Source organism: Phyllobates terribilis, unplaced genomic scaffold (assembly GCF_046119375.1).
Source record: "Phyllobates terribilis strain yellow unplaced genomic scaffold, ASM4611937v1 Scaffold_1__5_contigs__length_1240528914, whole genome shotgun sequence".
Lineage (NCBI taxonomy): Eukaryota > Metazoa > Chordata > Amphibia > Anura > Dendrobatidae > Phyllobates > Phyllobates terribilis.
Window position 1 is genome coordinate 710,919,031 of NW_027362761.1, and position 72,089 is coordinate 710,991,119.

At 44.9% G+C, this 72,089-nt stretch overlaps 1 protein-coding gene across 1 annotated transcript; it reads right to left on the reverse strand.

Annotated features, from left to right (window-relative positions):
• Nucleotides 1–10,447: 10,447 nt before the first annotated feature.
• MYDGF (myeloid derived growth factor) lies at nucleotides 10,448–40,121 on the reverse strand. Its single transcript, XM_073686265.1, has 6 exons — nucleotides 39,875–40,121; nucleotides 33,736–33,786; nucleotides 22,120–22,181; nucleotides 21,934–22,015; nucleotides 12,536–12,590; nucleotides 10,448–10,671 (listed from the first exon to the last, which is right to left on the reverse strand). Exons 1-6 carry the CDS (start codon nucleotides 40,004–40,006, stop codon nucleotides 10,592–10,594), a joined length of 462 nt encoding a protein of 153 aa, XP_073542366.1. The 5' UTR covers nucleotides 40,007–40,121; the 3' UTR covers nucleotides 10,448–10,591.
• Nucleotides 40,122–72,089: the final 31,968 nt, after the last annotated feature.

Sequence of the window (72,089 nt, forward strand, 5' to 3'; positions counted from 1 at the left end):
GGTGGTACCATTACCCCTCTTATACCCTGCTACCTCAGAAACCTGTTGGAGATGCGAGTGTGAAAGAGGCTCTTTGATCCATATTTGGTGGGAATGTTCCAAGATTAAACCATTCTGGGAAAAAGTGTTTGATAACTATCAATGGATTACAGGAAATGGAGTAGAGAGATTACCTCAAATAGCCCTTCTATCAATATTACCGTCTTCAATAGGAACGAAAAAAAAAGATAGTCTTAGGTTCTGCCAAACGGCTGCAAGGATGGTGATTCTGTGCTTTGGAAGTTAACTGATCCCCCTAATATAATTGTCTGGCATGGAGAAATGGTCAAAATATGTAAAACGGAGGAACTATCAGCAGACCATAATGACACAAACGACAAGTTTAGTAGAATATGGAGCGGATGGATTTTATTTCAAGACACATCTGACTTCCAAAGTTTCTGTTGACCTATATAGGGACATAGGACAATGTGTAACGGTGTACTCAAGGTTCTAGGGACCCTCTTCCCCATAACCCCTCCCTACTACCCCTCTTCTCTTTACCTTCTTTCTCTTATTTTGGTCTTTCGCTCATAGGCTAAGTGCCCACGTTGCGGAACTGAAGCATATTTTTTACGCTTCTCCCTGGCGGGAAAATCGCATGCGGATTTTACATGCGGTTTTCCCGCCAGGTAGAAGCGTTTGTGAGGCGTCTTTGCATGCATTTCCGCATGCGGGTTATCAAGCACTTCTCCAAGTGATTTAAGCATCACTTGGAAAAGTGCTTGACAACTTGTTCACACTATGTAAATCCATGCAACCAGCATGGATTTATATAGAGTGACCAAGTAATAGTTAAAAAAAAAAGAATCAGAATGGTAAAAAATAAAAAAAAAAAGTTTATACTCACCTTCCGATGCATTCTCTGCCCCGTCCGGAGTCTTGAGCGGCTCACGCTGTTGTGTGTAGGACCTGCGGTGACGTCATTGAGTCATGTGATGGGTCACATGACTCAATGACGTGGCAGGTCCTTCACACAACAGCGCGATGGCGGGAAAACACCGGGAAGACATCAGAAGATAAGTATAAACTTTATTTTTTCTTTTTTTTACAGGTTCTTTGGTACCCAGGTCTGGATGAGTGTCTCCTCTCATCCAGACTTGGGTACCATCCGCACATTGATTCCGCTGCGCTTCCGCAAAATTAATGAACATGCTGCAGATTTTTGACCGCAGCATATATGCTGCGGAAAAATCCGCAGCATGGACATTGACATTGCGGAATGCCATTGGGGACCATGGGGTGCGGATATACATGCGTTTTACAAGCGTTTACGCTGCGGAAATTCCGCAGCATATACGCCTGTAATACGCAACGTGGGCAAGCAGCCTTACCCTTTTTCTTCTCTTTTTCTTCCTCTTAAATTTGGAAAACGACGTTGAAAGCCCTTGCTTCTTAAAGTGCATTATATATTTTTTTTTTATTGAAGTTGTTCGCTAAAATCATATTAGTATCAAATGTCAAAACAAGATGTGATGTTAATTGTTCATAAGATGTTCTAATAAAATCAGATTTTTCATAAAACAACAGTATCACTGTGCTTGATTGGCTAGCAAACACACCTGACCTTAACCCCATAGAGAATCTATGGGATATTGTCAAGAGGAAGATGACAGACACCAGATCCAACAATGCAGACGAGCTGAAGGCTGCTATCAAAACAACCTGGACTTCCATAACACCTCAGCAGTGCCATAGGCTGATGCCTCCATGCCACGCCGCATTGATGCAGTAATTGATGCAAAAGGAGCCCCGACCAAGCATTGAGTGTATTTACTGAACATACATCTCAGTAGGCCAACATTTCGGATTTTAAAATAATTTTTAAAGCTGTTGCTATAAAGTATTCTAATTTACTGAGATAATGACTTTTGTGTTTTCATTGGCTGTAAGCCATAATCATCAACATTAACAGAAATAAACACTTGAAATAGATCACTCTGTTTGTAATGACTATATATATGAGTTTCACTTTTTGTATTGAAGAACTGAAATAAATTTACTTTTTGATAATATTCTAATTTAGTGAGATGCACCTGTAAGTGCTCAGCGTAAAGTGCAGGATAAATGTTATGTAAAATGTTCCCAATAAAAGCTTCAACTTAATCCACAAAAAAGGAAGTCCGCACTCAGGTCCGTCATCTGTCAATGGAAATATAGGGGGCTTCCACATTACTGGTAGCACAAAGACTCTGGAAAACCGCTATGGCTCCTCGCCCCCCAAAAGAAAACCAGTGAATTCTGAGCTCCCAAATCCAAATGCCCCACCTCCCTTCTGAGCCCCACAGTGTGCCTAACCCACATTTAGAGTGCACGTTTGGAATTTCTGTAGCAATGAGCGCCAGCGTAATTTAGGGGTGCATGTCTCCAGAAGCACGAGCTGAGCACAACATACTGGTCACTACAATGGCAGATTTGCAGTTTTCATTCCGTAACATTCACTACTGCTTTTTCCTGGAAAATACCCATGGAGTCAAAATAGTCACTACGGCTCTGTATATGGAGTCTGCAAACTATTAAATAGTCAAATAGTGCCCTGTCCCACCCGAGTCTCGCCGTGTGGCTAAGCAGTAACCCCATGGGGTATTTCCACGTTCAGCAGAAATTGTGTGGCAAATTTTGGTGACATTTTTCCCCATGAGAAAATGTAAAATCTGGCGCTAAAACAATTTTTTTTTATACTGCCCGATGGTATAAAATTTTGTGACACAGCCGTTGTGTCAATATGATCACTATACTCCTATATGAATTCATTAAGAGGTATAGTTTATAAAATGGAGTCACTTATTAGGGCGGTGGGTTCTGCCATTCTAGCACCTCAGGGGGCTCTCCCAGTGGTCACGGCACCCACAAACCATTACAGTAAAATCTGCACTAAAATATGGCGCTCGTTCTCTTTTGAGTTTTGCACTGTGCCTGAAAAGTAGTTCCTGATTACATGTAGGGTATTGGCGAACTCATGAGAAATTGCACAGCAAACTGTGAGCCCATTTTTTCCTATTAGACCTTATAAAAAATTAAAAACTTGGGTTAAAACAACATTTTATTGGTAAAAATGTAATTATTCTTTCTTCACTGCCCAATGGTAGAAAATTCTGTGACACACCCATGGTGTCAATATGGTCACTGCAACCCTAGATGAATTCATTGGGGGGGGGGTGTAGTTTGTAAAATGAGGTCATTTATGGGGGTTTCAGCTTTTCTGGCACCTCAGGGGCTCTGCCAATGTGACATGGTACCCTCAAACCATTCCAGCAAAATTTGCACTCCAATATGGCACTTCTTTCCTTCTGAGCTTTGCACTGTGACCCAAAAGTAGTTTTTCACCACATATGGGGTATTGTTGTACTCAGGATAAATTGTGTAAGAAATTGTACTGTTCATTTTCTCCTACTATCCCTTTTAAAAATTAAAAACTTAGCAGTAAGGCAACATTTTAGTAGAAACATTAGTAATTTTCCATGTACTCAGCCCAATGTTATACAATTCTATGAAGCGCCTGAGGGTTAAAAATACTCACTACACCCCTAGATGAATTCCACAAGAGGTGTAATTTCCAAAATGGGTTCACTTGTGGGGTGTTTCTGCTGCTTTAGCATGCTCTTCAAATGTGACATGGTTTCCGCGATCTATTCCAGCTAAAATTGTGCTCCAATATTCAACTGGGGCTCCTTCCTTTCTGAGCCCTACCGTGCACTCAAACAGTTTTCTACCACATATCTGTGTACTCAGGAGAAATTTGTTTTTTTAATTTTCAAGGTGCTCACTACACCTCTAGATAAGTTCCTTGTCAGGTCTAGTTTCCAAAAAGGGGTCACTTGTGGGGCGTTTCCACTGTTTAGGCTCATCAGGGGCTCTCCAAACGCGACATGGCATCCGCTCTCTATTCCAGCCAATTTTGCACTCCAAAAGTCAAATGGTGCGCCTTCCCTTCTGAGCCCTGCCATGCGCCCAAACAGTAGTTTTCCACCACATGAGATACTCAGGAGAAACTGCACAGCAATTTGTGTGGTCTATTTTCTCCTGTTACTCTTGTGAAAATTAAAAAAAATTTGGGGCCAAAGCAACATTTTAGTGGGAAAAAAATATGTAGTTACTTACAGATATTTCTCAGAGCCCATGACGGCACCACGGAGAGAGGGGGATCCGCCCTTCAAGGACAGGAAACCTACAGATAAAAAGGGCGGTACCTCTCTCCTGCATCAGTTGTTTACAGAGCAGGAGAGGACCCCCAGGTTAAGAACACAATATACCATATTATTATGATACTTATCAGGAACACCATGTGACTATATATAAACTACAAAAGTAAGTGTGCACACCAATGCGTGAATGGAGGGAATGTACGGGTGCTGTCATGGCCTCTGAGAAATCCCGTTACCGGTAAGTAACTAAGTCTTTCTCCTTCCCCCATGACGGCACCACGGAGAGAATTACAGAGAAGTGTAAAATTAGGGAGGCACCACTGCTTCCAGAACCCTTCTACCAAAAGTAAGATCTGAAGAAGAGGCTAAGTCCAGCCGATAATGATTAAAGAATGTAGAGGGAGATGACCATGTAGCAGCTCTACATATCTGTTCTATTGAAGCCCCAGCTCTTTCCACCCAGGAGGCTGCTACTGCTCTTGTCGAGTGAGCCTTCAGATTCTCCGGGGTGGCTTCCCCATGTGAGGAGTATGACAGGGTGATGGAGTCTCTAATCCATCGCACCAACGTGCCTTTAGAAGCTTTCCGCCCCTTTTGAGGTCTCTGAAAGCACACAAAAAGAGCCCTGTCCTTCCTACACTGCTGTGTGGCCGCTAGGTACTCCATCAGGCACCTTCTGATGTCTATTGTGTGTTAACCCCTTTCTCCTTTGTTTCTGGTGTTGGGGCAGAAAGAAGGGAGGGACATCTCCTGAAACCTATGAAAAAGTGATGCCACTTTTGGTAGGTATGCTGGGTCTGTTTTAAGGACAACTCTATCCAAGATTTGTGTGAATGGAGGGCCTGCAGATAAAGCCTAGATATCACTGACCCTGCGTGCTGACGTGAGGGCTACTAGTAGTGATGTTTTAAGGGACAGGGTTCTTAAAGATGTGTCTGTCAAGGGCTCGAAGAAAGGCTGGGTTAGAGATGTGAGAACTAAGTTTAGATCCCAAGGAGGCGTGATCTGAGAGGGGATAGGTCTAGATCTAGCCGATGCCCCGATGAACCTAGTTATCCATCTATTCCTAGCCAGGTCGCAGTTATATAGAGCCCCCAATGCTGCAATCTGAACTTTCAGGGTACTCGTGGCTAGGCCCCTTTCCAACCCCTTTTGCAGAAATTCTAAGATAGCAGACAATGGACCCCCTCCTTCCAACCCGGGACCTGACGATGAAAGGAACTTCCTCCAGGTTTTCCCATAAAGTTGCATGGTTATTGGCTTACTACTTTGTAGTAGTGTGGAGATTAAATTTGGGGAAAAACCTTTATTCCTCAGGATAGCCCTTTCAAATTGCAGGCCGTCATATGAAAGTTTTTTTTACCTGAGGATGACAGACTGGCCCCTGAGAAAGAAGGTCCGGAAGTTCCGGGAGAACCCAGGGGTCGGAGATGGACATCATCCTCAACCAAGAGATCCATGTCCTCTTCGGCCAAAAGGGGGCTATGAAGATCACCTTTGCTCCGTCCGTCCTGATCTTTTTTTTAGAACTGCCGGAATCAGAGCAATCGGAGGAAAGACGTAGCCAAGAGGGAAATTCCATGGAATCGTGAAGGCGGCCAAAGCTACAGGATTCCCTCTGGGGTCTATTGAACATAACACCTCCACTTTCCTGTTCTGACTGTTGGCGAATAGGTCTATAGCAGGACGACCCCACAACTTTACGATCTGACTGAACACTGATTCCTTCAATTACCATTCGCCCTGTCTCAGCTGGGTTCTGCTCAGGTAGTCTGCCCGGCAATTTTCCACCTCCCTTGTGTGTGTCGGGCAGACAGGGAATTCCTCCTGGTGGTTCCAGTATGCCACTACAACCCGGTTGTCCGAGAACACTCTTACGTGGTGACCTCGCAGAGAGTCCAGGAATACCAAAAGAGCAAATTCCACGGCTAGCAATTCCTTCCTGTTTGAGGATGCCGAACTCAGATCCTTTGTCCAAAACCCCTGCACTACCTGATCGTTCCAGTGAGCACCCCAGCCCCTGGGGCTTGCATCTGTGGTCAGGATCTGATGGTCTGAAATCACCCACGGAATACCCCGGGTTAAATAGTCAGTCCTCATCCACCATCCCAGAGAAGACGTAGTTTTTTCTGACAAGATTAGCTGACTTTCTAAATGCCCTTTTAGAGAGCTTTCGGCTCCTAGAATCTCCCCCTGCAACTGTCTCGTAGGTATCTGAGCCCATTGAACAGCCGAAAAACAGGCGGTCAAGGAACCCAGGAGGGACATAGGTTTTCGTAAAGACATCGACGGGTGATCCTTTACCCGAGAAGCCTGGGCTATGATCTTTTGAATATTTCCAGTCAGGAGACTACATTCTTGATTTTTCGAATCTAGTATGATGCCTAGATATTCCTGTACTTGGTTCGGCTCGGTTCAGGATTTTTCTAGGTTTAAAAGCCAACCTAAGCTGATCAAGGAATTCATGATCCTCGATAGTTGGTCCCTGCAATGCTGGAAAGAACTGCCTGTTATCAGAAAATCGTCCAGGTATGGGACAATCAGTACATCTTGTTCGCTCCGGTGTGCAGTTACCTCTGAAATTATTTTGGTAAATACCCTTGGAGCTATGGCTAGGCTTAATGGGAGAGCCATATACTGGTAGTGCTTGACTATCCCACTCATGGATATTGCTACCCTGAGAAACTTCTGATAATCCTTGTGGATCAGGACATGGTAGTAAGTGTCCTTCAGGTCCAGAACAATCATAAAACAGTATTTTTACTGACGTCTTTATTGACTCAATTTTGAAGGTTTGAACCTTCAACAGTCTGTTCAATTTCTTGAGGTTTACAATCGTCCTGTAAGTCCCATCTGGTTTTCTCCTCAAGAACAGAGGGGAGTATAATCCTTCGCCTCTTTCCTGGGCTGGGACTTCTTGAAGGACTGATTTCTCTATCAAACCTATAACCTACTGCTCTAAGGCTAGCTGCTCTATGTTTGAGGATCTTTAGGGAGTCACTATAAAGTTTGGACGTGGGTTTGAGCTGAATTGGAATTTCAGCCCTGATTTTATTATGTTTAGGATCCAGGGGCTGTTGGATATGCCTTCCCAGGTCAGGAGAAACAAGGATAGCCTTCCCCCCCCCACCCGGGAAATACCTTCATTGGGCAGGCTTCCTATTATCATCAGGAGGTCTGCTGAACAGGAACCCCTTGGTCTTCTTCCTTTTATCCTCCCACTTATCCTGGTCCCTAGGGGTTTTTCTACGGATATATCTCTTACTCCGAAAAGATTTCCTATAAGAATGGTTGGACAAAATAGGGAAGCGTTTTTTTTTTTTTTTTTTTTTTATTATCCCTGGCTTGGTCTACGATATCGTCCAGAGTAGGACCAAACAAAAATTCACCCTCACAGGGAATGGTGCATAACCTCAACTTTGTTTGGAGATCTCCTGGCCAACACTTAAGCCAGATGGTCCGCTGGGCTGCGTTAGAAAAACTTGCTGCCCTGGCTGCTAACCTGACCGAGTCAGAGGAAGCATCAGCTAAAAAAGCAGCGGCTTCTTTCATTAAAGGGATGGAGTCTAAAATAGTATCTCTAGATGTTTTCTCCCTTAGTTGTGTCTCTAGCTGATCCAACCAGACCATCAGGGACCTAGCTGTACAAGTGGCTGCCACCGTGGGACTCAATTTCCCCCTGGCGGCTTCCCATGAACCTTTCAGGAAGGTGTCTGCTTTTTTGTCCATAGGATCTTTCAATACACCCATATCTTCAAAGGGGAGTGAACCTTTGTTGGAGGCCTTAGCTATAGCCACATCCAATTTTGGCCTCTTTTTCCCAAAAGGAACATACCGGGTCATCAAATGGGTATTTTCTCTTCGGGAATAAAAGGCCTTTCCTTTCTGGTCTTTTCTACTCCTTTTTAATTAAAGAGTGGACTTTATCATTAAGGGGAAAAGATCTCCTTTTCTTGTTCCAGGCCCCCAAACATAATATCCTGGACAGATCTTTTGGGACGAAATTTTGGGGTTTCTTCATATATGGTTCGCTCTATACAAGAGCTACAGAGTCTTTTTTCCCACATAGTGGGTAACTCTTCTGTGCAAAGTGTTTAGTCTTGGTTGCACTTTTTCTTTCCCAATGAGAGAAGAGAAAAAGGGCCCCAATTATAAGGTGAACTTTCACGCAGATCACTCACCATCCAGACGGAAGAAGAGGTACCGGGTTAGGAGGAGGAACCGCTTTGGTGGATGGGTTCTCTCTCGGGTTTGATGCCACGCCGATGTCCTTGCTGTGCTGGGACGATCTGCCGGAACGCCCGCTCCCACTGTTACCATGCTCGTGATAATGGGAAGGGTCCTCCTGACGTCCCATTTCTTTATCCCACTTTCTCCTCTGCTGCTGCAACTGTAGCTGTGGTGGTGAAGATTGGGGATGCAAAATCTGTACCTCCTGGTCGCTCATGGCCGATAGGGAGACTGTCCGAGCGCTGTCAGAAGCACGCTGTTCCTGCTCACTATCAAATATTTATACTTGGTGCCCCCACAATTCACAGCACTTCCGCTGTGCACATACTATTTTTATTTTTTTTTTTTTAAACACACAGGCCCGGATCCCAGTCAGGCGGCGCGCCGCGTCATGGGAAATCATTTCGTAAGGCAACGCCCCGCCCGCGCACTGGATCCCGGAAGTTCCTGTGCACTGCTTACCAGCGCTGGCAGTGAAAAACCCGGTGGGGAAGCAGCATCTCAAGTCCTCCGCTGCCTACTCCTCGCACACCCTAGAGGCCCACTGACCCCATTTCTTCTTGAAAAGGTACACTGACTGTAGGTTCCCTGTCAAGGACAGGAAACCAACTGATGCGGGAGAGAGGTACCACCCTTTTTATCTGTAGGTTTCCTGTCCTTGAAGGGCGGATCCCCTCTCTCCGTGGTGCCGTCATGGGGGAAGGAGAAATTAAAATGGTCATTTTTTCCTTCCACATTGCTTTACTTCCAGTGAAGCACCTGAGGAGTTAATAAACTTCTTAAGGTGGTTTTGAGCAGTTTGAGGTGTGCAGTTTTTAAAATTCTGTCACTTTCTGGTATTTTCTGTCAAATAGGCCCCTCAAAGTCACTTCAAATGTGATATGTCCCTAAAAAAAATGGTTTTGTAAAATGAAAAATTGCTGGTCAACTTTTAATCCTTTTAACTTTCTAACAAAAAAAAAAAAAGTCACACAGAGTGACTGCAGACTTTTGTGCCAAACCCTTTAATGCTGTAATCATTTGAACAGTAGTATATGATTTGTATGATCAGCTAGTTAATGCAACTCAAATAGTAAGTAAGTGTTACCATATCAGGAACTGAAGATTCCGTGTACATTTTTTAGGAAACCCAAATGATCAATTCATAAAGCATGGTGTAATGGAAGATGTAGGAAATACAGATACAAAAACTATACAAAAGTTTATTTCAAGTTTTTCCAATAATCACAGTCATCTTGAATTCTCATTTTTCATTCTAGGTTAATTTTAAACCAGTAGAACTTTACTATACCAGTTGTTGTGGTAATCGGTTGTCAACCATCAGTAAATTCATATACGGTTCATAAAAATACAAGACTTTATTTCAAGGTCCATGTTGAAAAAAAATCAATCTGTGATTATTTTGAAGCTGAAGGAGCAGATTGTGAATGTAGTTATTTTATAGTAAACAGAAATTGCTGTTAATATTTTCATATTTGTATCCTGAGCTGTAGACATCATCACTTAAAGGAGTTATCCAGTCTAAGAAGAAAAGTCTGCAGGAGAAGCTTTGTAATTTATTTCTTTATCCATCCATGAAAAACACAGATGACACACGGATGGTGAAACCCGGACACACTGATGGTGAAACCCGGACACACTGATGGTGAAACCCGGACACACTGATGGTGAAACCCGGACACACTGATGGTGAAACCCGGACACACTGATGGTGAAACCCGGACACACTGATGGTGAAACCCGGACACACTGATGGTGAAACCCGGACACACTGATGGTGAAACCCGGACACACTGATGGTGAAACCCGGACACACTGATGGTGAAACACAGATGACACCGGTACTATTTTTTGACGTACGTGTTTAAACACCAATGTGTGAATGAGACCTAAATTATGACAGTGTACTCAGTGCGCACGGTCAGAGTGCAGACTTTTCTTCTAAGACTGGAAAACCCCTTTAATGCTACAGTAGCTTATACAGCAACAAAAGTGAGGTTAGTAGCAAGAAAAATGCACAATGAAAATTCATGTAAAATTTCATTAAACTTTAATAAAAATTATATTACAAAAAAACAAAAACCAGTTGTGTTCTTCTATTTACATGATTCAAAAGGCATGGTAATCTCATCTTTTACAAACGTGGGGAAAAAGTGTTTACGATTTTTCTAATTGCATCACAATTCTGCATGAGGTGACCTAGCCATGATGGTTAGCTTAGAAAGAGATGAAGAGAAGGAACCAGGAACATCTGAAACTGAAAAGAAACCACAATGAGCTACAAGTTATTTTATAACTATGCATTATGGGAGGTGTATGTTAGCTTGGATTTTAGGGTAGGTACAGATATAGTGGATAAACACTAGCAAACAAACAATGATTTGTAGAAAAATGGTATAGCTACCTAGTGTTTCTTAAAGGGGTTGTCCGGTCCAAATCGATAAGTCTGCAGTCACTCTGTGTGACTGCAGACTTATGAATCCCCCCAGCACAGGCACTGTGAGGATTCACCGGTTTCTGAGTCGGGACAGGAGGATATGTACGAGTTATACATACTGCCAGCCAGAGCCCATCTAATGGGCGAGGCCGTGCCCACTAGATGGGCTCTGGCCGAGAGCATGTATAACTCGTACATATCCTCCTGTCCCGACTCAGAAACCGGTGAATCCTCACAGTGCCTGCGCTGGGGGGATTCATAAGTCTGCAGTCACACAGAGTGACTGCAGACTTATCGATTTGGACTGGACAACCCCGGGAACCTGCCTGATATCTGTTTTTCTCTGAAGCGCCGCATTATTTCAAAATTAAACATGTATGGCTGAAATCCTACAACCGGCGTCTGATAAATGTATCAGCTGTCAGGTTCCCTTTAAAGAAATGACACCAACCTCATCAAGTCTAAGATATATTTCTTAATATATGTAGCAGGGATATGGAGTGGGAATAGTGGAGTCGAAGCCCATTTTGGTGGAGTCGGTATAAAATGTACCGACTCCGACTCCTAAAATATATAATAAATTGGGTACAGTAATTCAATGCAGTTTGTGGGGAATATTTTTCCATAAGAATTTGGGAAAGTTATGAAATGTCCTATAAATGTCTGTCCTATTCCTGATCTAAGGGTCTAGACTTTTAGCTGAGATGAATCTGTGATACAGTAAATTTCTCACTTAAACATGGGCCATGGATGAGGGAGTCTGAGTCGTGGAAATTGAGGAGTTGGACTCGGAGGTTTGACTTACAAGGACTAGGACAAGGACTAAGTGGAGGTTCCAGCCGACAGTCTATCCATAAATAAATGTTATCTGAAAATTCTCCTAATACGAATGTACCTGAATACACTTATGCAAAAAGGGTATAACGGAACTCAATAGACCGCTCCAAAAGTGCCTAACTGGGGGATGTGCCACTTGTCTGAGCGGTGGATACTACAGACACCTTTTCAGGGCTGCCTGCTGCAGTGTAATCAACTCCCAAACGACTGATGAAAGTCTTACTGACCGAAACGTCTTTATTAAATCTGGAATTTCTATGAATAAAATAATTCGGTCTGTTTGAAGAAGCGAGTGCAAGTCTTTCGTACACTGTTTAAAGGATCGGGGTCCTACTTGTGCACCAAAGTATACCAGGAAGTGCAGTGTTTGTTGTCATAACTGGGGGATGAAACGTGGTGTCCAGTGATATTTCATGATCCTTCTCAGGAACATTGTGCCATACACCCCACAAATTCTCACAACCCGTTTTCAGAGCAGACAAAGGCTTTCCTTCACCCAAGACAAAATGTACACTGTACTGCCCTCACTTTGTACCTACATACATGGGGTCAGGCAAAGTGACTTCTCAATCACCTAACATCCTGCCTATGGGGGTAAAAACCCCAATAAAAGGGAAAGAAGCTTTGGAAGTACTGTCATGTGGACAGCTTTCATTCTGCCTAGCCAAGAAGTGGTAAGTGAGGACCAACTAGACATACATCCATGTATTTTATCTTGCTTCTTTTAGTACAGCTTACCACTGATCAGTACTGTTTTATATAATGTTTTATACACCTCTTTGCTTGCCACTATGTAAAAACAGAAAGGATCGAATAAAATGTTATGTAACAATCATCTCCGACTTACCAGTTGTGTCCTTTATTACATATTCGGACTTTTTCAGCGGTTTGTCTGCCTGGGACTGAGAAATAAGATATAGGAAAGTTAAAGGCATGAAAGCTAGGATGTACACCTGAAACATTGAAAGGGGACATTACGTGGACTAGCACCTGAAGAAGCTTCCAACTATCATACACTTTTCTGAAGGGTTCACATTGTACAGGAGGGAGTCATTGAAATGAATGTCTGCCAATTACTGGCATAAATGAGACATCAGTAATTAGCTCACCAACATTTCGTGCTCCCTTAGGTAAACATTTTGACCGAGTGGGATGGGATCAACAATGTTAGTCTCAGAATAATAGGGATGTCATCACCAAAATTCTGATTAAAAGTGGTTGACTATCCCAAACTAAGTGAATGTCCCATAAATGTTCATGGGAACATACCAAATACTTTAGTAGGAGTTTAAATAAGAGCTAGAGCTTAGACACTACTATCTTATTAATCCCCAGAATCTTACCATACAAAACCAATAGCTGTAAGATTTAGGATGAAACATTCATTGAAAGCCTAGAAAAACTTAAAAGGGAACCGGTCACGCCATTTACTGGAAGATATAAGGTTAATAGCATTAGGAAGGTGCCTGGCCGCCGTGCTGAAACTATGGCTCCCGAGATAAAAAAAATAACTTAATTGCTCCCGATAGCCGACAGCTTTAAGTCATACAGGGGTGCCCAGAGCGGCTACAGTCACTGCACGGAGCATTGTGAGCGGCGGCAGTAAGATTAACAACCAGCCCTGCTGTACCTCAGTGATGCACTTTCAGGATGGCGGTCAGACACCTTTCTAATGCTATTAAGGTGCAAATTAACTCTATATATCCCAGTTAATGGCGATATACAAGGAAATAGGTTCCCTTTAACCTTTCCATCTTGCTCACGAAGGCCCTCATACACATTAGATATAAGTCAACACAATCCATCATTTTCAGAGATTGACCGAGCATCTAATGTGTATGAGGACCTCTCGACTCTCCTAGGAGAGATGTCACTGCCAAATGATTCTGGGAGGGACTCTCTCCAAGTTGGAAGAAACAGCTGTCGGCCAAATGATCATTTGGTCATCGGCAATCAAATGTGTATGGGGGGCCTGAGGTCTCTGCAAGTAAAGGGTGGAGGGTCAAATGACATCAGTAAGATCAAACACTACTGGTTACTTTTACTTCTTCCCCTGTACAGCCTCCAGTGAGAACAAAATAGAGGGGAAGAAATAACTTTTATTGAAGTTACCACCACCACCCTTACCAATCAGGTAGTATATGTGCTTCCTGATTTTCACATACAAGAGGAAAAGGTTTTGTTTCTTTTCCCTCTTTCTTTTACTAAAGGAGAAACAGGAGAGGCAATTGCACACATGAATGCCTCCAGCACCATTTGTTGACTAGGAGTCAATGTTTACTGGCATGTAGAACATTGAGATTTAGTTCTGGTGTACATGTGATGACATGTACATGTAGACATAGGTTTATATAAGTGAAACTTATCAACTTTGCACTTCATCTTTTATGTTCGGGAGGTCATCTGCACTACAGGTTCTGCTTCAGTCAAGCTATTAGCTACAAACATGAACTTAAAAAAACAGACGCTTAGATTTCTTGAAGGAATTCATGAGTTTAAAGTGAACCTGTCACCAGAAATAACGCTGTTAACCTGCAGATATGGGGTTAATCTGCAGGTTAATAGGGTTATTATGCCGCCCGGCGCCTGCACGCAGCCAAATGCAGCGGGGAGAAAACGAACTTCATTCTCCCAACCAGCATTCGGTATTCAGTCATGGGGGCTTGCCGGTTCAGTCACTGCTCTGAGTATACAGAGCGACGGCTGTAACAGCGCTCCCGGCACTGAATGACACACCCTCTGCATTGCAGCCAGCTGTTAGTCAGACGTGCTTCCAATACTTATTGAAAAAATTACCAGGTATGGGATAGACAATGCTACGGTTAGGTGGATTCATAACTGACTCAGTGATCGTACTCAAAGAGTGGTAAGAAATGGTTGCACATACAGTTGGAAGAGTGTTTCAAGTGCGGTACCACAAGCATCTGCTCTGGTCCAAGTGTTGTTCAAAATTTTTATAACTGATCTAGACAAGGGAACTGAAGGTAAACTAATCAAATTTGCAGACAATCCAAAGCTAGGAGGGATGGCTAAAGGCCTCGTCACACATAATGAGATCGCTAGCGAGATCGTTGATACGTCACGGTTTTTGCGATCTCGTTATGTCTGACAGGTAGCAACGATCAGGCCCCTGCTGTGAGATCGCTGATCGTTACAAAGCTTCCTGGACCATTCCTGGGTCGTTGCGCTCCCGCTGGGCAGTGTGCATCGCTGTATTTGACACCTTATCAACGACCTCGTTAGAGATTCAGAACTGAGACACATAGGCGTGCATAAATTGGACTTTTCCGCGCCCCTCGTCCCCGATTGGTGGTCGCTACAGCGTTCTCATTTTCCGCCGTGCATAAAGAAGGCAACAGAATAGCGATTCCATCCTTTGTTTCTGACCTCGTGCTGGATTGCAGATCCTAGCAGAATTCTCCGGGCTGTTGATATCCGTTCATTCGACTGAGTCCTGATTTTGCGGATCGTTGTAGCGACCAAGGCCGCCCAATCAGAACGCAGCAGAGTCCACCAATCGGAGATGAGGGGGTGCAGAAAAGTAATTTTATGCACGCCTTTGTGACACAGTACAGTCCCTATCAAGGTGTGGATCGTTGAAATAGCTGCTGTGTGAAAGCGTCCCAAAGACCGCCAAGATCGTTAGTTAGATCGCTGGGGCGGCCAAAATCGTTGGGAAGTTCTGCATGTTTGACAGCTCCTCAGCGATCACGAAACGCCTCTCCAGCGATCCCAAAACCGTGACGTAATAACGATCTCGCTAGCGATCTCGTTATGTGTGACGTGGCCTTAACACTAGAGAAGACAGAAAGAATTCAGAAGGATCTAGATATGCGTGAACAATGGCCAGTGACCAATAGAAAGGCATTTGAAAGGGAGAAATACAAGACTCTACATCTGGGCAAGAAAAACGAAATTGACATCTATAGAATGGATGAAATAGAACCAAGCAACAGCACGTGTGAATAAGACTTAGGCATACTAAGATGACAGACTGAACATGAGTCAACAGTGTGATGCAGCAGCAAAAAAGGCAAACACAATTCTGGAATGTATTAAGAGAAGCATACAGTCTAGATCACGTGAAGTAATTATCTCCCTCTACTCCTCCTTCGTCAGACCTCATCTGGAATACTGTGTATAGTTCTCGGCACCATATGTAAAACAAAAAACTAGAGCAAGTTCAGAAAAAAGCTACCCAGATGGTGAGTGGACTGGAAAGTACATCCTACAAGGAACAGTTAAAGGAGCTGGGAATGTTTAGCTTGCAAAAAAGAAGGCCAAGAGGAGACTTAATAGCGGTCTACAAATATCTGAAGGGATGTCACAGTATAGAGGGATCATTCTTATTCTCATTTGCACATGGAAACACGAGAAGCAATGGAATGAAACTGAAAGGGAGAAGATACAGATTAGATAAAAACTTTTTGACTGTGAAGGTGATCAATGAGTGGAACAGGCTGCCACGAGAGGTGGTGAGTTCTCCTTCAATGGAAGTCTTCAAACATAGGCCGGACAGACATATGTCTGAGATGGTTCAGTGAATCCTGCATTAACCGCTTCCCGACCGCCCACTGTAGATAAACGTCCGCGCTGCCTGGGCTCTGTGCAGCGCGGACGTTTAAAAACGGTGGGTGGTCTCGCAGTGCTCAGGACCCCCTGGGTCCTGCAAGCGCTGTGAGAGCGGTGCAGAGCGTTAGCTCTGACAGGGAACATCATCGGGACCTGATTAGATCAGGTCCCAGTGATGTTAACCCTTTGCTGTCTTCTATATGCTGTGATCTATAGTGATCGCGGCATATAGGAGACAGCAGGAGGAGAGGGGGTCGTCCACTTACCTCTCTGACGACCCCTTGATTGCTTTCAGGACCTGGCGCTGCTATGGCAGCTGGAGGTCACATGACCGCCTCCAGCTCTGCCATATATGGTGTCCTTCCTGTCTGACTTCAGCCTGTATGTAGCTGATGCCAGACAGGAAACTGACTGAAAGAGTCAGTGAAGATCTCATGTAATGTAATATATGTCTATTACATTACATGAGATCAGGGATCAGAAAAATAAAAATTAATGTCCCATACAGGGACTAAGTAAAAATGTAAAAAAAGTATAAAAAAATGTTTTGAAACTGTTAAAAAAAAAATACAAAATAAATAAAAATAAATAAATAAAATATTAAACCGATAAATCCATACAGTTATGCAAAAATAAAAAAAGTACACATATTTGGTATTGCCGCGTTCGAAACAACCCGAGCTATAAAACTGTCACACTAATTAACTCCTTATGTGTACACCGTAATAAAAATAAATAAAAAACGGAGCAAAAAACTATGCTTTTTCCTCATATCGCCAAACAAAAAGTGGAAAAGAATGCGATCAAAAAGCAAAATGGAAATAGAAATGGTACCGCTGAAAACGTCATCTTGTTCTGCAAAAATCAAGCCACTATACAGCTCCATCAGCCAAAAAATAAAAAAGTTATACCTCTCAGAATAAAGCAATGCAAAAAAAATATTTTTTCTTTAAAATTGTTTTATTGTGTAAAAGCGCCAAAACATAAAAAAATATACAGTAAGTGTAGTATCGCTGTAAATGTACTGACCCGAAGAATAACGCTGCCTGATCACTTTTACCACACGCAGAACGGCATAAAAAAAAACCTCAAAAAACAATTCCTGAATTGTTGGTTTTTGTTAATTTTACCTCCCAAAAAAACGGAATAGAAAGCGATCAAAAAATGTCACGTACCCACAAATGGTACCAATAAAAATGTCAACTCGTCCCGCAAAAAACAAGCCATCACATGACTCTGTCGGCCGAAATATGGAAAAATTATAGCTCTCAAAATATGGCGATGCAAAAACTAGATTTTGCAAAAAAAAAGCGTCTCTTAGTGTGTGACAGCTGTCAGTCATAAAAACCCGATATAAATCTGGTATCTCTGTAATCGCACCGACCCGAAGAATAAAGTAATCTAATCAGTTATATCACACTAGGAACGGCGTAAAAAAATAAATAAAACCAATTCTTCACCTGCTACTGATTTGTTTATTATGTCTCCCAAAGATCGCAGTATGGCTCGGCACACATTTATCCTGCGCTCTGCGCTGAGCACTTACGCCAGAGTTTCCATGTAAATCTCTGAAATATGTGATTCAGCCGGAACCCATGACGGAAGATTCCCTGTAATGAGGCAGATATAGGCCACTGTGGATGCCGTCTGGCCTGTGATCCCACGGTGTCATTTGTTTTAGGCGTGCATAAAAGTGCGGTTGGCCACAGTTTTGTGCACTTCTGAAAAAAAGGACACCGCTAAACAGAGGCCAGACGGAGTCCAGAGTAACTCTGCTGCCTCATTACAGTGAATGGATCCCGCAGGGGTTTCATCTGAATTACATCACTTGGAAATTTAGATGGAAACCCCGATGTAAGTGCTCAGCCTAGAGCGCCGGATAAATGTTACGTAAAATGTTCCCAATAAAGGCTTCAACTCAGTCCTCAAAAAAAGCTAGTCCCCACTCAGGTCCGTCATCTGTTAAAAATATAAGGGACTTCCAAGTTACTGGTAGCAGAAAGGCTCTGGAAAAGCGAAATGGCCCTTGCCCCCCAAAAGAAATTCAAAAAATTTTGTGCTCCCAAATCCAAATGCCTATTCTACAATAATTTGTTCTCCAATTGTCAAATAGCACTCCGTCCCCCCCAGATCTCGCCGTATGGCTAAGTGGTACGATACAGCCACATATGGGGTATTGGCACTTTTAGAAGAAATTGTGTGACACATTTCGGCACCATTTTTACCCATTGCCCTGTGTGAAAATGTAAAATCTGAGGGTAAAACATTTTTTTGTGGTAAAAATATAATTATGCTTTTTTCACTGCCCAATGGTATAAATTTAAAAATTAAAAAATACTCACTACTTCCCTAGATGAATTCCTTGAGAGGTGTAGTTTACAAAATGGGGTCACTTGTGGGGGTTTCTGCTGTTTCTGCATGTCAGCGACTCTTCAAATGTGACATGGTGTCTGCTGCCTATCCCAGCCAACATAGCGCTCCTTTCTCTTCCGAACCCTGCCGTACACCAAAGCAGTGGTTTTCCCCCACATATGGGGTATCGGCGTGTTCAGGAGAAATTGCACAACAAATTTCATGGTGCAATTTATCCTATTACCCTTAAGATAATGCAAAATTAAGGGATGAAAAACGTTTTTGCGGGAAAAATGTGAAAATTTTATTTTTACAGCTGATTATTATAAACTTCTGTGAAGCACCTTGGGGTTCAAGGTGCTCACCACACATCTAGATAAGTTCCCTAAGGGGTCTAGTTTCCAAAATGGTGTCACTTGTGGGGGGTTTCCACTGTTTAGGAACATCAGGGGCTCTCCAAACGCAACATGGCGTCTGCTAATTATTCAGACAAATTTTACATTCAGAAAGTCAAATGGCGCTCCTTCCCTTCCAAACCCTGCCGTGCGCCCAAACAGTGGTTTTCCCCCACATATGGGGTATCGGCGTGTTCAGGAGAAATTGCACAACAAAATTAATGGTGCAATTTATCCTATTACCATTATGATAATGGAAATTAAGGGATGAAAAACGTTTTTGTGGGAAAAATGTGAAAATTTTATTTTTACAGCTCAATATTATAAACTTCTGTGAAGCACCTTGGGGTTCAAGGTGCTCACCACACATCTAGATATGTTCCCTAAGGGGTCTAGTTTCCAAAATGGTGTCACTTGTGGGGGGTTTCCACTGTTTAGTCACATCAGGAGCTCTCCAAACGCAACATGGTGTCTGCTAATTATTCAGACAAATTTTACATTCAAAAAGTCTAATGGTGCTCCTTCCTTTCCGAGCCCTGCCGTGCGCCCAAACAGTGGTTTTCCCTCACATATGGGGTATCAGCACGCTCAAGAGAAATTGCACAAAAAATTTTGGGGTCCATTTTTTCCTGTTACCCCTGTGAAAATAAAAAAAATTGGGTCTAAAGTAACATTTTTGTGAAAAAAGTTAAATGTTAATTTTTTTCTTCCACATTCCAAAAATTTCTGTGAAGCACCTGAAGGGTTAATAAAGTTCTTGAATGTGGTTTTGAGCACCTTGAGGGGTGCAGTTTTTAGAATGGTATCACTTTTGGGTATTTTCTGTCATAAAGACCCCTCAAAGTGACTTCAAATATGATGTGGTCCCTAAAAAAATGTTTTTGTAAATTTTGTTGGAAAAATGAGAAATCGCTGGTCAACTTTTAACCCTTATAGCTCCCTAACAAAAAAAAATTTTGGTTCCAAAATTGTGCTGATGTAAAGTAGACATGTGGGAAATGTTATTTATTAAGTATTTTGTGTGACATATTTCTCTGATTTAAGGGCTTAAAAATTCAAAGTTTGAAAATTGCAAAATTTTCAAAATTTTCGCCAAATTTCTGATTTTTTCACAAATAAACGCATGTGATATCAAAGAAATTTTACCACTATCATGAAGTACAATATGTCACGAAAAAACAATCTCAGAATCAGGGGGATCCGTTGAAGCGTTCCAGAGTAATTGCCTCATAAAGTGACAGTGGTCAGAATTGAAAAAATTGGCCCGGTCACGAAGGCAAAAACAGGCTCTGGTGCGAAGTGGTTAAGCAGGGGGTTGGAAACGATGACCCTGGAAGTCCCTTCCAACTCTAACATTCTATGAAATAGCCATCAATTTTTCTTTCATTTGATTAGGGTCTGTTTTTTGCTTACTGAATCAGTTTCAAATGGAACAAAATGGATGGCTATTTAACGGATTGTGTTCCATAGACTTCAATGTTAAAAAAAAAGGATCCACTTGAAATCAATTTTTTTTTTTTGCAGGACAAAAGTTTTTTTTTTTTTTTTAAAGGCTTGCTGCTAGATGTATTCTAACTGATGATTACTGGACATGTTAACATACCCTGATGCCAACGATGTATCACATTAGGCTGTCTCTTCCTACATTATGCTGCTCTCCGGTGAGGTAGCAAAAACCTGCTGACAGATTCCCTTTAGAGCAGTATTCTCATCTCAGACACTTTTGGTATATGCATGGCTGTGACAGAAATGTCTGATAGATGTAGGTCCCCTGCTGCAGGCAGATGACAAATGGAAAGATCGCTGAACATGTATGCGACTATTTTAATTTACTTCTTGGTTCACATGAGCTTATTTTACAGTTTGCATACGGACCACAATACCTGGACTGACCATGGGTCTCTGGATCCAACCTCACAGGCTCGTATGCATCTATGAGGTTGTAAGTTCGGGTTGGGAGACCCAGTCAATCCAGGCATTGCAGTCTGTATACGGACCGTGAAATATGCTTGTGTGAACCTGGCCTTAAGGATATAGGCAAGCACATTCATGGCCACTTCGCTTCTCGTACAAGGACCTTGACCTATATTGCTCGAGGGTTCACCCCGTCAGGATGCAGCTTTGAAGAGATAGTGTTCCAAGAGCAAATGTGGTTCAAATGTATTTTTCAGTCAACGTGGCCATTATAGGACTTTTTTCAGTTGAAGTGTGTTCAGAAAAAAGTTTTAAACAATAGCAATTTTGTATTTTCATAAATATGCTGGTTTCTTTGCGGCGAATAAGGCACAAGTAACATTTTATTCTACAAGTCAGTACAATTAAAGGAGATACCAAATACACACAGATTTTCCTTTACCTTTGCATAATAATACTTAAAAATCTCTATCTCTTTTTGTTTCGCTGTTAACAGTGCTGTGTGAGGTTTTGACTGCTTGGGTACAGAGGTATTACCAGTGGAACAGCATGACATATATATCCACTATGGAGCACTTATTAACAAACGTTCATGGCGAACATATACGCCATTGTAGTGTGAAGGCGTACTGTCATCTAGGGCATCATGACATACAGACAAAAGCACACATCACCAGGAGGGTTGGGGTGTCCAAAGCAGGGTATGCTGGTTTATGCTGAGGTTTAGTGATCTGCAACATTCCCTTTAAAACAAAGTCGTTTGTCATGTGACATATGTATTACTCTATATTCCCACTGCAAGCATATATTCAGCATGTACATTGCAAACATGATATATATCCTAACAGATGCCAAGAGTGTCGTTTTGGTGTTCCTGGGCTGGCATAAGAAAGTATACCTTTTTAGTTACTGGATAGGAAAAAACATGAGGTCCATGTTGGAACGATTTCCTACCGTGTCATCAAGGAGGCTTGAGACAATTAATATTTTCAATTTATAATGTTACACTTACATAAGCTTCAAAGAATTCTATACTCCCTCCAGACACTTCAACTTTGAATGTTGTGAAAAACAAATAGGATGTTCCCAGCGGCCTATCAAGATAAAACAGAAAAAAATCATCATTAATATAAAAAAATTAAAAAAACAAAAACACAGTCGAGGGCTGGAATAAATGGTTGAGGCTATGATACTTTACCGCCATATTGAGCAAGAGAAATATCTGCTTTCCTCATCTACTCCAACACTCATATGCCATTTCTGTAACAAAGCAAAGCAGGACAATGAATATTAGGGTACAGATGGCATTGGAAAAGTTCTTTATTTAAAACATCAATTTTTAAGGAATAAAACATACATAATGATACAAAAACTTATATGCTTCTCATTCCATCCATGGATAACACTGATAGCAATTATTAGATCATCTTTTCTGATTTTTTACAACGCCTGGCCTTAAGATCATGGGCAGATTTAGAGTACGGTGCCCAGTCTGCTACGCTCGTAATGTGCCTCTGATTTTATAAAGAAGCACAAACAGGTTTCTAACTCATTCAGTAAGGATTGGAAAAAAAAACATAATTAAAACCACACATGTAGTAAAGAGTCTCTCCAAGAAGCAAGAAAAAAGGGTGCCTCCTGGAGTGTTCACAGGTTTGTTATGCAGAGTGTGTATACCATCATAGGGACTGCATTTTTGGTTAAAAGGGAATGTCTTCAGGTTTTTGCCACCTAATGTAAGAACAGCATAATGTGGAGACAGAGACCCTGATTCCAGAGATGTATCCCTTCTGGGCTACTTGCTGCAGATTTGATAAAAAAAATAAAATAAATAATATCAGTATTTTAATCAACAGGAGATTATCACTAGAGGACTAGTAAACCAGCTGCCAGGAAGTCCTTCACATTCATCAGCTTTGTATAATCCCCACACCCACTACTGATTCTGCCTATGCACAGTGTACACAGAAAGCTGGTTTGGGTGGAATTATGCAGAGCTCAGCATTCAGATAACTGGTAGATCTGAAGCAGATAAAACAGTTTTTAATCAAAACTGCAGCACTGGAAGCAGGGTCTTTCCCCCTACATCATGCTCCTCTGGGGTAGCAAATACCTGGTGACTGGTTTCCTTTAAAGAGCGTCTATGCAGGTTGCACTATCTAAAAAAAAAACCCTTCCGGCCTTCAATTTTGTCTAAAGAACAGTAAAAAAAAAAAAAAAAAAAGTGCAGGGGAAAGAAACTATTGTCATGGGTAGAATAGAAGAATTGTTGGGTATTTGGCCTGGTTATTACGGTTAAAGAAAAAGATCTTAATTATGTAGGTTCTTGTATAATTTTGTCACTCCCTGATAAAAGATAACAGCCAGTACTGAATATTGTAAAGATCACATTTATTATGTCTCCTTCCTGCCCATGCATGTACGTCGCAGGAGTACTGGTACGTGCATGGAGCACTGATCCCCTTGGCTTTAACCATAGTCAATAGCTTCAGTAGTCATGCCACTGAATGTAGACACTGGTGGGAGAAAGATTTTTGTGAGATAAGGACCCTCAGGGGTAGGCGTCACAAGGCCTTTGCTGCTATCACACTTAGGGCAATTCCAGAGTTACCAGTTAATAGAAGCGATTCTACTTTGGCCAGTTTGAGAATCCTGTGTAAGAGAGGAAGGTGCAAGAAGACATACAGCAGCCTAAAGGGATGCTAAGCGATTACCAGAGCTTCTACAGCCGGGACATGATGGAAGGAGTCCTGCATATTAACCTGGTTGTCATCAGGTCTAGTCTGGAAAGTACAACCTGGAGTGGAGAAGGTGTCTGGATGGTGAGAGTACTGGATCATAATGACCTAGCTGTTGAAGTCCGTGATGTGAACTACAGTGCTCTGTGGGCACTACCTCCATGCTGGCTGCACTGCGGGTGCCACTATGATGGTTGAGGTAAGCCGCATTCATGGTGTTCAAGGATATGTGCTGCTGGGGTACAGTAGTACGCTGTCCGTCAGATGAAAGAAATCATTAACAGCGTGTGGACATAATTCCTTTCCTTTATTAGATTCTTCAAACACACACTGGTTTTTGGGTCCGGGCCGAAGCCTTCGTCAGGTGGGTATATAAAACAGCAGTATTGGGTGGGTTCATCAGTATTTGTATTAAAAAAACAAGTAGTGTCTCCAAAATACAGAACAGGTGTCAATGTTTCAATTATAGTTTCTCTGTTTGTTCCAATCCTGGTTTTGGCATACAAACCCTGATGTAAAATACTGATTTGTGAATGAGGCCTAAAAACCATACTAGCAAAACAACAACAAAAAAACAACATACATACATTATGCAACCAGGTAGTTATAAATGCACGATGTCTATGCTGCAACATCATCCCGAATAACATGGACACCTTCATCTCTCTACACACACAAAAAAAAACAACATTTATCATGAAACTATGCGATATCTATACTATAAATCGGCCAAGCGTCCCTCTGTCTGAAGCCTGTATAGACTGCACATCCGCGATGCGCAGTCTGGCTCCAGATAGAAGAACGCTTGGTAAGAGGAGTGTATGGCGCCAGGGATCGCGGTATGCGTAGACACTGAATGCATATTGCGATCTCCGGCGCCATACTTACATACTTACCTGACCGGGAGGAGCTTTGCCGCAGCACCTCTCTTCGCCGGAGACCGGGGCAGGAGTGAAGGCGTCGGATCGGCGCATGCGCACAGCGCTATCCGGCGCCATTTTACTGAAGACACACTTGCAGTGTGTCTTCAGCAAAATGGCGCCGGACAGTGGGGTGCTCCGGCGCCATACTCCTCCCCCGGCCTCCAGCAGAAGAGGACACAGCAGCACTGGAGCACAGGGAAGAAAGGCGAGTATAACTGTTTATTTTTTTTGTATGTGTGCAGAGGATACCATGCATGCCAGCATTGGTGGGGTGAGGGCTACCATGCATGCCAGCATTGGTGGGGTGAGGGCTACCATGCATGCCAGCATTGGTGGGGTGAGGGCTACCATGCATGCCAGCATTGGTGGGGTGAGGGCTACCATGCATGCCAGCATTGGTGGGGTGAGGGCTACCATGCATGCCAGCATTGGTGGGGTGAGGGCTACCATGCATGCCAGCATTGGTGGGGTGAGGGCTACCATGCATGCCAGCATTGGTGGGGTGAGGGCTACCATGCATGCCAGCATTGGTGGGGTGAGGGCTACCATGCATGCCAGCATTGGTGGGGTGAGGGCTACCATGCATGCCAGCATTGGTGGGGTGAGGGCTACCATGCATGCCAGCATTGGTGGGTGAGGGCTACCATGCATATCAGGATTGGTGGGTGAGGGCTACCATGCATATCAGGATTGGTGGGTGAGGGGTACCATCCATACCAGGATAGGGATGAGGGGTACCATCCATACCAGGATGAGGGAGCGATGCATACCAGGATGAGGGAGCGATGCATGCCAGGATGAGGGAGCGCCATGCATGCCAGGATGAGGGAGCGCCATGCATGCCAGGATGAGGGAGCGCCATGCATGCCAGGATGAGGGAGCGCCATGCATGCCAGGATTTGGGATGAGGGGCGCCATGCATGCCAGGATTGGGGGTGAGGGGTGCCATGCATGCCAGGATTGGTGGGTGAGTGGTACCATGCATACCAGGACTGGTGGGTGAGTGGTACCATGCATATCAGGATAGGGATGAGGGGTACCATCCATACCAGGATGAGGGAGCGATGCATACCAGGATGAGGGAGCGCCATGCATGCCAGGATGAGGGAGCACCATGCATGCCAGGATGAGGGAGCGCCATGCATGCCAGGATTTGGGATGAGGGGCGCCATGCATGCCAGGATTGGGGGTGAGGGGTGCCATGCATGCCAGGATTGGTGGGTGAGGGGTACCATGCATGCCAGGATTGGTGGGTGAGGGGTACCATGCATGCCAGGATTGGTGGGTGAGGGGTACCATGCATGCCAGGATTGGTGGGTGAGGGGTACCATGCATACCAAGATTGGTGGGTGAGGGGTACCATGCATACCAAGATTGGTGGGTGAGGGGTACCATGCATACCAAGATTGGTGGGTGAGGGGTACCATGCATACCAAGATTGGTGGGTGAGGGGTACCATGCATACCAGGATTGGTGGGTGAGGGGTACCATGCATACCAGGATTGGTGGGTGAGGGGTACCATGCATACCAGGATTGGTGGGTGAGGGGTACCATGCATACCAGGATTGGTGGGTGAGGGGTACCATGTATACCAGGATGAGGGAGCCATGCATACCAGGTTGAGGGGCACCATGCATGCCAGGATGAGGGCTACCATGCATGCCAGCATTGGGGATGAGGGCTACCATGCATGCCAGCATTGGTGGGGTGAGGGCTACCATGCATGCCAGCATTGGTGGGGTGAGGGCTACCATGCATGCCAGCATTGGTGGGGTGAGGGCTACCATGCATGCCAGCATTGGTGGGGTGAGGGCTACCATGCATGCCAGCATTGGTGGGGTGAGGGCTACCATGCATGCCAGCATTGGTGGGGTGAGGGCTACCATGCATGCCAGCATTGGTGGGGTGAGGGCTACCATGCATGCCAGCATTGGTGGGGTGAGGGCTACCATGCATGCCAGCATTGGTGGGGTGAGGGCTACCATGCATGCCAGCATTGGTGGGGTGAGGGCTACCATGCATGCCAGCATTGGTGGGGTGAGGGCTACCATGCATGCCAGCATTGGTGGGGTGAGGGCTACCATGCATGCCAGCATTGGTGGGGTGAGGGCTACCATGCATATCAGGATTGGTGGGTGAGGGCTACCATGCATATCAGGATAGGGATGAGGGGTACCATCCATACCAGGATGAGGGAGCGATGCATACCAGGATGAGGGAGCGATGCATACCAGGATGAGGGAGCGCCATGCATGCCAGGATGAGGGAGCGCCATGCATGCCAGGATGAGGGAGCGCCATGCATGCCAGGATGAGGGAGCGCCATGCATGCCAGGATTTGGGATGAGGGGCGCCATGCATGCCAGGATTGGGGGTGAGGGGTGCCATGCATGCCAGGATTGGTGGGTGAGGGGTACCATGCATGCCAGGATTGGTGGGTGAGGGGTACCATGCATGCCAGGATTGGTGGGTGAGGGGTACCATGCATACCAAGATTGGTGGGTGAGGGGTACCATGCATACCAAGATTGGTGGGTGAGGGGTACCATGCATACCAAGATTGGTGGGTGAGGGGTACCATGCATACCAAGATTGGTGGGTGAGGGGTACCATGCATACCAGGATTGGTGGGTGAGGGGTAACATGTATACCAGGATGAGGGAGCCATGCATACCAGGTTGAGGGGCACCATGCATGCCAGGATGAGGGGCGCCATGCATGCCAGGATTGGGGATGAGGGGTGCCATGCATGCCAGGATGAGGGGCACCATGCATGCCAGGATTGGGGATGAGGGGTGCCATGCATGCCAGGATAGGGATGAGGGCAGCACATAACAGGATGGGGGGAACAGGATTGGGGAGCACAAATACCAGGATGGGGCAGCACAAATACCAGGATGGGAGACCATATACCGATAAAAATGCTCGCCACCCGGGCGTACAACGGGCTCAATAGCTAGTATGTAATAACATGCTGCATCATACAATACACAGGAAGGACCACACAACAGATTAAACAAACATAGATCCAACATTGAAAACTAATTTATGAAACACGGGGTATCCAGACACTGCACATTTTTTCACACAAAACATCCCAACCCAGTTTCCATAATGCCAAGTGACCAAATAGCCAACCACAAATTAAACAGATTTCGAACTGCTAAAAAGACGAGACATTTTGTGGCTGTACAAACTGAAAACCATCTGCCCCTATGGTTTAATGAAGTGAAAGAAGCAATTCTCTGCTGAAAGGGGAAGTGACACCTAATGGACAAAAGATGAATTACAATGAACTTGACACTTGCATGATACGTTTTGTTACAATTTTTTATCAGAACTCTTTCTGGAGGAAAGAAACAACTAAACACAAGGACTTTTGATATAGGACATTACTGGATGACTTTTTTTTTATTTTATTGTAATTTATATGTTATATTACAACTTATTTAAATTTTTCCTTATTTTTCACTATTTTAACAACATTTTGTACTGGTAAATAAACCAAGCATAAAATTACCATATGTGTGTAATTGTCACAAACTATATAATTTTACAGCAAAAAAATAAAAAAAATAAAAATAAATAAAAAAAAAATCAAAAAACGCTATTTAACCCACCCTTTACTGCTGTATTGTATTCACACCTGAAGGCTCTGGAGCCAAAATCCAGTTCATGGGCAGCACGGTGGCTCAGTGGTTAGCAGCGCTGGGGTCCTGGGTTCAAATCCCACCAAGGACAACATCTGCAAGAAGTTTGTATGTTCTCCCCGTGTTTGTGTGGGTTTCCTCCCACACTCCAGACATACTGATAGGGAATGTAGATTGAGAGCCTCAATGGGGACAGCGATGGTAATGTCTGTAAAGCGCTGTGGAATTAATGATGCTATATAAGTGAGTAAAATAAATAAATAAATGTTTGAAGAATCTAATAAAGGAATTAGCTCCACACACTGGTAGGAGACTTCTTCCACCCATGGGACACCGCACCACATCAGCACAAATCCTTCATTTCCCAAACCTGCTTGGAGAACAGAACGGGAAGTGTTCAGTGCCGCAGTCCTGCACGGATGTGAGTGTACAACACACACCAGGCTCTTCATTGATAACCAAGGGCCACCATAGCCCTATATTGCATATCAATGGGGTTGTCTGTCTGGACATGGCCGTCAGTCAGAGCTATCCCATGGTGCAAATGCACAAAAGAAATCAAATTGTAGACCATGAGATTCTGGAAGGATCCCACCAATCCTAGAGCATCTGTGAGGAGAAGAAGCCCTTGAAGAGGCAGCAATGAGCAAGTGCAGAAAATGGTTCAGCAGGCACCATTATAGGAAGTGGCAAACCTCTTAGGGAACAAGGATCTGCTGACTGAACAAATCCGAGGAACGATCCAACAAGGGAACTGCTGCTAAGAAAAGAGGTAAATGGGCATACAAGACTGCCTCAACTGAAACATCATGGTGCCCAAAGCGAGCAGAAATTCAACAACTCTTCTTAACAATTTTGATGCCCTGTTTTAGTGAAGACAGTTTTTCACTTCCTGAAACACTGTTGAAAGACATGTCCAGCAAACTTTTTATTTTATTTTTTAGAAAGTAGGATTTGGAAAGATTAAAGCATCAAGCATGCTTTGGTTGGATCCAAGATTGGAAAAAACATGGCTGCTTTCAGTCAGATACAGTGCCACTATGACCATGCGTTGTGTCTAGTATTACAACCTTCATTCATTTTAATGGAGAATGAGTTGCAATGAAACACAAATCCATGTTTAGGGGTGGCACTGTTCCTGAAAATAAAAAGCCATCTTTTCCTAAATCTGGACAACCCCTATATTCATTGAAAAAAGAGAAACTATCCTTGCGCCATTGCGGAAGATCAGATGCATCAACAGGTTTCTCTTTCATGGTGTTCACAGTGCAGTAAAAATGGCAGGTTAACTTTATTCTTCAAAAAACATATTTTTAAACTTTAGTGTTAGGCTTTTAAAAATAAAAATTTGGTTTGTGTCACTATGTTCTGAGACCCATAACTTTACTTTCCCATTGATAATTCTTAAGCACAACAGGAACACAGTAATTCTGGTCATTTTATTGGTTGCAATGACTTCTACGTACAGTCATGGCCAAAAGTTTTGAGAATGACTCCAAAATTATATTTTCTCATGATCTGCTGGCCTCTGGTTTTTATTAGTGTTTGTCTGATGTTTATATCACATACAGAAATATAATTGCAATCATATTATGAGTACCAATAGGTTATATTGACAGTTAGAATGAGTTAATGCAGCAAGTCAATATTTGCAGTGTTGCCCCTTCTTCTTCAAGACCTCTGTAATTCTCCCTGGCATGCTCTCAATCAACTTTTGGACCAAATCCTGACTGATAGCAGTCCATTCTTGCATAAACAATGCTTGCATTTTGCCAGAATTTGTTGGTTTTTGTTTGTCCATCCGTCTCTTGATGATTGACCACAAGTTCTCAATGGGATTAAGATCTGGGGAGTTTCCAGGCCATGGACCCAAAATCTCTATGTTTTGTTCCATGAGCCATTTAGTTATCACCTTTGCTTTATGGCAAGGTGCTCCATCATGCTGGAAAAGGCATTGTTGAGCGCCAAACTGCTCTTGGACGGTTGGGAGAAGTTGCTCTTGGAGGACATTCTGGTACCATTCTTTATTCATGGCTGTGTTTTTAGGCAAGACTGTGAGTGAGCCGATTCCCTTGGCTGAGAAGCAACCCCACACATGAATGGTTTCAGGATGCTTTACAGTTGTCATGAGACAAGACTGGTGGTAGCGCTCACCTCTTCTTCTCCGAATAAGCTGTTTTCCAGATGTCCCAAACAATCGAAAAGGGGATTCATCAGAGAAAATGACTTTGCCCCAGTCCTCAGCAGTCCACTCCCTGTACCTTTTGCAGAATATCAGTCGGTCCCTGATGTTTTTTCTGGAGAGAAGTGGCTTCTTTGCTGCCCTCCTTGAAACCAGCCCTTGCTCAAAGAGTCTCCGCCTCACAGTGCGTGCAGAAGCACTCACACCAGCCTGCTGTCATTCCTGAGCAAGCTCGGCACTGCTGGTAGTCCGATCCCGCAGCTGAAACAGTTTTAAGATACGGTCCTGGCGCTTGCTGGTCTTTCTTGGGCGCCCTGGAGCCTTTTTGACAACAATGGAAGCTCTCTCCTTGAAGTTCTTGATGATGCGATAGATTGTTGACTGAGGTGCAATCTTTGTAGCTGCGATACTCTTCCCTGTTAGGCCATTTTTGTGCAGTGCAATGATGGCTGCACGTGTTTCTTTAGAGATAATCATGGTTAACTGAAGAGAAACAATGATACCAAGAACCAGCCTCCTTTTAAAGTGTCCAGTGATGTCATTCTTACTTAATCATGACTGATTGATCGCCAGCCCTGTCCTCATCAACACCCACACCTGTGTTAATGGATCAATCACTAAAACAATGTTAGCTGCTCCTTTTAAGGCAGGACTGCAATGATGTTGAAATGTGTTTTGGGGGTTAAAGTTCATTTTCTGGGCAAATATTGACTTTGCAAGTACAGTAATTGCTGTTAAGCTGATCACTCTGACATTCAGGAGTATATGCAAATTGCCATTACAAAAAATGAAGCAGTAAACTTTGGAAAAATTACTATTTGTCTCATTCTCAATACTTTTGGCCATGACTGTACATGGCAGTACAAAATTATATATATATATATATATATATATATATATATATATATATATATATATATATATATATTTTTTTTTTTTTTAAAGAATAGGAAAAGGAGAGTGATATTTCTAAATGTTTTCTTTTTTAAACTTAAAGGGGTTTTCCCACGAACAAAAGTTCATTTTACTCAATAGATCTTGGAATAATAATAAGTTCCACAATTGGATGTGTTTAAATAAAATGTTCCTGTGCTGAGATAATCTTATAAATGTGCCCCTGCTGTGTACTGTGTAATGGCTGTGTCTGACCGTACAGGAACATGGTCTGATCATACCACAGCTCCTGGGCAGGGGGGGGGGGGGGAGATTCTTTAAAAACAGTCAGGGAAAATTTTTATCTTAGAAAAAGAACCAGCTGCAATCCTGTGCTGTAATGTCCGTATATTCTCTCCCCACCCCCCCTTGCCCAGGAGATGTGGTATGATCAGACCATGTTCCTGCATGGTCAGACACAGTACATAGCTGGGGCACATTTATAAGATTATCTCAGCACTGGGACATTTTATTTAAACACATCCAATTGGGGAACTTATTATTATTACAAGATCTATAGATTAAAATGAACTTTTGTTTGTGGGAAAACCTCTTTAAACAATATTTTACTCTTCAATTTGATTCATGGAGGTAAATGATGATGCTGCCTCACATAGTAACAGCCCTAAACAAGGTGTTCCAGTCATAGGATATGTGCACAACGCCTGAGAAAAAAAAACAAACACCAAAAAGAATGCACATATGCATCGCAATGTAATATGACTTGCTGTGTATACGGTCAGTCTTTAACTTCTTTCAGGCTTAGACAGCCGCAAGGTGGGTAAAACAAGCGACTGTTCCTTTCTTCTGGCGGATTCTGCTTAATGGCATTCACTATTAATACCGTACATACAATTTTAAAAAAGAAATAACGCCGACAGCAGTCGAGACAAAAGAACTCTGAAGACCTTTCAGGAAAACCACCGACTGTATTTTACGGAAACATCTGAAAAACTCAATGAACATGTCGGCAATTAAAAGACATTGTGTGCACATACCCTCAAAAGGCTACATTCACACAACCATATATTCAGTCCAAGTGCTGGCCGAAAAAAATCTGATCTCAGACGGAAAGCAGTCGGACCAATGTTATTTAACGGACCTGTTCATATGACCATTTTTTTTCTACACGCCCCGAATGTGGGTGCATACGTATCAACTGTATAACATGCATTGCCATTATTAAAGGGGTTGTCCGTTCCCAAACTGCAAGTCTACAACCACTCTATATCCAGACTACTGCAGACTTGTGAATCCTTACATCGCGCACACTGAACACTGTGAGGATTCTTGGTGTCAACAACGGGAATGTGGGTCACGTGACCACAACTATGAGACATGCATACTTGTCGCACACTTGTGGTCACATGACCACCGCTCCCAGCGTGCAGTGTGTGCAATGTGAGGATTCACTAATCTGCAGTCATTTAAAGAGTGACTGCAGACTTGCAGTTTAAGACCGGACAACCTCTGTATCAGAGGAAACTCAATTTGGTGTGGTACATTTTATTCACTGCTGATGTATAAAGACAAATGCCTTACCCATGTAAAGAACAGACTTATGGATTGCATACAGATGCCATACGGGTGACAGGCCGTTTTTTCTGGATGAAAATGTGATGACTTTATACGCTATACGCTTGTGTAAACTTATCCTAGTAATATGCCATCACTTTATAAATCATGGGTATCCCACCAATCATGAGAATGAAGGGTCTCAAAGTAATGGTTTAGCATTGCACCCTCTTCTATGTTTTACCTACTCAGTAGAGCCCCAGCTAAAAAGTTGTGCAGGCAATAATAGTGGGGGATGAGGATAAGGGGGGAGGGGAGAGGGTGTGCAGCAATACTGAGCTCTAAGCTCCTTCATTCTCAGGATTGGTGTGGATTGCAAATGTCAAATCCCCACTACCCATAAATGAGAAAATCTATTGAAGGATTCTCATTTTCTTTTCTTCAGGAGCGCACTGGTCCTGGCAAGTGGTGGTACGCTCCTGAGGATTCCAAAATAGGAGCATGGTCGTGCCACTGACCCCTCTCTAAGGCTGGAAATAGAGGTAGCTTTGCCTCTGCAGCATGGTAGAATAATCAGGAACGTGATGGCTGATCAGATTCAGCGAGCTTCAGAGTAGGCTGGAAAGCATGGAGCCTGAAAGCGGTGTACTCTTTACATAAGTGACCGGACACAGACTGTAGGGGGTCGGTAATTTAGGTAACTATAAAATTAAAAATCCCCCATTCTTGAGAACGGAGGGGATATTTAATAAGAGGTAAATTGCAAAGTTGATTACTTTTACAAGCACTTCGGAATTTTACCCTTTAAAGAACTTGAGACAATCGCTTTAAGGATTTTAAAAATCAATACAGTCCCATTTCTGTATTCGCTTACCTCATTTGTACCTCCCTGGGCTGCGTAATGAAAACAGCAGGAGAAGTCACCCTATGGAGGAAAAAACAAAAATGAAATATTTAGTGATTCAAGGAACTGTAAAAAATCTGGTTCTTCAGGACAAACCTTTAGTGAAAACAACACGTCTATAGTACGGATCGGCTACATCTAAAGACCCAAACTAATGGCCGTAATATAGACGGGTAAAATACAACCAGTTTGGTTGTGTGAACTTTTACTAAGGGCAGGAACAATCAGACAAAAGGTATAATAGAAACAAGTCACCAATTCAGCATTTATCACCCACTCCTGAGAAAAAATACTGACCGAATACTGATAGTGGGGCTGTGGCCTTAGATAGGAACTGCTGTGCATACTCACCCTAGAGAGTCTAGACTAGAGCCTCAGTGCACTGCGGAGAGTTATAGCTCCAGCCTGTCTCCCCTGCCTTGACATTAGGATACATTAGGAATTATTGGTATATGCCATAAGTGTCTGACAGAAGTAGGATCTCTCCGTACAGCACTAGGATGTATGAATACAGCCTTAAACGAAGAATTTGGCATTCAGACTAGAAAAGGTTGTGCACGCCTGCCCTGGAGGGAAGTGCTCAGTAGTGAGCACAGAGCCCTACTGTAAATGGGACCCAGAGGCAGCCTCACAGTATACAGCTAATCATTACGCCAAGTCCTCACCATGAAAAGTTTGGGGAGTTTTTGACGATGAGTATTTCATTGTTCAAAAAGTGCCACAATTTTCAGTTTCAGCAAAGTGGATGGGATTTTGGCTATGTGCCCACGTTGCATTTATGAAGCAGAAAATTTCTGCTTCATTTCTGCAAGTCCTCTCCCGGAAAAACGCATGCGGAATTCCGCACGCGTTTATCGCGCATTTTTCGCGCGTTTATCACGCGTTTTCCACATGCGGAATTGCCTTGCGTTTTTAATGCATTGGACAAAGGCAATTCTGCTTGCGGAAACGCAAAATTAAATGACATGCTGCGGATTTTTGAACGCGGCATAAACGCTGCGGAAAAATCCGCAGCATGTGCATAGAACTTGCGGAATCCCATTGGGGACCATGGGGTGCGGGTTACCAAGCGTTTTACAAGCGTTTCCGCTGCGGAAATTCCGCATCAAAAACGCTTGAAAAACGCTACGTGGGCACACAGCCTTTCTGCGAGTAAAATATGCGCAGAAAATAACCTGACCATATGCACAGAACTTGCAGAATGTCATAGGAAGTCATGGGATAAGGTATGAAATGTGTTTCTGGAGCGTTTCCGCGCTGCAAATCCGCACCAAAAAATGCAACAAAAATGCATCGTGGGCACACAGCCTTATAGAAATCTCATGCCCGCTGTGCTTTTTTTTTTCTTTTTTAATGCAGGGTAAACTGACCTACTGTGCGTGTCAAAATCTGCAACATGTCAATTTCTGTTGCGGGTATGCTGAGTTTTATGTGCAGATTTTCCAATAGAATTATATTAGATGTGAAAAATCTGCAGGTAAAAGATGTACATGCACTATAGAAGCGCACTAAAAAAAGTGCGTAATTTGCACATGACTGTATCAATAAAGTTTAGTCGAAGCCAAATATCAAAGAAGGATTAAAATCAAAGCAGCTTTATTTACAGCATGACACCAACAAGCAGCAACAAAAACGCATGTAAAACCCCCCCACAAAAAAAAAGCAATGAAAGAAAAATGCAAGAAACTTAATGTAGCTAATAGGTGCATAAAAGTTGCAAAAACACTAGTGCACACCCTCATCATCTCCCGCCTTGACTACTGCAACCTCCTGCTCTGTGGCCTCCCTTCTACCACTCTTGCACCCCTCCAATCTATCCTAAACTCTGCTGCCCGACTAATCCACCTGTTCCCCCGCTATTCCCCGGTCTCTACTCTCTGTCAATCCCTTCACTAGCTCCCCATTACCCAGAGACTCCAATTCAAGACCCTAACCATGGCATACAAAGCCATCCACAACCTGTCTCCTCCATACATCTATTACCTAGTCTCCCGGTACTTACCTGCATGCAACCTCCGATCTTCACAAGATCTCCTTCTTTACTCCCCTCTTATCACAATCGCATACAATATTTGTCCTATGCATCCCACCTACTCTGGAACTCTCTACCCCAACACATCAGACTGCCGCCTACCGTGGAAACCTTCAAAAGGAACCTGAAGACCTACCTCTTCTGACAAGTGTACAGCCTGCAGTAACCACCGCTCCACCATACCACTGCATGACCAGCTCTACCCTCACCCTTCCCTTGTAGACTGTGAGCCCTCGCGGGCAGGGTCCTCTCCTCTCCTGTACCAGTCGCCGACTCGTTTTTGTTCAAGATTATAGTACTTGTTGTTTGCTGTGTATACCCCTTTTCACATGTAAAGTGCCATGGAATAAATGGTGCTATAACAGTAAATAATAATAACATCAAAAACTCTCCAAATACTCATTGTGGGAATAAAACCTTAAAGAGGACCCATCACCAAAAATCTAGTTTCATTAAAAAATATAATTATATGATTACTTATTTTAGAGAGATACTGACTGCTTTGAAATTCAGTATCTACCTAAAAACCTTTGTTTTTTGTACCCATTTTTCAATGGAAGTGTGCTGCCCTCTTCTGGATGGCACGGTTTCTCACTGATCCTTCTACAACATGTATGTCTGTAATGCGCCTGTGCAGAGAGACTGGAAACACGCTGCTCCCCAAGACATATCACTACTTTATCTGAAAACTTTTCCCTGCCTGTCTGCAGCTTCACTACCTATCAATGTCATACTGGTCTGTGTTCTATCGGAGCATAAACACGCTGATCAGAGCAAAGACCAGTCTGATAGTGATAGACAGAAGCTGCTGACCGGCAGGGACAACTGTACTATACTGAAGGCTGCAGGAGCGGCTGTGATCAGTCTTCTCAGAAAGTGCAGGGTGTCCACTGGTCTTTGCTCTGATCAGCGTGTTTTCGCTCCGATAGGACACAGACCAGTGATGAAGTGATAGATAGTGAAGCTGAAGAGAGGCAGGAAAAGGTCTTCGAATAAAGACGCAGCATGTCCCCGGGAGAAGGGCTCACTCCACAACACTGAAGATGCCATCTGCTCTGAACAGTGAGGCCGTGCTGCACAGGACAGATACGTCACTGACGAGAAATGGCGGCACTTATTAAATACCCCTTCCCTACTATTTATATCTGACTAATATTGTGCACTATATGAATTTTTCTCAATAAAGTATATATTTTTATGATTAATAATCCCCTCTGTGCTATTTTGGAGATTACTTATAGGTATACTGAGGTATTTACTCTTACTTAGAGGTTTCTTCTCCTCCACGTATAAACCTCCCTCTCCAATATGTCCTTCTTGTTGGTTATGCTATTGTTATAGGGATTACGGACCTTATACCGTATGGTCGGATGATTTTCAAACTTATTAAAAATAGTTGATTTGGCAGGGAGTTTGCATATTTATTCCACATTAATAATAGCCCTTTCCTCATTGATTTTATTAATGACTTATGTTTAGAATTTAGCTTAGTTTTTCTACTAGTAATAAAGAGGTGATAGCCCTCTTTAAGTGCCCCATTTATTATTGCTTTTGTTCCTTCTTTGTTTTTCTGGTGTTTTTGATTTGTATCAAATTCTTCTTTTAATTTGAGCCTTTTTGTAAGTTTCAAATATATATATATATTTTTATAATGAAAAAAACAAAACATTCTTTGAAAGAGAAATTGCTTCTGTAACAATTTTCCGATACCAATAAAGTTCTCATTTTTTGATCTTTGTACCTGTGTTAGGGCTTTTTTGGGTAGCGAGCTGACATTTGTATTGATACTATTTTGATTGCTTCTTATTGCGCTTTTTTGTGGAGTTGCAGCGAATGAATAAATGCAATTCTGGTGTTTTTATCGTTTTTCTCCTTACAGTGTTAACTGATCAAGTTAATGAATTTCATATTTTAATATTTATTTTGATTACAGACTCTATTTTTTTTAGTTATTCTGAAGAAAAGGAGGGTGGATTCAAATGTTTATATATTATCTTCAATTCTATATTTTTAAAAACATGATTATTTTTACAATTTCTACTTCTTTTTTTTGAGTCCCCTTATGGAACATGAAGCTGCAATTGCCCAATTACTTGTACCATATACTGAAAAAGCAGTATATAATAAAATGTATGGTCTTTTCTGAACGTCAGCTACAGGATTGTCTTAGTAGGAGTACTGTCATGGCATACACAGGTGCCAGTCAGTCTTTCAAGGTAACCTATTGGGGCCGATAAGTGCGTGGAAAAGCGCCTGCCCAGTTTGTGGTCTTTAAAGGCCACTCTAACATATTAAAGGGGCTAAAAGCAAAGGGAGGGACTGAGCTAGAGGCAGATGATGTCTGTGTAACACAGTCATCATCAGACAGCAAAGAAGCCAGAACAATTCATGAAGATGCAAAGGCATGGACCCGAGAATTTGAATACTATTAAATCATGTCAGAAAGGGGTTAACTCAGAATTTCGATCCACCAATCACAATAGTTGATATCAGAGCAGACGCTGCTCCTATTCCCATAGATGTTGGTTTTTGTATGTTTATGATTATGGTTAATGTACATGTAAAAAGAATAACAAAAAGAAAAGGTCCCAGTGCCCAGGATAAAAAAAATGCAAGATTTGTTATTGTGCATATATATTTTGATTGTGATATGGGAAATTAAAATATTACAAAAAAACTACATGTAACAAAACCCTGATTTAAGTAGGATCTCAAGACATTTTTAAAGAAATTGGAGAAATAAGTGAGAGCGTGTCCGATACGGCCGTCTAATGAGGTGCAGATATAAGACACTGATCCCAGATTTAGGACACGTTTCAACAAATAAAAGGTTATTTATTGTATAACGAAGTTTAACATTTTTCATTTCTTCAGATCAGCTCTTAAAAACCGTAACTAGTGACTACCAGTAGATCTTAATCTGTCCTGATCATGTGACGGACATACGGGTGCAGGACAGACTAAACTCCCTGGGAAATCATCACATAACCCAGGAAAGATCTTAACCACTGGGTAAATAATGAAGGTTTCAATAGGATACCTGCAAGCACAGAACTTAAAAAAACATTGTTACACTAAGGCTGTGTGCCCACGTAGCATTTTTCAAGCGTTTTTGATGCGGAATTTCCGCAGCGGAAACGCTTGTAAAACGCTTGGTAACACGCACCCCATGGTCCCCAATGGGATTCCGCAAGTTCTATGCACATGCTGTGGATTTTTCCGCAGCGTTTATGCTGCTCTCAAAAATCCGCAGCATGTCATTTAATTTTGCGTTTCCGCAAGCAGAATTGCCTTTGTTCAATGCATAAAAAACGCAAGGCAATTCCGCATGTGGAAAACGCGTGATAAACGCGCGAAAAAAGCGCGATAAACGCGTGCGGAATTCCGCATGCGTTTTTCCGGGAGAGGACTTGCATTTATGCAGCAGAAATTTTCTGCTTCATAAATGCAACGTGGGCACATAGCCTTAGTATAAGGCCAGTATTTGACCTCAGTATGTGTAAGCCAAAACCAGGAGTGGAACAATCAGAGGAAAAGTATAATAGAAACACGTCACCACTTCTGGATTTATCACCCACTCCTGGTTTTATCTTACACATACTAATGGAAAATACTGACCAAATACTGAACGTGTGAACGTGGCCTAAAAGGTGCAATCTTACAAGGGGTTGTTCACTTTCAGGACATTGGGCCCCAAACTGTGCAAAATACTTAAGTTAACAGCCTCACCAGGTTCTCGCCCTTTCTGCACTCTTCACTGCCGCTCCGGACCGGGGTTACGACCACGGCGGTGACATCGTGTGTCGTCAACCTTGGCGCACAAGCTCAGTGATCGGCTGCAGAGGTGACAACGCACTGTTGACATGAAGTCACCGCTGCAGCCAAACCAAAGCATGGAGCCAGCGCTGGACCTGGGGAGGGTGATGACCTGCTGAGCTTTAATGTTAAGCATTGTACACAGTTGGGGGCTCACTTTCCTGAAACCTTCCATCACAGTTATCCCTGCAAGGAATTGTATGGGAAGCCATGACACAACAGCAGAAGAGGCTGCTCTGGCTGAAGCTAAACATGTCTGACCAGCTTCTTTGTATACGAGTGGTCCAGGCCTCCCGGCTTCACATCGAACTCCTCCGTGTTCCCGGCGGCTTCAGCCCGAATGTGATTACTAAGGCACAGCAGGAGCACCGCACTCAGCAACGCCGCCGCCATGGTCCGCCCGCCCGGCTACTGCTCTGCTAGTGCAGGCGACGTGGGGACAAACCAGAGCGCAACGTCAGCGGGGGCGGGGCATGCCAGTCACCTGACCGAAACGCGGCAGCTGCGAACAGGTCCCCAGCACAACACAGGGTCTGATGACTCTGGCTAGGGGGCGTGGTCTAATGACAGGAACCAGCCGGGCGAATGGGCTGCAGACCGAACCAGATCACGTGAGGGAGATGAACAAGCTGAATGAGGAGACTGGGTGCAAACAAGGAGGTGTAGTGTGAGGAGCCAGACACTAGAGGGAGATGTGGAATGAAGAGACTAACCGCAGATAGGCAGGTGTAGTGTGAGCAGCCAGACGCTAGAGGGAGATGTGTGGTATGAAGAGACTGACCGCAGATAGGGAGGTGTAATGTGAGGAGCCAGACACTAGAGGGAGATGTGTGGTATGAAGAGACTGACCGCAGATAGGGAGGTATAATGTGAGGAGCCAGACACTAGAGGGAGATGTGTGGTATGAAGAGACTGACCGCAGATAGGCAGGTGTAATGTGAGGAGCCAAACACTAGAGGGAGATGTGTGACATAAAAAGACTGACCGCAAATAGGCAGGTGTAGTGTGAGGAGCCAGACACTAGAGGGAGATGTGTGGCATAAAGAGACTGACAGCAGATAGGCAGCTGTAATGTGAGGAGCCAAACACTAGAGGGAGATATGTGACATAAAAAGACTGACCGCAAATAGGCAGGTGTAGTGTGAGGAGCCAGACACTAGAGGGAGATGTGTGACATAAAGAGACTGACAGCAGATAGGGAGGTGTAATGTGAGGAGCCAGACACTAGAGGGAGATGTGTGGCATAAAGAGACTGACCGCAGGTAGGCAGGTGTAATGTGAGGAGCCAAACACTAGAGGGAGATATGTGGAATGAAGAGACTGACCACAGATAGGGAGGTGTAGTGTGAGGAGCCAGACACTAGAGGGAGATGTGTGGAATGAAGAGACTGACTGCAGATAGGCAGGCGTAGTGTGAGGAGCCAGACACTAGAGGGAGATATGTGGTATGAAGAGACTGACAGCAGATAGGGAGGTGTAGTGTGAGGAGCCAGACACTAGAGGGAGATGTGTGACATAAAGAGACTGACCGCAGATAGGCAGGTGTAGTGTGAGGAGCCAGACACTAGAGGGAGATGTGTGATATAAAGAGACTGACAGCAGATAGGGAGGTATATTGTGAGGAGCCAGACACTAGAAGGAGATGTGTGACATAAAGAGACTAACAGCAGATAAGAGAGATGTAGTGTGAGGAGCCAGACACTAGAGGGAGATGTATGACATAAAGAGACTGACTGCAGATAGGGAGGTGTAGTGTGAGGAGCCAGACAATAGAGGGAGATGTGTGACATAAAGAGACTGACCGCAGATAGGGAGGTGTAGTGTGAGGAGGTGTAGTGTGAGGAGCCAGACACTAGAGGGAGATGTGTGACATAAAGAGACTGACAGCAGATAGGGAGGTGTAGTATGAGGAGCCAGACACTAGAGGGAGATGTGTGACATAAAGAGACTGACAGCAGATAGGGAGGTGTAGTGTGAGGAGTCAGACACTATAGGCAGATGTGAAATGAAGAGACTGACCGCAGATAGACAGGTGTGGTGTGAGGAGCCAGACACTAGAAGGAGATGTGTGACATAAAGAGACTGACAGCAGATAGGGAGGTGTAATGTGAGGAGCCAGACACTAGAAGGAGATGTGTGGCATGAAGAGACTGACAGCAGATAGGGAGGTGTAGTGTGAGTAGCCAGACACTAGAGGGAGATGTGTGGCATGAAGAGACTGACAGCAGATAGGGAGGAGTAGTGTAAGGAGCCAGACACTAGAGGGAGATGTGTGACATAAAGAGACTAACAGCAAATAAGAGAGATGTAGTGTGAGGAGCCAGACACTAGAGGGAGATGTGTGACATAAAGAGACTGACCGCAGTAGGGAGTTGTAGTGTGAAGAGCCAGACACTAGAGGGAGATGTGTGGCATAAAGAGACTGACCGCAGATAGGGAGGTGTAGTGTGAGGAGGTGTAGTGTGAGGAGGCAGACACTAGAAGGAGATGTGTGACATAAAGAGACTGACAGCAGATAGGAAGGTGTAGTGTGAGGAGCCAGACACTAGAGGGAGATGTGTGACATAAAGAGACTGACCGCAGATAGGGAGGTGTAGCGTGTGGAGCCAGACACTAGAGGGAGATGTGTGGCATAAAGAGACTGACCGCAGATAGGGAGGTGTAGTGTGAGGAGCCAGACACTAGAGGGAGATGTGTGACATAAAGAGACTGACCACAGATAGGAAGGTGTAGTGTGAGGAGCCATACACTAGAGGGAGATGTGTGGTATGAAGGGACTGACTACAGATAGGGAGGTGTAATGTGAGGAGCCAGACACTAGAGGGAGATGTGTGGTATGAAGAGACTGACAGCAGATAGGGAGGTGTGAAGAGATAGCAGCCGAGAGACCCCGTAGAATCCCACCTCTGCCACCACTTGTGATGGATCCACTCCGCACCAACTGCCTGACGTCACTATTATATCAGACGGATCACGTGATACGGATCTGCCCTTTGCACCAACTTGTCTTTCCGCACCCCCTCGAGGACGCGTAAGGTCAGTTTGGTGCAGTTCTATACAGACACCCCCTGTCCACAGGAAGGCACCAGGGAGTGAGAAGAGGTGGCCCGCTCAGTCACTTATGTGGCACCACACTCGTTCACACCCCTGAGAGGTTGAGAGACTCCTTCACTAGAACCAGTGAAGCAGAACCTTGTCGGCCTGGGAGAGCTGCCACTAGTTTCTATTAGATATAAGTCCCCGGTCCGTTAACAGGAATTATATCAGGCCAGAAACCCGCTCCGGTAGCAAGAGGATTAAGCCGAACAACGGACGTGTGGGTTGGTGGATCGAGGTAAAAGAGCAGCTCAAGGTTAAATTATATACATTGCTCAAAAAAATAAAGGGAACATTCAAATAACACATCCTAGATCTGAATGAATGAAATATTCTCATTGAATACTTTGTTCTGTACAAAGTTGAATGGAGTCACCCCCAAAATTAAAGTGGAAAAACACACTACAGGCTGATCTAACTTCGATGTAATGTCTTTAAAACAAGTCAAAATGAGGCTCAGTATTGTGTGTGGCCTCCACGTGCCAGTATGACCTCCCTACAATGCCTGGGCATGCTCCTGATGAGGTTGCGGATGGTCTCCTGTGGGATCTCCTCCCAGACCTGGACTAAAGCATCCGCCAACTCCTGGACAGTCTGTGGTGCAACGTGACATTAGTGGACGAAGCGAGACATGATGTACCAGATGTACTCAATCGGATTCAGGTCTGGGGAACGGGCGGGCCAGTCCATAGCTTCAATGCCTTCATCTTGCAGGAACTGCTGACACACTCCAGCCACATGAGGTCTGGCATTGTCCTGCATTAGGAGGAACCCAGGACCAACCACACAAGCATATGGTCTCACAAGGGGTCTGAGGATCTCATCTCGGTACCTAATGGCATCAGGCTACCTCTGGCGAGCACATGGAGGGCTGTGTGGCCCTCCAAAGAAATGCCACTCCACACCATTACTGACCCACTGCCAAACTGGTCATGCTGAAGGATGTTGCAGGTAGCAGATCTCTCTCCACGGCATCTCCAGGCTCTGTCACATCTGTCACATGTGCTCAGTGTGAACCTGCTTTCATCTGTGAAGAGCACAGGGCGCCAGTGGCGACTTTGCCAATCCTGGTGTTCTGTGGCAAATGCCAAGCGTCGTGCACGGTGTTGAGCTGTAAGCACAACCCCGATCTGTGGACGTCGGGCTCTCATACCACCGTCATGGAATCGGTTTCTAACCGTTTGTGCAGACACATGCACATTTGTGGCCTGCTGGAGGTCATTTTGCAGGGCTCTGGCAGTGCTCCTCCTGTTCCTCCTTGCACAAAGGCAGAGGTAGCGGTCCTGTTGCTGGGTTGTTGCCCTCCTACGGCCCCCTCCACGTCTCCTGTACTGGCCTGTTTCCTGATGGCACCTCCAGCCTCTGGACACTACGCTGACAGACACCGCAAACCTTCTTGCCACAGCTCGCATTGATGTGCAATCCTGGATGAGCTGCACTACCTGAGCAACTTCTGTGGGTTGTAGAGTCCGTCTCATGCTACCACGAGTGTGAAAGCACAACCAACATTCAAAAGTGACCAAAACATCAGCCAGAAAGCATTGGTACTGAGATGTGGTCTGTGGCCCCCACTTGCAGAAACACTCCTTTATTGAGGGTGTCTTGATAATTACCAATAATTTCCATTTATTGTCTATTCCATTTGCACAACAGCATGTGAAATTGATTGTCAATCAGTGTTGCTTCCTAAGTGGACAGTTTGATTTCACAGAAGTTTGATTTACTTGGAGTTATATTCTGTTGTTTAAGTGTTCCCTTTATTTTTTTGAGCAGTGTATTTAATCACCGTAAGGGCACACTAGACATTACACTATATACATAAGGGTTATACATACATAATGGTCAGAGATGCAAACACCCTAGTAGTGGTACAAAAGATATAAGCAGAACTTAAAGCGAATCTGTCATGTCCTAGCTACTATCTACACTGCCCCCATTACTTTGTTAGCGATGCAATTTGCATCACTAACAACCATTTTTCATTAAAATTGATGGTAGTATAATAATTTTATATAATTTTATGTACTTATATCCTACCTGCTCGTTTTCAGTCATAGGGGTGTGATTCTGCTATTCAGTCAGGGGCGGGCGCCGCATTCAGTCACTGCTCGTGAGGCCCACGTATTTGAATATTGCACCTGGCAAGTGCTGATATTATTGGGGCACTTGCGCATTTCTATATGTCCGGCCGCTGGTCCCATGCCTGCGCAGTGAGGTTGTGTAGTTTGCAGCTTCACTTCGCATGCGGGGGGACATAGAGCGTGCGCATTGAAGCTGGTAACCCCACAGCCTCACTGCGCAGGCGCAGAACCAGCGGCTGGACATGTAGAAATGCGCAAGCACCCCAATAATATCAGCGCTTGCCTGGAGCAATATTCAAATATTGGGCGGTACCAGCAGTGACTGAATGCGGCGCCCACTCCTTACTGAATTGCATCACTAACAAAGCAATGGGGGCAGTGTAGATAGTAGATAGGACATGACAGGTTTGCTTTAAGAGTCAGTTACCAGTCAGATGGAAGTCTGGCTTTCGGGGGAGGGGCTGCCACAAGGTAGGCTTGTGGGGCCCTCTCTCTTTGTTGCAGGACTTCTCCCACACGATGTGTTGTCACGACCTGCCAGGGAAAAAGACACTGGGCTCTAGCTGCAGGGGCTCTTTACCTCTCTGGGTTACTCCACTTACTGCCCCCTGGTTGAGCCTAAGTCTCCACCCCTAGTCTCTCTCAGCTAAAAACTCCCAAAAACTAAAATGGGCTATACCTCCTTAATGGACGTTCCTAGGAAGCCGGTTCAGGTGTCATCGGAGCCAGCCGGGCCCCTGCTACGTGTGGTTACCAAGCATCAGGGCCCTAGGGGCTCCCGCAAGGCTGTGCCGTGTATCTCCCTTTCCCTATGCGCTGGACTGTGCTGAAAGCCAGGGTGACATTCCCCATTCTCTTGGGTTTCTAAAAATCTATTTATAGGATGTATCGTATTCCCATAACTTGGTATTGAATTATAGTATCTGACACAAAGGACTGCATGGCTTGGGTGTCCACAAGGGGTCTTCCTGTGCAGGTCACAGCTGCTGTGAGGTATGTCACTCCCTGCCTCTCGGCCCCCTTCCTTGCAGAATTGTCGAATTACACTATACAGTAAAGAGCTCTATCATCCCCGCCAAACAGGGCACAATGATTGACATGGGATTATCTTGAATATTCTACGCACGAGGTATAGTGTGAGGAGCCAGACACTAGAGGGAGATGTGTAGTATGAAGAGACTGTCTATAGATAGGGAGGTATAGTTAGAGGAGTCAGACACTAGAGGGAGTGAGACTTTAATGCAAAATGGAAGGTAATCGGAATCTTTACAATTTGCATCCGTGTCTCATAGATCCTCACCGACTTGTATGACTGAGACTGAGTCTGATCCTCCAAGACAGATGAGAATCGGGCATGCGTGAGTCTCATGGATTTTCACAGATATGTGAATACATCCATTCTACTCTATGGCCCCAATTCCCATTTCTTCTGTCCGTTTCGATGCTTATATTATTGGCGCACGCGATTCATGAATTTGGCGCAAAGTCAAACATTTTCCTCTCTTGAATTACTTCTGCAAAAATTGCACCAAAGTGCTGGCATACTTGGAAATACACCAAATGAGGACTGGAGTGAAATTGCGGCAAATTTTGGAACTTTTTAAAAAGTCACAATTGATGAATCAGTTGCTCACAAAGTGGGAAAAAAACAGGCTAGCGCATATAGAATGGACTCAAAAAAGGCACAAAAAAGAATAATGAATTAAGTGAAAACAAAAAAAGACTCAAAACACACAAAACTAGACGAAAAACAGTAGCAAAGGCAATGATGAATCAGGGCCTATTTGTATGTGTGCTATCTGATAAAATAATCACTCAGCACTCAAACATTTCACATGAATGTGTGAATGCAGCCTTAGGACGGTTTCACACGTCCGGATATTTCCGGTACCGGAAAAAACGGTACCGGAGATGTCCGTGTGTCTGTGTGTGTCACACATGTGGCAACTGTGTGCTGCCCGTGTGCCGCATCAGGATCACACGGACGGCGCCTGGGAATCAGCGCTACAGTTAGCGATTTTCCCTAGCGCCGGGTACTGAACACTACCCTCATCATGGTTCCTGGTACAATGATGAGGGTAGTGGCAGGGCGTACATAGGAATCATGGGGCCCCATAGCAGAAGTTCTAATTGCCCCCGCCCCCCCAAAAAAAAACCCCAATGTAAATAATTGTCGGGGTCACAGAAGAGCAGATCTCACAACTTTCCAGCCTTTACATAGTAATTTTCCTCCGGCTGAAGTCCTAGATTACTCTTTCATTGCCCCATAAAGAATGATGCCAACAAAAGTGCCCTCAAACACAGTATGAAACCCCATTGTGTATTCCTCCACATGCACAGTATAATGACTCTATTGTACCCCACCTCAACTCCCAGGGCAAAGTATGGTGACTCTAGCACAGTATGATCCCCCACACAGTCCTCCATACAGTACAAGGGGCCTACATGCAGTATAATGGCGCCAACACAAACCTTCACACTCCACAGAGTATAATGCACTCCCCATGGTCCTCCACACAGTATAATGCAGTCCCCATGGTCCTCTACACAGTATAATACACTCCCCATGGTCCTCCATGCAGTATAATGCCCTCTCCATGGTCCTCCATGCAGTATAATGCACTCTCCATCGTCCTCCACGCAGTATAATGCACTCCCTATGGTCCTCCACACAGTACAATGCACTCCTTATAGTCCTCCACACAGTATAATGCACTCCCTATGTTCCTCCACACAGTATAATGAACTCCCCATGGTCCTGCACACAGTATAATGCACTCCCCATGGTCCTGCACACAGTATAATGAACTTGCCATAGTCCTCCACACAGTATAATGAACTCCCCATGGACCTCCATGCAGTATAATGCACTCCCTATGGTCCTCCACGCAGTATAATACACTCCCCATGGTCCTCCACACAGTATAATGAACTCCCCAAGGTCCTCCACACAGTATAATGCACTCCTCATGGTCTTCCACACAGTATAATTCACTCCTCATGGTCCTCCACACAGTATAATTCACTCCCCATGGTCCTGTACGCAGTATAATGCAGCCCCCCATAGGGTAAAATGCAGCCCCAGTCCTCCAGTATTATCAGTACTCACTGATTTAAAAATAAATAAATAAATACACACACACAGTACGCAGACATGCGTGCACACACACAGTACGCAGACATGCGCACACACACAGTATGCAGACATGCGCGCACACACAGAGTACGCAGACATGCGCGCACACACACAGTACGCAGACATGCGCACACACACAGTACACAGACATGCGCGCACACACAGTATGCAGACATGCACACACAGTACGCAGACATGCACACACACACAGTACGCAGACATGCACACATACAGTACTGAGTACGCAGACATGCACACGGTACGCAGACATGCACACGGTACGCAGACATGCACGCACACAGTACGCAGACATGCACGCACACAGTATGCAGACATGCACGCACACAGTATGCAGACATGCACACACGGTACGCAGACATACACACACAGTATGCAGACATGCACACACACACTCACAGTACGCAGACATGCACACATGCGTGCACACAGTACGCAGACATGCACACACACACAGTACGCAGACATGCACACACACACAGTACGCAGACGTGCACAAACACACAGTACGCAGACGTGCACAAACACACAGTACGCAGACATGCACACACACAGTACGCAGACATGCACACACACACGGTACACAGACATGCACACAGTTCTCCAGTATTATCAGTACTCACTGATTTAAAAATAAATAAATAAATACATACTTACCGTTCCTCGTTCCCCGCTGGACAGCTCCACTGTCTGACATAGCGTGGCGCGTCATCACGTCGCTGTGTCAGATGCTGAGGAGGAATGATGGGAGAAGGAGTGTCACATGATATTCCCTCCTCCATCATTGCTTTCAACCAGGGTCGGCTCCAGGTTTTAGTGGGCCCCGGGCGAAAGAGTCTCAGTGGGCTCCTTTAATGCATACCGCAATTCATGATACACAGATACAGCGGAGAAATATAGGTATACAACAAAGGGCCCAGGCTGTCCCCTCATCCTTCACATATGCAGACATGCACACACACAGTACCCAGACACGCGCGCACACAAACAGTACGCAGACATGCGCGCACACACACAGTAATCAGACATGCACGCACACACACAGTACGCAGACATGTGCGCACACACAGTATGCAGACATGCACACACACACAGTACGGAGACATGCACACACACACAGTAAGCAGACATGCACACACGGTGTGCAGACATGCACACACAGTACGCAGACATGCACACACACAGTATGCAGACATGTATGCACACATTACGCAGACATGCACGCACAGTACGCAGACATGCACACACAGTGCGCAGACATGCGCACACACAGAGTACGCAGACATGCACACACACAGTATGCAGACATGCACAAACACACAGTACGCAGACATGCACACACGGTACGCAGACATGCACACACACACTGTACACAGACATGCACACACACACGGTAAGCAGACATGCACGCACACACACGGTAAGCAAACATGCACGTATACATTACGCAGTCACGCACATACACAAAAAGATACGTACGCATACAGACATACGTACATATTTGAACACATTCTTAAAAACACATATAAAACAGACAAATATATATATACACAGTCATACACACTGACATACACACGTCACATTAGAAATATATTTAATATGGTGATTGGGTAATCTGGCTACAAGCCTTATTTACCTGCCCCTTGTCCTGTGTTCGGTCCAGCTTTGCAGGGCCGCCAGCTTGTCTGATGCCCATCACAGGCCCTGGACCATCAGAGAGGCCCACTCGCCGTCGGAGACCAGACCGCTCCCCCAGCATCTCCGCAGGGAGGACCTCCGGCGGTGTTTGATTGCCGGTACTTCATCGGGGCCCCCCTCCTGCACCCCCCGCTCTGCCGGTACTGCTTAATTGCCGACACTTCATCAGGGCCCCCCTCCATCAAGGCCTCCCTCGGGGCCTCCCTTCAACAGGGCCCCCCTCGGGCCTCCCTTCATTAAGGCCCCCCTTGGGGCCTCCCTTCAAAAGGGCCCCGCTTCACCAGGGGCCTCCCTTCAACAGGGCACCCCTCGGGGCCTGCTTTCAACAGGACCCCTTGGGGCCTTCCTTCAACAGGGTCATCCTCCTGCACCCCCAGCTCCACTGCTTGATTGCCGCTGCCGCCCGCCGACACTGTCTTCAGACATGACAGCACGCAGTGCGCTGTGTGGCTGTGTCTTGTAGTGATGATGGCAGGGGCGACACAAGCACAATTAAAGGCGCAGTGTTGCCCCTGCCGTGTCATTACTACAAGACACAGCCGCACTGCACGCTGTCATGCCTGAAGACAGTGCCGGCGGGCGGCGGCGGCAATCAAGCAGCGGAGCAGGGGGTGCAGGAGGGGGGAGACTGCTATGGGGCCCCCCCGGCTCACGGGCCCCATAGCAGTCGCGTGGCCTCCCGCCATTGGCGCTACACCACTGGGTAGTGGTAGTCTGATCCCACAGTGTCCCCACCTGTAAAAATAAGAATAAAATAATAAAATCCATGTACTCACCTCTCCTAGGTGTCCCCTGCTGTAATCCATGCGACCGATCAGCAGAGGAGCCGGAGCTGCAGCTCAGGAGCGGTGTCCTGTCATTCACTGAGCGCAGCTCTGGAGCCGCTCATTCTCCCCTTCTCCTCTGCAGCAGCGGTTGCATGACTTACAGCGGGGGACATCTAGGAGAGGTGAATACATGGATTTTATTATTTTATTCTTATTTTTACAGGTGGGGACACTGCGGGATCAGACTACCACTACCCTCATCATGGTCCCTGCTGGTGCTGATCGCAGCGCCAGCAGGGAACCATGATGAGGGCAGCGTTCAGCACCTGGTGCTTGGAAACAGTGCTAACTGTAGTGCTTATTTCCCGGCGCCGGTCTGTGCCACACTGATGACACACGGATGTCATCCGTGTGTGTTCAGCGTGAGGCACTTTTGCGGACCGTGTAGCCGCAAAAAAAAAATGGACATGTCAGCGTGTGGAGCATATGGACACACGGTCAGTGTGAAAACACACTGAGGTATGCACAGACCCATTCATTTGAATGCAAAATTACCCCTCACATAGTTACATTGACAGAAAAGTGAAAAAGTTATGGGTCTCAGAACATGGCGACACAAGCAAAAAAATGTATTTTACAATTTTTCTTATTTTTTTTCACCACTTATGTTAAGAGAAAACAAACTATACATTTTTGATATTATCGTAATCGTACTGACATGGAAAATCATATAAAATCGAAACCCAAAACACAATGGCAGGATTGCGTTTTTTTTCACTATTTCATCATTTTTTCCCTGTTTTTCAGTATGTTGTATTGTGAAATGAATGGAAAACTACAAAACATCCTGCAAAAATGAAAACCATCATATGGGTATGTCAGTGGAATGATAAATTAATTATTGCTCTTGGAAAAATGTGAAGAAAAAAATAGAAGCATAAAATCGGAAAATCGCTGGTTGAGAAGGGGTTAAAGTAATGGACAGAGAGCGAAAGATTCATGTGCTGTGAATTAGTTATTTAAATGATCTCATTAGATTAACTGACTGAGTGAAAAGCAGCGGGCTTTGTTTTTCTTAGTGGGGAAAAAAATGGTTTATTTGGCAGGTGAATGGTAAAGCAGCCATTGCTTGGTGAGTTTAAACAAACTGCAATGAATCTGTATTAATGTATAGCGAAGGACAGTACATGTATGTGAATCAGGGAGGGGAACTGCCTGAATGGATGAAAGCCATCCAATTTACATGCATGCTTTGTGATTGTCAGGTACTCATGCCATGCCAAACCCAAAGGCTCATTCAGATGTCTATGATTTTTCTTGTACACAAAAAATGTTTTTGAGTTTCATCAATGCCTTTGATCAGAGTTTCATTAGTGTGGTGGTTTTTTTTTTTAAATTTCAGATGGCCTCCAAATTTCAAGTTGGGCCTCCCCCCACTAACTTGTAGACTTTCATTAGCAATTTTAATCTGAGAATCGGATCAATATCAAAACATGTCTCTCTGCATTTGTATGGACATCTCTGTCTGAGAAAAAAAATCTGTCATGTTAACTACCTCAGATTATCATAGGTATGAGTGCTATCTGAGAAACTGAAGTCTGAATGAATTCTTATTCTGTATGGTTTCTCAGTCTTTAACCCCTTTTAAAGGTTTTGTCTACAGAAAACCAGTAATTGCCTGTCCACAGGAAAGGTTACAATTTGTTGATGGGTGTCTGTCTGCTGGTCCCACATTGATCAGTATATGGCACTTTTTATCGCTGTTTTAGAATGGAGCAATAGTGCACGTTTGTCTGCTGCTCCATTTGGCATTTTCCGTCAGCCCCATAGAGAATAGTGTGGCAACCAGGCTTTTAATTTGACCTTTTATTTTTAACTGGAGGAAATGAGAGTTGATTCAAATTATTAAAGTACATTTTTTTTTTTTTTAATATTAAAGTATTACTTTTTTCACCCTGTGATCATTTGATCACTTGTATTGCCGTTTTTCAGAATGTAGTAAAAATCGTGGTCTCCTATGATGTGGATCATCACAGGAGAATCAATATGACAGGCATTGGGGGCCTTCCGCCAAACCGAACTTCAGTGGCAAGCCATCAGCACTCCTTGCTGGAAGGGGGTAATTGAGCCCCTAAACTAGCACCCTGGCTTGATCTTGGCACTTAAATGCTGCTGTCTTTAATTGACAGCAGCATTTAAGGGGTTAACAAGTGATTGACGCTAGTGCCAGTTGCTGCTGTTAGACACAGATGCAGTCTGTGTACACGGCTGCCATCTGCCATGGGTGCAACAGGTTCAGATTCTGAGTCTTCTCCACACACCCTGACTAACTCCATGATGTATATATCCATCATGGAGCATTGAAGAATTAATTAGTAAGCTATAGAATATTTATAGAAAATATGTATGTAGAAGTAAGAGGGAACTTTATTGGTCTTGTACTAGGCTAGTAGCAACCATCTTGTGGCTTCTGCTGTACTTCACAATATAACAGAAAAAATGTAGAAGTCCCACTGTCAGTATTCAGTCAGTATTTTATCTCAGGAGTGGGTGATAAATGCAGAATTGGTGACTTGTTTCTGTTATACCTTTTCTCTGATTGTTCCTCATCTGGTTTGGCTCCCACTCCTGAGAAAAAATACTGATAGTGGGGCTGTGGCTTTAAACCAAAAATCTCTATTTCCTTGATCTAGAGTGTGTTACCATATTCAGATTTTTGAATCCTCCCCCTTTATGAAGCTTTGAAGTCTTAAAGTATTAGGCTGTGTACCCACGATGCGCTTTTGGTGCATATTTGCAGCGTGTAAACGCTCCAGAAACGCATTGCATACCTTATCCTATGACTTCCTATGACATTGTGCAAGTTCTGTGCACATGGTCAGGATTTTTTCTGCGCAGATCTTACTCGCAGAAAAAATACGGACATGACCAATTCTTGTGCGTTTCTGCATGCGTATTTGGAAAAACGCATGCAAATACGCGTCAAAAACGCATGTAAAGCTCGCATGTGATTTTCTGCCAAGGAGATGCAGAAATGCTCAGGAAAATTTCTGCATCATGGGCACTAAGCCTTAGGAAGGCTGTGACATGAGAAGAAATAAATCTCCTCCGTGACAGAGCACAAAGGTTTTTTATTTCTCCAGCCTCAGTCCTTCTGCAGAAGAAAAAAATCCTTTGTACTCAGTCAGTGAGGTGATTTATTCTCATGTTACAGCCCTAGTCAGGCAGCTCACTGAGGTGTCACTGAGGTGTGTGTGTGTGTGTGTGTGTGTTTATAATGCCTTTGTTCTAGCATTGAGACAATGTCTTGGGAGCAGAATCTCTTAGACATGGCCAGGACGGGCTGCAGTTAGAAGAACAAAACGGAGCCCATATTATTGCATTTTTGCAGAACCCCTGAAACGTATTGTAGATGAGTGATGGGTGTAGTAAGCATTCAATAAAATGATTTCTTTCCTGACATGTTTGTGAAGTGATAATTGTTTGTGCTGTATATATCGTGTACTTGTTCACTGTGTCTAATAAGTTACGGTCAGTGTAACTAGGTAAATGCTGCCATTATGGCTCGTGGAAACGCAAAGTTTAAAAAACAAAACAAAAAAAGCCCAAAAACTGATGGTGGTGGCTGTCCCACAGTACCTTGTTCCCAGCCGCTGCTACTTTTCCAGTCGGGCCATTCCTGCCCTGCACAAACATGTTGCAGACCAAATCAGATGTGCACTGTGCAACGCCATCAGTGGCAAGCAGGGCTGCCACTAAGAATTTCAGGGTCCCATGCTGGCAAAATTTTCGGGCCCCCCTGAGACTCCATCCCAGGCGCCACCCCAGCTCCACCTCCATCCCTCAAACCTTCCATAGTCCCACCACCCAGTCTTGGAAAAACTCCACTTCTGTACCACGTCCTCACCAATCACACATTAACAGTTCCTATTGAACACCAGATCACACACATAACCAGCAGCTTTTGTTTTGGCCAAAAGATTTCTTAAGCCGCTACCAGGACAAGGTAGACTCTTCTGGCCGTATCCTACTCTACTCTAACCTATTAAACATTTCTTATAATACCCAATACTCTAATAATATAAAACTAACATTTTAAAAAAATGACCAATAATACCACATAGAATGAACAAATACCACCACACCATGACCAGACCACATATTACCACGACATAGTGACCGAATAATACCGCATACAAGGAATACCGCCATACCATGACATAGTGACTGACTACAGCAATACTGATCATTAATACAAAAAAAAAAAACACAATACTAATATTACCATAAGTGCCATTATACACAGGAGCCCTGCACATAATATACAGTGTATAGTGTCAGTGTACAGGTAATACAAAGATCACCAGTGACATTATATACAGGAGCCCTGTGTATAGTGTCAGTGTACAGGTAACACACTGACTCACCAGTGACGTCTCTAGATGAAGTCCTTCCATCTTCGCTTTTCTTGTGCATCCAACACAGACCACCACCACTTCATCCATCCAAGACTCGTCTCTGCAGAAAATATCAGTTATCGACAGCAGTTTCCTGAGCACATTCCCCACTTTTTCCCCAACTTCTACACTATACCAGATGAAGAAAAAAAGTGACATATTGTCGCCCTGCACAGTAACAGGACCCCCTTCCCCACTGAAAACAGTATCCTCAAAAATAAAATACATCACAGCAGTAATAATAACCCCTACAGTAATAATGTCCCACATCCTGCCCTCATGTCATGTCTCCGCTCTCTGCACCCCATATGTCTCTGCATCCCCCCCCCCCCCATATGTCTCCAAAAAAAACCTCCAAACCATTCCTCCTTACCTTGCTGTTCTAGCGACTACGCTCCTTCCTCCTGATGTGAAGAGCAGACGCCAGCCAGTCATAGGCCGGAACTAACGTCATATGCCAGTGACGTGCGCGTGACGTCAGCTGCTGGCCTGTGATTGGCTGGCGGCCGTCAACTATTGCCGTGCGGGAAGACTCCCGCAATGCAATAGCTTTAAAGTGAACCTGCGTCCGAGCAAGGATGCAAGTTCAGTTCCCTGGAGCCCAGTGAGCAGAGGGGCCCCACACACCAGTAAGGGCAGTAATGCCCTGACGGCGGCCCTGGTGGCAAGGTCCACATAATCACCGATACGTGGACGAGTAAGCATGGTCAGGGATGTTACATCTCCCTAACTGTCCACTGGATAGATGTAGTGGCGGCTGGGACAGAGGCGGAAGGCGTTCTAGCACATGTCCTATCACCACCGAGGATTGCTGGACGTTTCTATGTCCTCCTCCACCGCTTCCTCATCTGGTCAGAGTAAGACCTGCGCCACCAACTTCAGCACAGTCAGGGGCAAACTACTGCAAGCTATTCTGAAACTCTTGTTTGGGGGACAAATCCCACAGTGTACAGGAGCTGTGGGTGGGGATCAAACAGTAGACAGATGAGTGCTTGGTGCCGGTGAACCTCAAGCCCGGCCTTGTGGTGATGTGCGATAACGGGCGAAATCTCGTAGCAGCTCTGGGCCTAGCTGGTTTGATGCACATCCATTGCCTAGCACATGTGCTGAATTTGGTGGTGCAGAGCTTCCTTAAAAATTCCCCACATAAGTCAGAGCTGCTGCTGAAAGTGCGGGCAGTGTGTACGCACTTTCGGCGTTCTCACCCTGCTGCTGCTCGCTTGTCTGTGCTGCAGCATCACTTCTGCCTTCCCGCTCACCAGCTAATATGCGACGTTCCAACAAGTTGGAACTTCACCTTGCATATGCTAGAGAGACTGTGCAAGAAGCAGCACGCAATAGTGGAGATTCTGCTGCAGCAAGCACAGCTGAGAAGCTCTGCAGAATAATACTACTTCACCATCAATTAATGGGCCTTCATGCGGAACATGTGCTGTGTTACACTGCTTCGAATACTCCACCAACATGGCCAGCGCTGATGACGCCAACATGAGCGTTGCTATACCACTTCTATGCTTGCTTGAAAAAACACTTCAGGTGATGATGGATGCGGTAGTGGCACAGGAGGAAGAAGAGCAGCAGAAACAGGGACCATTCACACCGTTATCAGGGCTGTCGTCCACACATGGCCCTGAGGGTGGGTTCCTGTACCAACAGCAGACAGGTACACAACTGTCCAGCCAGGGGACTGTTTTGGTGGATGAGGAGGAGAACTGTGTTCACAGCAGGGTAGCTCTCAAAGCATCACTAAAATGGATGACCTAGATTTTACATCTCCCACCAAGGACAGGTTGTCATTTCCTTTGGGCAGCCTGGCACACATGAGCCAAAACATGCTGCTGTGCCTGCGCAACAACCAACGAGTTGCCTGGATTGATACCACTGCTGATTACTGGGTGGCCACCCTGCTGGATCGATGCAAGGACAATGCACCATTATTACTTCCGTCACTGGAGCGGGATCGCAAAATGCGTGAATACAAGCGCATGCTGGTAGAGGCACTGACAGCAGGGTCTCAGTGGAAGAACAAGACAGAGGAAAAGGAAGCCACCAATGCAGCTGGGGCACCGTCACCACCTCGGAAGGCTGGGTTAGCATGGCCGAAATGTGGCAAAACTTCCTCAGCACGCCACAACATCTGGCACCACCATCTGATACAGTCCGTATTATCAGGAGGCAGCGTTAGAACAACACGGTGCAAAAGTACATGTCTCCACGTACTAATAAATGGGTCTGTCCCATTTACCTTCTGGGTCTCCAAATTGGACAGATGGCCAATGGCGGCAGGCCATGGCACTGTTATGGGGCCCGTGAGTCAGGGGGCCCGCAGCGGGCCCCACCTCCGCAAATTAGCACCCGCACTGCCTGGCCGCCCGCACAGGATGATGGAAGCGCCTGCTGACGCTTCCTGCTCCATCATTATTGCTCGCGCCGACGGCCCAGTGTGAGCAATGTTGATGGAGGAGGGAGCGTCAGCAGACTCTTCCATCCCCATCATTCTTCCTCGGCGTCTGACATCGCAGGGTCATTACAGGGTGCCCGCTGCTCTGAGATGTCCAGCGCTTCACTCCGCATGCTGAGGAGACTGGAGCATCGAGTGGAACTAGGAGAGGTGAGTACTGTATGTATTTTTTTTAAATCAGTGACCGGGGTGCATTATGCTGTGTGGAGGACCATGGGGGGGTGCATTATGCTGTGTGGAGGACCATGGGGGGGGGGTGCATTATGCTGTGTGGAGGACCATGGGGGGGGGGTGCATTATGCTGTGTGGAGGACCATGGGGGGGGGGGGTGCATTATGCTGTGTGGAGGACCATGGGGGGGGGGTGCATTATGCTGTGTGGAGGACCATGGGGGGGGGGGGTGCATTATGCTGTGTGGAGGACCATGGGGGGGGGGTGCATTATGCTGTGTGGAGGACCATGGGGGGGGGTGCATTATGCTGTGTGGAGGACCGGGGGGGGGTGCATTATGCTGTGTGGAGGACCAGGGGGGGGGGTGCATTATGCTGTGTGGAGGACCGGGGGGGGGGGTGCATTATGCTGTGTGGAGGACCATGGGGGGGGGTGCATTATGCTGTGTGGAGGACCATGGGGGGAGTGCATTATGCTGTGTGGAGGACCATGGGGGGAGTGCATTATGCTGTGTGGAGGACCATGGGGGGGGTGCATTATGCTGTGTGGAGGACCATGGGGGGGGTGCATTATGCTGTGTGGAGGACCATGGGGGGGGGTGCATTATGCTGTGTGGAGGACCATGGGGGGGGTGCATTATGCTGTGTGGAGGACCATGGGAGGGGTGCATTATGCTGTGTGGAGGACCATGGGGGGGGTGCATTATGCTGTGTGGAGGACCATGGGGGGGTGCATTATGAAGTGTGGGCCCATTATTGTATGCAAGCAATTATACAATGTGAAGGTTTGTGTGGGTCCATCATACTGTGTGGGGGACATTATACTGTTTGGGGAGCTAATGTGGGCCATTATACTACTACTGTATGTAGGCCAATTATAGTGCATGGAGAGCTGTGTGGGGGTCACAATTGGGGGGGGGGTCATACTGTGTGGGGGTCACCATACTTTTCCTTGGGACCTGAGGTGGGGTACAGTAGGGTCATTATACTGTGCATGTAGAGGCTAATGTGAAGAAATTCACCATGGGGGTATCATACTGTGTTTGGAGGGCACTTTTGTTTGCATAATACTTTATGGAGGCAACAAAAGAGAAATCTAGGACTTCAGCAGGAGTGAAACTACTATGTAAAGGCTGGAAAGTTGTGAGATCTGATCTTCTGTGACCCCGACAATTATTTTAATTTTTTTATTTTTTTTGAGGGGGGGGGGGGGGGGTGCAATTAGAACTTCTGCTATGGGGCCCCATGATTTCTATGTACGCCCTTGCGCATGGCCTGAGCTTGCCCTTTATGCCTTGGAGGTGCTGGCCTACCCTGTGCTAAATGTACTGTCGGAACTTGTGTTTAGCACATCAGGGGGTGTGATCGGACAGGCGCATCCGTCTGTCCACAGACAACATGGGGAAGCTAACGTTCATTAAAATGAACTATGAAATATACTCTATTTGCCATTCGTTTTTTATTTGGGGAAGCCACAAAACTAAACGAAACAGTGTTGGCTACCTCCTCCTCCGCCTCTCTAACCTACACCGCCACGTCAACGTCCACCTTCACCTTCTTCCTCCACTTGGACCTTCGGCTCCTGGTTCAAAAATATATATTTTTTATTCTGTTATTTTAAGTGATTTCCCTATCCAAATTTGTTTGCAGGGCAATTGTCCTGCTCTTACCCCCACTTCACTTCCTTTTGCAGCCCCCTACCCCTTACTACTCCCCATTTTACAGCACAAAAGTTCAGGCTTCTATTGGCTGTGAGCTGGTCTTATCATGCTGAGAAGGCCCAATAACCATGGAGCTTCCCAGCCTTTTACTTCACAGCTGTCTGCTTTGCCTTTGCTGGTTATTAAAATGGGGAGGACCCTAAAATAAATTGTGCGGTCTCCCCATTAGGGGTAGCATATGGCTTCAGAGATGTGGTTTATAGAGCAAGAAGAAAGCAATTTATTACATGTTAATTCAAAAAGTAGGCAGTGTTTATAAAAATATGCAAAGGGGGGCAAAATAATAGAACATAGACCATTACATATAATAAATGATAAAAGAAAATAACTAAACCTGTGGTTGCAGGAATGGCTCTGATCTTTACGGAGGGAAGCTCTCCTTTGAAAACTGTACAGAATTACAGCGAACTGTATCTTCCAGGACTGACTATAATTCAGAATCTATATTTATCAGATATGTCACTCACACATACCTCCCCCTTCGTCAGCTCATATCGGGGTTGGTCAATGGGATATGGCTAGGCTCCAGAAAATTGAGATCCCTGATTTTCAGGAAATCTGCCCACCTGGATGTCACAGGCGGGAGATATTAATGCCATATTTCCTATCATGATTTTAGCTTTCAGTAGATGGGGAAACATGGCCTATATATTGTTATCCTTTTATCCAATAATAATTTTGGGCTGATTGACAGGCTGCCAAGTGAAAAAGGGTGATTCCGTTTTTGTTTCCAGTAAATGAAATTGAAAAAAAAAACAAAAACACTTGTTCTATGTCCACACTACTACGGTATTGAATTGTATAGTTATAATTACAGTCTCCCTTCATTCATTGCACCCATCACATCATAGCCAAAATAACGATTGCACTGCTAGAAATGTTTGTGCAGTAGCTATTTTATAATTACCACAACTAAATATTAATGAAGCCATAAAATATCTGATTGTAGCCATATCAAATTTTACTACTACATTATTTTATTTTGTAGTAGTGAACAAAAATAATGTAGTAATACTACTTCTACATTAATGCTATATTTTATTGCTTCATTATTTTATTAAATTATTACATTGTCAATGTAATAATACAATTTGAATTGTCTGTTTTTGTAGATGTAATACCTGTCAAAAAAAAAGAACTGCAATTAAAATACAAATAACTTATTACCAATAATACAAACACATTAATATTATGATTACTTATTTTAATACTTAATTATTTCTTCTAATGTAACAATATTGGTATATTGCTGTGACATATTTTTTACATTTATTTACTTTTAGTATATTTAGTTTTTACTTGTTTTTTTTAGATCCTTTTGTAAGCCATGGCCTTCTCAGGTTATGTTAATCCAAGCTGTCATAAAAATATATGTAGCCTTCCAGTTGATGTGCAACCAGTTGATTCTAACCCAATGTGCAGAGGTCGAAGCTTGGAGTCTCAAAGTGATGATGTGAACTGCTCAGACAGGTACATCTTTGATTGCTTTTTTTTTTTTTTTTTTTTTTTTTTTTACAGTTTTGGTCTTTTTACATTTATAAATGTTTTTTTAATATATCTGAAAATAAAATATAAGTAACACCATAGTGCCAGGAGTAGAGCAGACTTTACTAACACCTACAGATTTCATCTCACGGCAGTCAGTATGGATCAGATGGGATACAGCTGAGCTGACAGCACTGTGAGAGGAGAGCTGCAGACACATTTGTAATGAAACACAGCGGAGCTTTATCTGACTACCCTCACACTGGCCAGCATGAGATATAAGCTGAAGGTGTATACACTGCTCAAAAAAAATAAAGGGAACATTTAAACAACAGAATATAACTCCAAGTAAATCAAACTTCCGTGAAATCAAACTGTCCACTTAGGAAGCAACACTGATTGACAATCAATTTCACATGCTGTTGTGCAAATGGAATAGACAATAGATGGAAATTATTGGCCATTATCAAGACACCCTCAATAAAGGAGTGGTTCTGCAGGTGGGGACCACAGACCACATCTCAGTACCAATGCTTTCTGGCTGATGTTTTGGTCACTTTTGAATGTTGGTTGTGCTTTCACACTCGTGGTAGCATGAGACAGACTCTACAACCCACAGAAGTTGCTCAGGTAGTGCAGCTCATCCAGGATGGCACATCAATTCGAGCTGTGGCAAGAAGGTTTGCGGTGTCTGTCAGCGTAGTGTCCAGAGGCTGGAGGCGCTACGGGAAGACGTGGAGGGGGCCGTAGGAGGGCAACAACCCAGCAGCAGGACTGCTACCTCTGCCTTTGTGCAAGGAGGAGCAGGAGGAGCACTGCCAGAGCCCTGCAAAATGACCACAGCAGGCCACAAATGTGCATGTGTCTGCACAAGCGGTTAGAAACCGACTCTGAGGGCCCGACGTCCACAGATGGGGTTTGTGCTCACAGCCAACACCATGCAGGACGCTTGGCATTTGCCAAAGAACACCAGGATTGGCAAAGTCGCCACTGGTGCCCTGTGCTCTTCACAGATGAAAGCAGGTTCACACTGAGCACATGTGACAGATGTGACAGAGTCTGGAGATGCCGTGGAGAGCGATCTGCCTGCAACACCCTTCAGCATGACCGGTTTGGCAGTGGGTCAGTAATGGTGTGAGGTGGCATTTCTTTGGAGAGCCGCACTGCCCTCCATGTGCTCGCCAGAGGTAGCCTGACTGCCATTAGATGAGATCCTCAGACCCCTTGTGAGACCATATGCTGGTGCGGTTGACCCTGGGTTCCTCCTAATGCAGGACAATGCCAGACCTCATGTGGCTGGAGTGTGTCAGCAGTTCCTGCAAGATGAAGGCATTGAAGCTATGGACTGGCCTGCCCGTTCCCCAGACCTGAATCCGATTTGAGCACATCTGGGACACCATGTCTCGCTCCATCTACCAATGTCACATTGCACCACAGACTGTCCAGGAGTTGACGGATGCTTTAGTCCAGATCTGGGAGGAGATCCCACAGGAGACCATCCGCAACCTCATCAGGAGCATGCTCAGGTGTTGTAGGGAGGTCATACAGGCACGTGGAGGCCACACACAATACTGAGCCTTATTTTGACTTGTTTTAAGGACATTACATCAAAGTTGGATCAGCCTGTAGTGTGTTTTTCAACTTTAATTTTGGGGGTGACTCCAAATCCAGGCCTCCATTGGTTAATAAATTTGATTTCCATTGATGATTTTTGTGTGATTTTGTTGTCAGCACATTCAACTTTGTACAGAACAAAGTATTCAATGAGAATATTTCATTCATTCAGATCTAGGATTTGATATTTGAGTGTTCCCTTTATTTTTTTGAGCAGTGTATAATCACTCATCTCTGCTCCCCCTTTTTAATTACAAGCAGCTCTGCATTAAGAGAATGGCTGGCTGTTATTACATGTCTCACACTAGAAAATATATACTGGGACTATAGGAGATGCAGTGACCTGAGAGGGTACAATATTGATAAAGAACCTATAGGGCACCTCGCTGACAGGTCACTAAAACATAACTTTTATTGATAGGATTTCTTTTTTATATTAATATCAATTATAATTGCTGTGATTTAAATAATTGGATTATATTGAGTGACAGTCGTTCAACTCAATATTTTATGATAGCAGCTTGAAGTATCATCAGTGTATAATAGATAAATGAGGAATTATAAAATGCAAATGACTCGCCCCCTGGGCCGTGGGGCACCCGGGACCGGGCTTCTGTGCGATGCTGGGGGGTAGTAGTGGCCACCCGATCCCGTGGCTCAGGGTGGTCAGACCAAATGCTGTGGCAGTCTATTTATCAGTGTTTTGAATGTCCGACTACGCCACCCGTGGATGGAGGTCAGGGATGACCGCCGCTGCAAGGCTAACCACTGAGGTTGGTGTTGGTGTGCAGCACAGGGATAGGATAACTCCCCACAGGAAGAGTGTAGCCTCAGGGCAATGTAGGTGGATGCTGGGGGTGATGATGCAGGCGCAGCATAAATCACACAGAGTCCAATGGTGCAGTTCAGGCCTTTTACTCACAGTTGATATCCAAGTCACCTCCGTCAGCAATGACTGCCCAAGCCGTGCTGCGTCCACCAGGTGAGGGGCTCAGTCAACCCCCAGGCAACTCAGGAGTGTGGCACAGGACCCCCTTCTATCCTTTCTCTGGCCTCTCGTGCCCCACCAGTGACCACGCTTCTGTCCGGCTGCCTCGGGCCTTCTCTGGTAAAACTTGGCGCCAGTTTCCCTGACCCTATGTGGTGCCTTCCTAGCGGGTGTAGCAAGGGGTCGCACCAATAAATGATCACGACCTCCGGTTCTTGGCTGAGGGATGATTTACCTCCACCAACTTGGGAATCTGGTACCCTTCCACGGCCTGACCCTTCACCCGATATAACGCGGGCTTGCAACTGTTGCTGTCCGTTCTGCTCTCTTAGGGTGCCTTCTTGTTTCTGGAGCCTTTCTACTCCTCTGTCTCTCCTCTTTCCTTCCTTCTTCTCCTCTTCTCCTCTCTGGCCCCGGCCTTCTCTCCAGGCCTTCCTCGTGGAGCTGAGCTCAGGCTGAGCCACAGCTCCCTGTCAGCTCTGGCTGAACTACCCCTGAGAACTGAACTCTCCCGCTCTCCACTCTCTTCTGACTTAAGATGGCTCCCACCTTTTATCTACCTCTGTGTCTGAGCTCAGGTGACCTGCACCCAATGAGCTCCTTCCTATGCTCCAGAAACCATCCCCTACTGCTCCTACATCACTGGGTTCTCTCCCCCCTCCCCACTCCAGCCACGGACATGGTCAGTTGTGCCTGCATAAATGGGATCACCGTCGAGCTGTCCCCCGGAAATGGGGTGAGTGTGTGTATGCAGCTAACTGAGCCCTGGTCCAAACTCCATCCTTAACTGGGAGTGGAATATCACACCTCTGGTTCAGGTGCAATACCCCTGTGGCAACCGAACCCTCGGGGCGCCTCACAAACATGCGACACATGTCCCCCACCAACATATTTCACTGATAAAACGGCATAATCACGGGATGGGACATTAGGTCATTTAGTGGGGCTTAGACTTATAGGTTATTTGTCTCACACTAAGAAACCTGCTCTAAGCTTTAGTGTGGCCGTGTTTTATTTTTTTTTCCCCCCAGTATCTTACTGCCCGAACCCTCAGACAAGTGTAAAGTGCTGCAGAGTGTTAGTCATGACTGAGCTGCTGTCCCATTTCGCTCTGGCACTTAACATATAAAAAATAATGGTGTTCCAGTCCTAGTGTGCTGTCGGGTGTAGGGTGCATCACCTTCACTCCAGGTGTCTGTCCTCAGGAGCCGCCGCACACAACTCGAGGGACACAAAGTACTTTACAACAGGCAAATGTTTACTGGTCAGTTTAAATTCATCAGGTGGTGACAAGTGGGATAGTGCACAGCAATTCACATTTTCTTCTTCCTTAGTACAACTCCTCTTCAGTCCTGTAACTAGTTAATCCTGGACTACCCCCAACCCCACTCAGCCTCAGGGATTTCCTTTCCACCTCAGCCGTGCACCTGGAACCGGCCATCACCTTCCGTTTATGCGGGTCCCTTTCCATCTTCCACTGTACGCCAGAGGACGCTGTCCGGTAGCCCCTATGCCAGACTTCGGGCTCCGGACGTGACAGAAGCGACCACTCAGGATCCCAGTAATGCCTCTCAGAAGGCGGCCACTAGCACCTTGTTATTCCAGGAGAGTTTGGCGGACAGGGTTTGGAAACAAACGGCAAACTGGCCCACTTTGAGGTTACCTTGACGCAACCTGAGAAGTGAGGATGCTGTGGAGGAAACCCTGCCAGGCTAGTCAAAAACCTGCTAAAAAAAAAAAAAGCCTGAAGGTTAGAGACAAGGTGGTCCCCTCACTCTCATAGAGGTTTGAGCCAAGCCAGTGAGATGAGACATGATAAAAGCCACTTTGGCACAATCTGAAGTGAGCTGATGGGCCAAGAGTTCAAAGTGCAGTGTGCATTTGTTGATGAATCCTTGACATGGGGCAGGATCACTGCCATAGCGTGGAAGAGCTGACAGACTGGGTCCGGAACCAGGAACCTATCTGGCACGGCCAAAGTTGCCGCAGATTGGGGAGGTGCGGATACGGCCGTAGATGTCAGGAGGGTCTTCACTGTCCGCAGGTAGAAGAAGATTATATCCTACTGATCTTTCTGATGCGAGTGCAGGCAGGAACAGCTGGTATACTTACTGGCATGGCAAGTGGAGGCAGGGTTGGCTGATGAGCTGGTGGTGGTGGGCACAGCTGAAGAGTAGGCGGACACTATGGAAATACAGTACAGACAGGTGCAGGAGGGGTAACAGACTGGTGGGTACTGGGCATCTGACAACTTGCAAGCATGCTGACACTGACTAAACACATTGATCAGGCACCTCACAACAGGTGGAGGTGCCTTATATACAAAGTGTCTCCCAGCCACTTTAGGACTGTGCATGCTGTCCCTTAACAGGATGGGCGGGCGCGCGCGTGAGCCCCCTAAGCACTGTCCCTGGGGATCCACGAGCAGTGCGCAGACCCCAGGCAGCAGCAGCAGCAGGAGGAGGAGCGAGATGGAGGCCACGGTGGTGAGTAAGCCGGCATCTCTACCATGGGGAGGAGGAAATGTGCAGAGACGCCGGCGCTATACACTTCAGCCCTTTCAGAGCCAACGATGGAGGCAAAAATTTAATTTGTGACTTTTTCCAAAGATTCTGGTGTGGAAGTTTTGAGAATTCCTTTGATCCTTACGTTTTTACATCTACTTCTATTTTCTTGCTCCTCCAAGGCCATCATAGTTGTGTTGTGTTGATGTTGGTGGTAGGAAACTTGTTCTTTTAACGTACTGGTGTATTCCATGAGGTTTGAGTGTGAGGATTCTAGAGAATTGACTTTGTGGCCTATGTGCATTAGGTCTAATCTAAAACCAGTTATTTCTTGCAGCAAAGGTTTCATGGCCTGGGTCAGGGATCTTTTGAGATCTGGAGATGGGTACGGAAACTGCGGATAATGACTCGCTTTCTGAGTCATCATTGCTAAAGTCTGTATCTTCAATCTGTGCTGGTTCCATAGACTGTGCAAGTGTTTTTTTTTTTTTTTATGAGTTTTTGGGAGGAAAGTGTGTGTTTTTTTTTTTTTTTTTTTTTTTTTTTTTTTTCTTAAGAAACTTGTCACATTCTCCTTGTTTACGAGAAGAAACTCCTTCCATGGAATCTTTGACACGCTGTTTATTTGATTTGACCATTATGATCTGTAGGCGTGCTTCATGCAGAATCACAACGTGATCATCAGAGATTGTTTATAAGAACATTTCTTTTGGTCAATTTTTTTTATAGTTTTAATAAAGTCGTCATATAAAATAATGAGTGATGTGTCACGAGTAGTGATGAGCGAGCACTAAAATGCTCAAATGACATGGGAACAGCATGGGGAAGAGGTATTATGCCACTTTTACGGACTCACAATAAAACATACCAAAGCAAAACCAAAATGGATTTTCCTGGGAAATATGTTAACCACTTCGCGCCAGAGCCTGTTTTTGCCTTCGTGACCGGGCCAATTTTTTCAATTCTGACCACTGTCACTTTATGAGGTAATTACTCTGGAACGCTTCAACGGATCCCCCTGATTCTGAGATTGTTTTTTTGTGACATATTGTACTTCATGATAGTGGTAAAATTTCTTTGATATCACTTGCGTTTGATTGTGAAAAAATCGGAAATTTGGCGAAAATTTTGAAAATTTTGCAATTTTCAAACTTTGAATTTTCATGCCCTTTAATCAGAGAGATATATCACACAAAATAGTTAATAAATAACATTGCCCACATGTCTACTTCACATCAGCACAATTTTGGAACCAAAATTTTTTTTTGTTAGGAAGCTATAAGGGTTAAAAGTTGACCAGCGATTTCTCATTTTTACAACAAAATTTACAAAAACATTTTTTTTAGGGACCACATCTTATTTGAAGTGACTTTGAGGAGCCTTTATGACAGAAAATACCCAAAAGTGATACCATTCTAAAAACTGCACCCCTCAAGGTGCTCAAAACCACATTCAAGAAGTTTATTAACCCTTCAGGTGCTTCACAGGAATTTTTGGAATGTGGAAGAAAACAATGAACATTTAACTTTTTTTCACAAAACTGCTACTTTAACCTCAAATTTTTAATTTTCACAAGGGCAGCCAGAAAAAATGGACCCCAAAATGTGTTGTGTAATTTCTCCTGAGCACACTGATACCCCATATGTGGTGCAAAGCCACTGTTTGGGTGCACGGCATGGCTTGGAAGGTAAGGAGCGCCATTTGACTTTTGGAATGGAAATTTGACTGGAATGGATAGCGGACGCCATGTTGCATTTGGAGAGCCCCAGAGGTGTCTAAACAGAGGAAACCCCCAACAAGTGACCCCATTTTGGAAACTAGACCCCTCAAGGAACTTATCTAGATGTGTGGTGAGCACCTTGAACCCCCAGGGGCTTCACAGAATTTTATAATGTTGAAGTGTGAAAATAAAAAAACACATTTTTAACACAAAACTGCTACTTTAGCCTCAAATTTTTAATTTTTACAAGGGCAGCCAGAAAAAATGGACCCCAAAATGTGTTGTGCAATTTCTCCTGAGCACGCTGATACCCCATATGTGGTGCAAAGCCACTGTTTGGGCGCACGGCATGGCTTGGAAGGTAAGGAGCGCCATTTGACTTTTGGAATGGAAATTTGACTGGAATGGATAGCGGACGCCATGTTGCATTTGGAGAGCCCCTGAGGTGCCTAAACAGAGGAAACCCACAACAAGTGACCGAATTTTACAATCTACTCCTCTGTATAAATTAATCTAGTGGTGGGAAAATAAGTAGATAGGTAAATGGTCACTAAACCCATAGATGAATTCCCACAGAGGTGTCATTTCTATAATGGGGTCACTTCAGGGGGGATTATGCTGTTCTGGCACTTTTCAGAGTACCAGAGCTAAAGAATCCCCCCTGAAGTGACCCCATTTTGGAAATGAAACCCCTCTGGGAATTCATCTATGGGTTTAGTGACCATTTTAACTCAATGGATGATTTCCAGAAACAAGCACGCAATGGAAGGTTTAGATTCTGGAGAACCCCCCCTGGAAATTAAGTGAGCTCTACTCGAATGTGTCATTCACTAAATGAACCAAATGTTTGAATGACAAATTGGGATACATTTTTACAGTTTAAAAACGTGGTTCTGTGTGGAAGATTTTAAAGCAGTCAGTGACGCATAAGGCTGGCAATGATGGGCATTGTGGGCAATAGTAGCGGGTATCACGCCTCATTCCTCTCTTAGTACATACACGACATCTTTTCTGGGGGTTCCTTCTGGTTTCCGTTGCTGGAATAAGTGCAATAAAATGTCGCTCAGTGAGTCTTTTCACATCCTCAGATTCTAATGGATGAGCGGGGCTAACACTTTGAAAGACAAGATTTTCAATTACCTTTTCTTGATAATCAAGAAAAGGATCTGAATTTCCTGCTTTTTTGTACAACACAAAATAATTGTATGTGGCCACCTGAAACAAATAAATAACCAACTTTTTATACCAGGTATAGGACTTTCTTGATACCTGGTATGGCTGTAGAACCTGGTCTGCAAGGTCCACACCCCCCATGTGTTTGTTGTAGTCAATGACTGACACAGGTTTTTGCTTCGGAGTGGTGGATCCTAGTTCTACAGTGGCCCTTGTGGCATCTGTGTGGATCGAGCCGAGGACAAAAATATCCCTCTTATCCCTATATTTCAGGGCAAGCAGCTCTCCGTTGCGTACAGCCCCTGACTGCCCCTTTTGAAACTTTTGGTTGACCAATGGTTGTGGAAACCCCTGACGGTTTTTACGGATGGTCCCACAAGCCCCGATGTTGTGTTCAACCAGACTTTTAAATAGGGGTATGCTGGTGTAATAATTGTCCACATATAGATTGTAGCCTTTTTGAAAAAATGGACTTATCAGCTCCCAAACAATTTTTCCAGATGTCCCCAGATAAGTAGGGCATCCTGGTGGGTTTAGTTGGCTATCTTTCCCCTCATATATGCGAAAAGCGGATGTGTATCCGGTTGAACTTTCGCACATTTTATAGATCTTTATTCCAAACCTTGCCCTTTTAGATGGGATAAATTGCTTGAGGTGCAGTCTTCCTTTGAATTTTACAAGGGACTCATCTATAGAAATATTTTGTGTTGGGGTGTAGAGGCTTAAGAATTTTTCTGACAAATTTTCAATGATGGGTCTAATTTTATATAACCTGTCATGTTCTGGGGCATTTCTGGGCAGGCATTGACTATTGTCGTTAAAATGCCAAAACCGCATGAGCATTTCATAACGGGTCCTAGGCAGAATGACTGAAAACATAGGGGTGGCTTGAACAGGGTGGTTGGACCAGTAGGATCGAATGCTCGGTTTTTTAACAAGCCCCATGGCAAATGTAAGTCCTAAAATTTTTTTTATTTCCGGGACATTAGTTGGTGTCCATAAATTTGCCCTAGCATAGTAAGATCGGGGATTCTGGCTTATGAATTGGGACGCGTATAAATTTGATTGCACGACAATATGCTCTAGCAAGCTGTCTGTAAAAAAATGAATTGGTCCAAAATCTTCCACCTCCACATTTATACCAGGAATGGCGTTGAAATCAGGGCTGAATGGAGCAGCCGAATCTGAAGCCTCCCATCTGGGAAATGCTAGATCATGTGGCAACGCCCCTTGTACACTGGCGTTCGCCAATTCACTAGTAGCAGGGACAGCGCTTGTACTGGGCAGTGTTCCCTGATTTGGAGACGTTTCTCCAGTAGCGCTATTTGCCCCTATTGCTGTACTGGTCCTTGGGCTTGAGGATGGAACAGAATCACTGCTCATTTCTGGGCTCTCAGTGTCGCCGCTACTAAAGCCCTCAAAATCCATATCTCCATCTGAGATTGCGCTGTCATCAGTGTCAGAACACAGCAGGGCATACACCTCCTCTGCGGTATAAGTCTGACGGGCCATTTTATTTTTATATTTTTTGACTGGACTGAACGGACCGGACTGGACTGACCGGACTGATGTGACAGGACTGACTGACAGATCTGACAGGACTGACTGACAGATCTGACAGGACTGACTGACAGATCTGACAGGACTGACTGACAGATCTGACAGGACTGACTGACAGATCTGACAGGACTGACTGACAGATCTGACAGGACTGACTGACAGATCTGACAGGACTGACTGACAGATCTGACAGGACTGACTGACAGATCTGACAGGACTGACTGACAGATCTGACAGGACTGACTGACAGATCTGACAGGACTGACTGACAGATCTGACAGGACTGACTGACAGATCTGACAGGACTGACTGACAGATCTGACAGGACTGACTGACAGATCTGACAGGACTGACTGACAGATCTGACAGGACTGACTGACAGATCTGACAGGACTGACTGACAGATCTGACAGGACTGACTGACAGATCTGACTGACAGGACTGACAGATCGGACTGACAGGACTGACAGATCTGACTGACAGGACTGACAGATCTGACAGGACTGACAGATCTGACAGGACTGACAGATCTGACAGGACTGACAGATCTGACAGGACTGACGGACTGACGGACTGACGGACTGACTGACAGATCTGACAGGACTGACAGGACTGACTGACAGATCTGACAGGACTGACTGACAGATCTGACAGGACTGACTGACAGATCTGACAGGACTGACTGACAGATCTGACTGGACTGACTGACAGATCTGACTGACTGGACTGATCTGACAGATCTGACTGACTGGACTCATCTGACAGATCTGACTGACTGGACTCATCTGACAGATCTGACTGACTGGACTCATCTGACAGATCTGACTGACTGGACTCATCTGACAGATCTGACTGACTGGACTCATCTGACAGATCTGACTGACTGGACTCATCTGACAGATCTGACTGACTGGACTCATCTGACAGATCTGACTGACTGGACTCATCTGACAGATCTGACTGACTGGACTCATCTGACAGATCTGACTGACTGGACTCATCTGACAGATCTGACTGACTGGACTCATCTGACAGATCTGACTGACTGGACTCATCTGACAGATCTGACTGACTGGACTCATCTGACAGATCTGACTGACTGGACTCATCTGACAGATCTGACTGACTGGACTCATCTGACTGACTCACTAACCCTAACTCTTACTTTCTTTTTTATTTTTTTTACTTTCACAGTGGCAAGGCTGACAGCTCTTGTCACACTGTTTCTCCTCTGCTCTCTCACTGAGATCAGAGGAGAAACTGCATTTATCAGGCAGATCGCCCGGGAAAGTTTGTTGCTAAAACAAACTTCCCTGGTGATCTCTCTGATTGGCTGGTGTGACGCTGACATCGAGACCTGAGCCAATTAGGTCTCGATGTCAGAGGTCACAGCACCGGGATCCCCGCCGCTGACAGGTATGTGGGGGGTCCCGATCGCCGACCACCGGCTGTCCCTATCTTTTAAATGCCGCGATCGCTATGGATCGCGGCATCTAGAAGATAGGAACAGGTTAACATCATGGGGACCTGATCCAATCAGGTCCCCATGATGCCACATGTCAGAGCTATCGCTCTGAACCGGTACCGCAGCGCTAGCAGGACCCTGGGGGTCCTGAGCGCTGCGGGACCACCCACCGTTTTTAAACGTCGGCGCTGCACAGAGCCCAGGCAGCGCCGACGTTTATGTACAGTGGGCGGTCCTGAACCGGTTAAGGAACATCCTTTCCATGACATGTACAATGTATATAAAGCAAAATAAATAACCAAAAACAAAAATGCTCCTCCACACCTTGGGCTATGTTCACAAGTAGCTTTTTTGATGCGTTT

Bases quoted from the DNA above. Each gene is read 5' to 3' on its own strand.
- MYDGF (XM_073686265.1), bottom strand. From the start codon at position 40,006: ATGGCGGCGGCGTTGCTGAGTGCGGTGCTCCTGCTGTGCCTTAGTAAT. The intron at 22,182-33,735 runs GTAAGCGAATAC...GCTTTGTTACAG, and splicing joins CCCAGGGAGGTACAAATGAG to AAATGGCATATGAGTGTTGG. The intron at 22,016-22,119 runs GTAAAGTATCAT...TTATCTTGATAG, and splicing joins TTCTCTTGCTCAATATGGCG to GCCGCTGGGAACATCCTATT.